This window comes from Channa argus, chromosome 24 (genome assembly GCF_033026475.1).
Source record: "Channa argus isolate prfri chromosome 24, Channa argus male v1.0, whole genome shotgun sequence".
Classification (NCBI taxonomy): Eukaryota; Metazoa; Chordata; class Actinopteri; order Anabantiformes; family Channidae; genus Channa; species Channa argus.
The window spans coordinates 7,158,619-7,230,707 of NC_090220.1; the positions used below are offsets into that span (position 1 = coordinate 7,158,619).

The window sequence follows — 72,089 nt, forward strand, 5'->3', positions numbered from 1 at the left end:
ATATAATAATAATATAGATTTGCAAGTTAACTTAAATAATCTAAAATAATTTATCTTCATTTTTTTTCCATTGAGAGGCGCTTGTTTACCTTATAATTATGCTGTTATTACTACTGTAACTTTAGCTAGTTGCTATAAAGGGTTTGGTATAACCTCTTGAGACCCAGGAATGCATTTTCATCCTCTGTAGGGGACAACAGTTTCAAAACTTTATTTTAAAAATTGCAACGATAAAACCCATTGTGCTGTGAAGAGGACACCGTTGGGTTTCCAGTGAAATCTGATTAGTTGGAGTTTATCCAGTAAAACAGGAGATCTGTGTTTCTAAAATGATACATATGTTTTTTGGGCATAAGAAAAGTGTGTTAACAGATTTATCCAGATGTTGTGCTTTTAAAGGTAAATATTGAATGTTTTTTAAAACATACGTATTTAATTTATATTTTGAGATGTTTTGGTGTCAAACATTGTTTCCCTGACAACTGACTAGGCCAACTTCAAAGGCAAACACTTCAAAGGCTGTTATGTGATGAAATTGATGACATCATCGGTACGCAAACATACTCTTTTAATTTACCTAATCTTTCAAGATTATTGAATACAGAAATAAACGAAACAAACCAAACTCAAAATGGCTCATACATCTACAGTATCCTGTTATACAAATTGAGGTGCTTGTTACAAATTTGCTAACGCCAACACCGTTTTTCTGCTATGTGTCAGACTGGATGGTTTGTGTCTCTATGAACAACTAAGGTGTGTGTCTTCTTTTTTCGTTTGTTGAGTGTGGTCTTCCACAGGGGGGCATTAACGAGAACCTAAGCAGTTGCAGAGACATTAGAATGTCACAAGACAACAAATACCATTTCACATGCCTTCATCTTATCATGCCGTAATCATTGCAACAGCCTTTTCTTACCTGCATATGGAGCCATAATCATGTCATTCCTGTTTTAGCCTCTTTGCACTGCTTCTTATGTTTTAGATAAAAGTTTACTGATTACTTAGGGTTTTCATTGCCACTCTTGAATGTACAGTTAGGGCACTGAGGCCCTAACAGGTTGTCTTCTTTTTTAATTTTTTGTTTTTTAATTTCTTCTGTTTAATCTGCTCTCACTTTGTGGCATTGGATTTTGATAAATCATCTCCAAATATAAATTGTTACTATATGTCTATATATTATATTTGCACATATATAGTTTTTCTGAATACATTCTAGTACGATTGCAGCATTTAACATCACTCTGCCAGAGTAAGCAAATATGAGACAATATTTTTAAGATTTTATGGCAGATCACTTCATAAATGCGCCAATTTGTCTGGCACAGAAAAAATCAGTGCTCTACTATAAATCTGCACATCCTCTAGGTGGCGTGATGCCCTTATAAATGCTCCCAGAATACAGTAAGACAATGACAATACAAAAGGTGTCCACATGTTGTCTAACTTAGTTAATATTCTCTTTATCTAAGAAGATTCCATTATTCAGCTCCATTATTAAATATTTAAAGATCATTAATCAGGAAGTTATGTATCATATGTTGTTGCAACTCCATATATGAGATTCTTTGTTTTAGTAGGACAGGACCACAATCACCTTAACAGGAATTTTATTTTCAGCTGGAAAATCTGCAAACATTAAAAAAGACAAATCGAGAACCAAACTGGATGTTGAAAATAGCACCAAATACAAAAAAAAATAAAAACAATTACAAATACAAGGAATTTGTAAATTGATTAGACTTGATAACACCTCATATAATTAGTGGTTTATGTGTTGGCACACACTGATGATATTTTCTCCTCCTACATTAAAGTGTGCATTTAGGAAATACCCCAAATTAAATGTGTAATTTAATTAACAATGTGTAAGAAAATCTTTTTTTTAATTGAAATGTAGGGTGTACACAATGTGTTGCCAAATACAACAAGGGCAAAGTGTTTAAATACTGTATCTCATGTATTTCTGGAATGCAGTTGTCATAAGATGTAAACGAATGCACATGTGCCAAAGCGATTTCTTTTTCCCTATTCTCCTACATACTGCAGTGCAAAATCGACACTCAAACACACAGTCAAACATTTAACTTAGAGACTCAGGTCAGCAAGTGGTTACAGTTCATCTCGCATCTTTTCACCTTTTGGCCTGACCATCCTACCAATAAACAAGATAGACTTTGTCTCCTGGTCCTTCACTAAGAAGACGAATGGGTGGTCGGCGTAGAACAGCCTGGGGGTCTTCAGCTTTTCTGTGCCAAAGATGCTGGTATCAATTTCGTTTCCGTCAGTGTCCCATTCCATAGCTGATGCATGGAATACATCAGACAGGTAGAGGTCCTTCTTCCCAGAGATGTTGGACAAGTCAGCTTTGGATTTGTTCACTGCCTCAGTCAGACCCAGCTCCCCAAGATTTTTCTAAAAAGAAGCCGCACATATAAGGTGTAAAGCTGAAGTGAAGACTGAGGCAAAGTAACTTGTTGTCCAGTAAAAAACTCTTGATCTCTTGTATCTTTTACCTGCAGGTTGTGACTGATTTCCATGCTGACTTTGGGGAGAGACACGGCTACTGCTGTCTGCTGCAGCTTGCCCATCCATGTATCCAGCTGCTTCTTGGTCAGCATTTTCTCCAGCCTCTCCAGAGTTTCCACTTGATAGGGCATGATGAAAACCACACTGGACTTCTTGTGAGCCAGGGGCATGCTCAGGATGTACAACATATTGCTTTTGTCATCATAGAAATCAAAGAGACCTGAAAAACAGGTTTTAAAAAGTTAAATATTCTTATTATAATTCACTTTATGAAATCTATTAAGATTTATTATAAGTACATTATTTTAATAACTATGAAAAAGGTAATATACTGGCAATATACATCCACTCTCATATCTGCCTGATAAACATGAGCTTAAAGGTAGCTGTCATTTATTTAATAAATGTATCATTTTTAATCATTTGTACTCCAGAGGGGTGTCTGAAACCTGTACACTTATTCTCGCATTTATTTGACTGTAAACATTAGGCCTAAATAGAGACACATACAGTATCATCGTTAGTACCTGTTATAATTTGTAAGTATGTAGTCGGTAATAACTCACCTTTTCGATGCTATACAGGAACCTTGTAACCACATCCTGAATTAGCTACTTCTATTTTGTTTTACATTTTTATTACCAAGTAAAATCACATAACACTCTTGAGCTAATAAGAAATATAAGAAAATGGCTGATAAAACCAGAGCAAAGGAATTAACCATTACTGTATATTCAGTCATTCATAAAACCAAATCCTTATAAATGAACACGTGGAGAGAAGCCCATAAAATACTGGCAAATGTCAATTGGATTTCAACCAGGGCATAGTCACAGGAATTAGAACATTAAAAAATAATAGATTAAATGTAAGTATTTGAGATGATTTTGAGAAGAGTGACACTGGCCAAGAAGTAAGGGTTCAGAGTCTTTGGTGTTGTACGATTATATGAACCAGATTGTATGTTTTTCAGGTTTTTTGATACCTTTTGAAAAGAGCCATACTATCTGTTTTCTCCAAACTACTGTCTGTGTGCTAAACAAAGCTGCTGACTTTACCCTCAATGAACAGATGAAGGTTGTGTTACTCTTCTAAGGAAAAGTAAAGTGTATTTCAAATATCCTGTGCCACACGTGTCGTTTAAGAATATACAGGATTGTATCCACCTACCTGTGCGATGCATCATCTGCAATGAAACTGTGTAGCTGTGGGATACCATGAATCCACGGTTGTCCACCATCTTGTGATGGAACTGCTCATCCCAGTGAGCTGTGGGGAAAAAATTCACATCATTCAAAGGAATAAAATAGTGGAAAAATACAGATTTTACAGAGACTCACGTTTGAAAAACATCGCATTGATGATCATCACCCCATCAGTCCTTTCTACATCCTTGGTGACCTCAAGCAGTTTGCCATCAGTAGACTTTGACGCCCATTCATTTATGGAGTTCACAGCGCTCTTCTTATCTCTGAAGTTGATCTTGGAATGGTCAAAGTTATAGTGCTTTTTGCTGCTCTTGACAAAGTCATCCATGAAGTTGACAGAGCTGGGGCCATACAGGCGGTTGCTAATCCTCCAGGTGACATTACGGGTCTTTGGGTCACTCACCTCAGTCAGGAGCTCAGCCAGACCTGTGTGCAGCTGCTCATCTTTAACTTTAGCTGCATTCAGAATGTTTTTTACCTGAGAGGCAGTGGAGGACTTTCCCCCAAGTGCCACCAGACCCAGAGATGAGGCCACTACAACAGGGGAAAAGAGGATGTTCTCTACATTTTTATCCTTTGCTATGTTTTTGTAAAGACTGAGAGCCAAGCTGGCACTATTATCAGCCAGGATGGAGGCATGGGTACTGAGAGCCTTGTCTGCTGATGATGAGGTGGCAGCTGAGGAAGAAGTGGCCAGCAGGACCAGGGCTGCCAGGCTTGTCACCCACATGATGTAATGTTAATCACAGCAAACCTATGAGAAGACATGAAAAGAAACATCATCCATATTTTTTTTTTCTGACAGAGACATATTCAAAGCATCTGGGGGCGGCTCAGTTGTTAAGGCAATCGCCCACGGACCACAGGGTCAGTGGTTCGATCCCCGGTCCCAGCTATATGTCAAAGTGTCTCTGGGGAAGACACTGTACCTCTAGCAGCCCATTCCCATCCCCAGCTGTTCAGTGCCGGTCCAAGACCGGTAGAAATTGGGGAGGGTTGCGGCAGGAAGGGCATCCGGCGTAAAAACTGTGCCAAATCAACATGTGGACATTGATCTGCTGTGGTGACCCTGAACTCACAGGATAAGCCGAAAGGACAAAACAAAAAAGATCTTCAAAACATCTGCATTGGTGTTTGATCCATTTCAAATATGAAATATCTCACTCTACACCCACTCAAAAAGCCCACATTGTCGAATATCCAGGACTTCCTCTGCAGTTTTCAAAGGCTACAGTAGTAGAAACGGGGGGTGGGGTTCATTTTCAATGTCAGTTCTAAGATCAGCCTTATGTAACAGCACACGTAGGCACCCGCAGGATGTATCTAAGCCAAAACATTAGCCAGCCCGTTCGAAGCGGTTCATTTCTTGGCAACAGAAAAGATTAAAGATTTAAAAACTTAGATAGTGGAAAAAGTCTAGTGTGCTTCAAGATGATGAGGTTATGTGGATCTGGCCATTACTGGTAGTAGTAATAGTAGTTTATTCAGTCATCATCACACACCATAGAAACACACACTGATGTTTACAATAATAATAAATATATACATTCAGGATAAGACAAAAAAAAAGAGAGAAAAGAAATCGCAGACTGGCTGATTAACAGTGAAAATGCATTCAGGAAACCGTAGTCTGCATGACATCGAAAATCAAAAATCGATGTATCAAAAATATCTGTTCAGCAGCGTCCCAGATACGTTTTTACAGGCTCACTAACCACTAGGTCAACGTAGAGAGAAGAAGCGATAGCTGATTTCAAATATTTGTATGAATAATTCTATTCAATAAAACTTGATCTAAGTAGCATTTGAAAAATACCACTCCACCTTACACAGTTTCTTACCCTGTGATTTGTATTGACTTGTATAAACTTGTTTTACTAGTAATTTCAAACATGTTATTTCATAGATTCTTTATTGGATGGATCATCCACTCAAATGATGCCCTTTATAAACCGTTACTTCTGCAACTGTCACCAACAAATCTTGTGGGACATGAGCCTTAGTGCGAATGAATGATAAGAAATCCCTTTGTACAGTACAAAGTACAAAAATGTACAATGCATGTTAATGAATTTGGCAATTTGTGTATAACTGGCAGTGTGAAATATAGACTCACATGGAATCAGATTAGAAGTTGCAACCAGCTCCCTAAACATTTGAACTCATACGTTTTATAGCTTGTGTGACATGCAAATACCTTGTCTTAAACCTTTTACCTACTTTTCAAACTTCTCCAACAACACTGTTTAAATCACAGACATGGCTTTGTGGCCTCTTTTCACATGCCAGGGCATTTCCCACCCGCTGAACTCCCCTCTCCCTCCCCCATACCCCCAGTAGTTTTATCTTACCTTATTAGGTTCTACAAGTATTTCAGTAGGTTGTCCTTTAACTGCTTACTAGTTTCTCCCTCAGCGCAGACCTGCTGCATATGAGGGTAATGCATCTGGTAGCTGAAAACAGCAGTGCATGAGACAATTGCAGGAATTGACAGGTTTTCAGAGCTAGAATCTTATTTCCAGACCAGTCCCGCCCAGTATTGAGGGGAAGTGGGAAAAGAATATCCTGCCCCTCCAGGTCCTAAAGCCTGAACCTCTAGCACTTGTTGAAACAGCCAGATACTCAACAGTCAATGACCTGGAATATACAGTATCTTTTTGCTGAAAGACAGATTCATTACTATTTTCATAGCTACTCTGATGAAGCAAGGCAGAGAATCTCAAGAGAAGAAGAAACAGTGATCCAAACACAAGTCAAGGTGCTACTACTGTGTGTTGTCCTGTTTTTATATGCACTGTTTGCATTTAAATTAAATATTGCATATAGTATCGTCTTGATGGGCAAACCAGAACAAGAATTCCTGTTTATTATTGAAGCGTCACTCCTGCACTGATAAAACGCGCAAAACAAATTAGAGAAATATGCGAAATTCATTTTTACTTTAAAGCTACAGAGATATTTTGGGTGTGGGGTAAATACACTATTAAGTGCTTACAATAATGTTACATAGAAAACAAGGCACAAACATGTTTTCCGTCTTTTTGGAAAGTTCAACCCTTCACTTCACATGGTTAAGCTTTTAGCAGGACAATAATCCAAGGGGTATAAGACAATGCTGCAGTGGCTTTGGGATAAGTCTCAGACTATTCTTGAGCAGCTTCACCAAAGTCCGGACTTAAACCCCACAGAACATATATTGAGAGACCTGAAGATGACAGTTCACAGTGATAACCTGATTTACAAGAACACTCTTCTAGGGGAGCAGATCATCTGATTGTGTGCTTCAATGGATAAAGCTGAAGGAAACTTGGGTTACATGGTCACAGGTTTTCTCATGTCCATTTACACAAAGACACATTTGGCTTTTGGTGCTGCTGAGTTGTAACAATCAGCAACAGAGAAGTAAATATTTATGAAAATGAAATTATAGTGATTGGCGTGAATTGTTCTGAAATTATATTAAAATCAAACAAATTAACTTTGCCACAATATACAACTGAGGCATGTGCAAGCAGGTTGGAACGGGTGGAGAAACGTGTCAGGCGTGTTGTGTGATAAAAGAGTATTAGCCAGAATGAAAGGAAAGGTGTTCAAGACGGTGGTGAGACCAGAGATGTTGTTCGGCTTAGAGACAGTGGCACTGAAGAAAAGACAGGAGGCAGAGCTGGAGGTAGCAGAGCTTAAGATGTTGAGGTTCTCTTTGGGAGTGACGAGGATGGACAGGATCAGGAATGAGGACATCAGAGGGACAGCTCATATTAGATGTTTTGGAGATAAAGTCAGAGAGGCCAGATTGAGGTGGTTTGGACATGTTCAGAGGAGAAACTGTGAACAAATCGGTAGAAGGATGCTGAGGTTGGAGCTGCCAGGCAGGAGGTCTAGAGGAAGACCAAAAAGGAGATTTATGGATGTAGTGAGGGAGGACATGAAGTTAGTTGGTGTGAGAGAAGAGGATGCAGAGGACAAGGTTAGATGGAGGCACATGATTCGCTGTGGCGACTCCTGAAAGGGAACAGCCCAAAGGAAAAGAGGAAGATTCACTGCTCTTGTCTTTTAAACTTCTAAGTTTATAACAGTTTTTTTATGTTAAATAATTGAAGTTGAAATTTTCTCAGATTGTAAAAAAAACAACTAGACTGGTGACCTGCCCATCTGAGCCAGAACCAGGATCAGTGGTTTAAGGTAACGGACGGATAGATGTGTTGTGATTTAGGGAACTGCATGCACTGGTTGCCGGCTTTTTTGCTTCTTCCTGGTGTCATGCGTGAGTCCCAACTCGACCCTGGAGCCATTCTATGTTTGGATGTGGAGCAGTCATCAGGAAGTTAGAGAAGAGCGGATGCATGTCCGGTATGACTCTAGTTGTCTGTAGAGCTTGTTATTGACTAAGCAGCTGTTGTTAAAAGCTGAACTGCCAGGCAGTAAGATATTTGCAGACCAGGTATTTAAATTTTCATCTGTGTGTAATTAACTGCAAATAAGAAAAGTTCTGTTTTCTTTAGCTTAGAATGAGCCATTACATATAATCTGGGGTCTCAAAGAGTTTTTTTACACCAGATGACACACCCATCCATTTTGTCTGGGCTTGGGACCTGCACTATGGTGGCCCTCAATGGCTGGGTGGGGCCACACCTGGTGGGGTGGGATTTGATCCTGCAGCCTTTTACACCCCAACCCAGTGCTCTACCCATTGAGCCACCAGGCCCCCTACTAAACTGTGTCAGATCTTCAAACTAAATCTAACATAAAAGAAAGGCAAATGGAGAAAACACAAAATACAATTTGGAAATGAGAAATGCGATGCAATACCAAAAAGAACCTATGATTCTTTGACTATATGATTCTATGATTAAAAAGTAGAATGCATGAAAGACAGGAATCCCGTTATTTTTGTTTAAACCAAACACACAATTCCACTAAAAGAACAACGTACGCTAATCACACGTGATTATGGCACTGTGTTGGTGTGGAGATGCTCCGCTGCTTCAGGACCAGGGGGGCTTACCACGACTGAAACAAAACATGAATTATGCTGTCAACCAGAGAATCCTGAAGGGGAGCATCAGATCATCAATCTGTAAGTTCACTGATCCAAGGTATAAGAGTAAGTCGACTTCCGATTGACTGATGTGAATAACAGGAAAGTTTTGGCGTGTCCAAGTCAAAGACTAGACATGAACAAACTATTAAGTTCAGGGGGCAATTACTGTTTATAACATGGTGACTTAGTGGCTAGATTGTATTAAACAGATTTAATTCTTTTCATACTGTATCAAATCTGTGCTTTTGGTACAGCTTTACTTTAGTCTGTGTATCCAGACATAAATCTCACATGATCTCATTTTGAATAGGTTGAGAGGAGCAGCAGTCCCACTCTGCATTACATTGTGTACAGCTGCCCTCTGGTGGCAGAAGAAGTAGCTTTCATTTGAGCAGTGGAATTAATCATATGACCAGTGGAGGTCGACATACACTGGTACTACTGTTACTAGCTCTACTGCTAGGTGAGTGTGCAGTGAAATAAAATGATAACATTGTGACTGAGATACAAGTACACAGTAGTATGAGATAAAGATAAAGTAGTTTTGGAATATGAACACTAGGTTTTCCTAATGTCTCTACTGGGTTTGTTTCACATTTTAACACTCACAGGTCCAGCAAATGCACCCATCCTGTAGGAGACCTTCTAGTTGCAGAACCCTCAATGCCACTGTTGTTTGGGATTAAAGCAATGTGACGTTGTTGTCCCAGGCCAAGGGTTAATCTCTGACTGCTTGGCCTAGAATAGCTCTCGTACAAGACTCATCTGCTCTTCCTCTTTGCCAAGTGTTGACAATGCATGACCTTCTGGATCTTGTACAGGGATGTTACCTTACCTACAGTGGTCTAGTTCGACTGTGGGAAAGTTTCAACATTTGATCTTTTGCTATATGCCGAAAGAATATTCTGACCACACGTAGCACCCGTAGCTTTTGGAGACTAATGTGGACACAATTAGAACAGCTGAAACCTTGTGGGCTAAGAGGCCTTTGAGCTCCATTTACAAACAGTTGCAGCTGCGAGTTAGTAAAGATCCATGAAAATAAAATAGTAACAACATCATTTCCTGTCCTTTATGTCTGTTGTTTCAGCCCTTAAGCTCAAGTTTCTTGGAAACTCTCTTTCTCAGTTTGGTACTCCATCGAGCCTTGTTAAACCTCCTCACCCCCTCCCCTGTACGTCTTCTTGGTACATTCCAAGAAACACTAACATTTCCTAAAGATACCAACCCACCCTTCCTGGGGACTTCAGCCCTCCCACTGGGAAGTTTAATTAAATGATTTCTCTGTATCACCCTTTGATCCCCTTCAGCATCTCCAGATATCACACCATGACCATGTAAAGTGTTTCTTTAAAATAGCTTATTCAAACAGAACTGTTATGTATTTTTGGATTTTAATGCCCGAAAACCAAAAAATTCATAAAATTTTACCTGCAGAGGATTAAACAGTGTTTTCGATTTTATGTTAATAGCATATTCCCAAACGGTAATAATAATGTAATAATAATAATAATAATAATAATAATAATAATAATAATAATAATAATAATAATAATAATAATAATAATAATATTTAATTTAATTTAGTGATGGTTTTTACAAAACAAATGTATTTGCTGTCTAAGCAAAAAGAACTTTAAAAAACAGATGATGATGATGGTGCAACCTGGGATGATTTTAGTTAACTTCTCCACGGTGTTGGCTCTCCTGTCTCCCCCCTCTCTCTACCATTTCCTCTTTTTCAGCTTTCTTACTAAAAAGATGTCATATTAATATCGCTTATACCAGATTCATAGTATATTATTTATGTCAGCTGAGGAGTGATGTTTCCTTACACCAAAGACATTAAACACACATTTTATCTGATAGTGTTACTTTTCGAGTCCCATTTGTTGGTCTCTGAATGATGAAGTTGGGTTTAAAGAAGTCTTATTTTAAAAAATTAGTGATTCGACTTGCATTATTCACTTTATTATTTTAAAGTCAAGTTTTCTTTTCAGTCTAATTATTTAGAAATAATTTATCTTTATCTCAGTAACAGTTTTTTATTTCTAAATTAAAAAAAATGATGCCACTGTTATAAAACAGCTGTAAAGTTTTAAGGATATTACTAAAACTATAAATAATCTATCTGAAATCATCTGAATCAGCTTAAAACTGTTCACCCGCATCTCTCCTTGCTGTCAAAGTCCATTTAACTGTCACAGTCTCCGTTCACGCTGTAAAAACTCTATGTTCAGCCCATCTTGGCCTTTACTGTGGGAAGTCCTACAACTCGAACAGACTGGATATTTTGCGCAGTGTGGCTCACAGCTCCACCCACACCCTGTCGGACGGGTTTAGTTTTCGACTTCACCGTGCGAGCGCTGAAGGTGGGATTTCTTCAAGCAGAATATAGTTTTTCATTGAGTGAAACATTCATTATTTGCTGCGTCTGCGCTGCGTTAGAAGTGCGTTAAAGTGCTGTTCGCTGTTAGGATAGAAAGTCGACCCATGCGTGCCATCGGTTTGTGCCATGAAAGTAACTTTAAAGACTTTTTCTAGGAATCCGTAAAGTCCGAGAGAGAGAGGCATCATGTCTACATACATGGAAATATCTGATTAACCGGGAGCTTCCGACGTTTTCAGAATAAAACAGACGTCGTGGAGGTAAAGTAAGTGTCTGTGCGCATTTTATCGGATTAGCGTCACATAATCTGCGTATCTGTCTCTTGCCACAATGGAAATAACTGATCTTTACGCATCGGATGTGTTGTGTTCGGGTTTCTGTGGATGATCCCTAGTTTCTTTTTTTTTATTTTCTAACAGCAGCAGCAACATCAAAATGACTACTTACTTAATAGGGGTACATAGATTACATACATTACATTATAGTATTTATATCAGATAACGTGATAGTATGGAGTAATAAAACTAGACAAATGAAAATAATAGATATGTTTTTGAGCTTAGTGGTAGTTGTGACACAAACTAAGTGAAACTGCTTCTGTTAACTGAACAACTTCTACAGCCACCTGCTGGCTCACTTATTGGGATCTAACTCCATTTCCATTTGAAAATGTTTTTCTCACATGAGACATTGAACGGATGTTGCAGGTGAAGGCTGTTTGGTTAATTTAACTATTTACTATTACTTCAGCGAATGTAATGAAAGTTAAGGCTGACCTGTTGCATTTTGACCCCCCAAAAATCCGAAAACATATTTGACACCCGAGCGGTGACGTCATCATCCTTTCAAAGCAAATCGGTCAAGCTTTAATCACATTGGTTTATCTGTTTGTTCTCTGAAATTTGATTAGTCTACGACATATGTGACCAGTTTTCATCTCTATCTGTACCTGAGCCTTCCTGCAGCGCCGTCATCTTTAATGAATCACACTGCTTCACAACTAGCAGGTGCTGCTCTGCTGATGTTGTGCAGGACAGAAAAACAGGGTCTCGCTTTAATGAACAGAAGCCCATGTCTTCTGACCACCTGATGAACAAAAGCTCAAAACAGCAGCTTAGTTGCCAACCTGTGGCTCATAGATCGTCCCTGTGTCTGAATAATAGGCAAGTGGCACAAATGGAAACTCTATTTCTGGCTCAATCCACTGAATGATTAAGGATATTATTAATGCATGCATATATAAATTTCATGAAGGGATGAATGATGGGAGCCTGGAGAGAGGCGACACTGACCGAGATAAAAAGGCTAATAATAGACAGATATGGCAGAGGCTTTGTGACAGTTGGGTGAGACTTAGTGGATTATTGTATTATTATTCAATGAGCACATAATTCTGACTCTGATCCAGTGGGATGCCAGCAGCCTTAAGGGCATGCTGACAGTAACCACATTGATTCTGGAGGCTGGTGGAGAAATGAGGAGAGCAGTAAAATCTTGTCAGGTAACTGGCAGGTTCATAAGAGGATACTCACCTGCAGCCAGCTTAATGAGAGGCCAACAGAACACAGAACACCCTCAGCTGAGGGTTATACAGTATGTGTGAACTAGGCTGAACTAAAGCAATAATTGGCGAGCTGTCTTCTACTTTTTCTTCTAGTTTACAGGTTTTCAATTTGCAGCCCTGAAACAGTGGAGCTGCTATAGAGTGCACTATATGTAAAAGAAGCTTTGAGATAACCGAAGCAATAGAATTTGCCTTAAAATTAATAGAAACATTAAGGCCCCAAGGTCATATAACAGTACAGTAACAAATCAATGAACCCTGCTGACTCATAACAGAGGAAAGAAAGAAAATGATCTGTTATAATACAGCTAAATGCAGGGTCATAGATCATAGAATTGTGTTTATGTGGTTTGTGTTGAGAACATTTCTATAAAACCACAAACTGGACAATAATGTTGCATATGTATTAAAATACATGTGTGAATGGAGGTTTGGCATCAAGGAATACTTGGCCTTTTTTGCAGTTTCCCTTTCACCATATTTGAGCATTGTCTTTGGCTTTTCAATATAAAGCAGACATGGTTTATATTGAGTTGCTTTTAGATCAAGAAGCTTTAAATCACCCACCAAGAGAGGCTCCCTGATAATACAGACAGACTGTAAGTTAACCTGGCTGGAAAAAGGCCTGTTTGATTTCTGTTGGCAATTGTGTTAGGATGGGGTCAAGATGTGAATGAACCTGCCAGGAGAGTTCAGAAGAAGGCTTCCTCAGGCCTGGGATACAGTAAGAACTTGCCAACAGTAAAATTATGTCAGTTTCCTCCTTTTCAAGGCTGTGGTATAGATTCATTTTAATCCTATTCAAACACGTACAAACAAACCCTCAACCAGTTGGAGATACAGTAAGTGTATTGCGTAGGTCACATGTCCTCATCACAGGCTACTTCACAGTGGGTGGTAAACATTGTGAGGTTGGGGGATCAGTTGATAGAGTGGTTACCCACTGACTGCGGGCTTGGTAGTTCGTGGCCCGACTCCCTTTATGTGGAAGTGTCCTTGGGCAACGCTCAACCCCTCAAACTGCCCAACCCCAAACTGGGAAGGGTTGCATCAGTAAGGGAATTTGGTCAAAGCGGCATACGTAGCACATGATTTGCTGTGGTAAACCAAAGCGGATTGGACAAGCTAAAAGAGAAAAAAAAAGGTATATATTGAGGGGCAGTACTGTAACACATGAGTTTCAAAGTATGAGCTGGATTTGGTAGAGTGATTTCAGTGATCCTTTAACTCACCCTCTAACACCACCAGCAGGTGCAATGTTTCACTTATTCCCTGTGTCTGTGTACTTAATATTAAGGTTTGTTTTAGTATTTACATTGTTTTAGTTTTAAAACTGACATGAACATATTGTTAGCTGTACACAGAAACGGTTAGGATAAAGGATAAAGGAGCAGTGTGGTTAGTTAAGGAGTGTTGACCAGGAAATTCACCCTTATCTGACCAGGAAATTGCTTTTCACTGCTGCGTGCTTTTCAGAAACAGACAGCACAATGGTAGACAATTTAGCTGAGATTTCAGCTGCTATTTAAATTTATTTTTGAGGGTGAACCAAACCACTGCTTTGCATTGCCACCCATGCTTTACGTGTTTTTCTAATGCAGTGCTATTGCTGCTCTGACTTCAGCATCAATAGTGTATGGTTCATTCATTTTCGCTTGTCATGTGGGTAAAACACTACCTGTGGGGAGTCAAGCCATTGTACCACTGACACTAGCAGCTGCATCTCAGCAAAACCTGTGGTCAATTCTTTGACTGCATTGCACATACACTAACACACCATCAATCAGCATTGATGAAAGCATGAAATTCTTATCACAGGAAGGACGTATCGCAAGATAGAGCCTTAGTTGTTTGTAACTCAATAACATATTAATAAAGTGATTCACTCTGTGAATGTCATAAAGTGCCGCCATGAAAATATCAATTTCATGGTGGCATTAATAAAGCAGAGGATTCCCAAAGTCAGGTTAGCCTGCATCCTCTGGGTGCCATAATCTGCTCGAACATTTGTCAAGATATTTCATGGGGGTGCTAGAGGAGATGTTAGAGGATCATCAGAGTGAGTTGGAATTATCCTCTGAAATTGTCAAGATTTCATAGCAATCCATCTAATAACTGTCATAGTTTCAGAAACAAGAAGATCCTGAATGTTCACAGGGTCACATTAGGATGTTGTTCCCTGTAACTTTATTTTAAATGAAATAACATGTGTTTAAATAACACTGCGTATCAGCTACTCTGGACAAATCTAAAAAAAAAAAAAAAAAAAGAAAAAAGTAGAAAAAAATCTCTGTCTCGAAGAGAGCCATGAAAAACAACACCTTCTGTGCCAAGACATTTTTATCTGCCACCAAGGCAACAAGCTTTCTTTGAAGGAGAAGTGAGTTTGAGGGCAACAAGCTTTCTCCATTTGATTCTTTTATTTTTTTTTTTTATGATTACCGGTGTTCTTCTTGTTTAAGGATCAACACACAACTATAGATAGATCTACCTGCCAGTGCCTATTTGCCACTTTTCCACAGTCATAAATCTTTAGATGGCTAAAGGCTTAGTGACTGTAAAGCATAAACCATATTATTATGTTGGTGCCAGACATGACTCACTATTGGATAGTCTGTTGACTTCCACACACAGATGTTGTTAGTGCAAACATGGCCCAGGGCCATCAACATTTTCGTGTTGTTTAGTGAAATTATATCTCAGTAACATGATGGGAAATGGCTTGTTGATGATATGTAATTGTAGGTACAAAGACTGAGCTAATTCTTTGTTGATTTGTCCTGTGTAGTAACACATTGGTCTTCTCCAGGGTTCCCAGTCCTCTGTGGGATGTTAATGGACTGGTGGTGCGTTGAGGCTGAAGGAGCATGGTGAAACACCAGCCTTTGCAGGTCTATGAGAAGCAGATCTTTGTGTCCTTTGTCACTGGCATCTATGGTTGCCGCTGGAAACGCTACCAGCGTTCCCAAGACAACAGCTCCAGGGTAAGATGATACCTCTGCTCATGTATTATCAATGTCGTAATATCAAGCAGCAGTAAATACAGCTAAAATCAAGTAAAAACTGAAGCCCTAACTTACTTTTGTTTGTATAGCCTTGTATTACTGTAGTATTGCTATCTATGGTGTACTGCATTTTTGTAAGCTGCTGCTTTTTTGTTAAAGCAGGTTTAGAATTTTAAAGTTCTCCAAAACGTTTTTTTTTTTTATGTCATAACTCTTTTTTTTACTTTGAACTTTGGGTAAAAAAACCTCAGGATTATGAATTATTAAACCAAAGCTTCAGTTTTAACAGGCAGCAACACAACAGCAGTAATAAATTACATCAGCATAAAAGCTAAGAGTTTAAACACATCTGTTACACCACACATTGAGGTCATTTTAAGGTTTCAGTATTTATTTTTAATTTATTATTTTTTATTTTTTTTTTATGTGCCTGGTTTTGTGGACACAGTCAGTATTACAGAAAGGTGTCAACATTTGATATAAAGGCCTTTATTATCATTGTCCTTGAAATACCTGTTTGTCAGTTATTCTGATTTCAGACACACTTAATTTGTTTTCCGCCGATATGCTCAAACAAGCCTGATACGGAATTACTGAAAGTGTAAGAGCAGCACCTTCTAATTGCTTATCACACTTAAGCAGTGGTAGGTAGTGTTTAGTAGGGAGGACAAGTAAATATGATCATTACCTTTACCAAAGATGCTTTACCTGCTGTAATTACAGTGCATCTGTAAAATGGAGCAGCGCTGGCTGAGACGATAGAGCGGCTTGTCCATTAATCACAGGGTCAGCAGTTTGATTTCCAGCTCCTGTGGTTGAAGTGTCCTTGGGCAAAACACTGAAACTCAAATTGCCAGGGCCTTGTCTATGTGCATCTCATTTATTAGTTGCTTTGAATAAAAGAATCTGCCGAAAGATTAAATTTAAATGATAATGCTGTAATTGTTGTCATAGTAACCTGGCCTACAGTTCAATCACTCACTCACCATTTAGATCGTTGAATGAATTAAATGCAAGTTGCATTCTTTCCTAAATACAGGCTTTAATAGTATGAACAACCAAACTGTACAAACACAAAAGCCGCCTGATCTCTATTAATATACTCAGATCCTGTTGATAATTTATGTAAAGATAGTGGACTGGGCAGAGGGTCTGGGGCAGAACAGATGCTGTAAAGGGACTACATGGTCCTGTTCAGGCTGCGCTGAAACCTGATCAACCCTCAGTAATAAATGAACTGTTTTTCATTTTGTTGTTGTTAAAGCCAAATAAAAGCAGAAAGCTACAGCAACAACCACCACAAGTACAATGTATATACATTGATTTTGACCTCCTTTTGTTCCCTACAATGACATTTAGTTTTTGTCTTTGGGGACAATTAATGTAAGGAAAAAATGAGTTGAATAGTATGTGTTTTAACCCTACAGCCAGTGCAGTACATATTGTAGATGCTTTGTATTGTACATTCTGTTGTACTAAAAAAAAATTTAAAAGCTCTTAATTTTGTGTGTCTAAGACTCTCCCTATTGAGTTTGCAGCCTTGTTCAAGCTTCACTTTAATAATTCAGATTATTCCTAAAACAAATCATCCGATGCTGATTTCATCTTCAGTGTCTTATCCTACATTCCAAAGGAACCTTCTGTCCAGGCCTTAGTAACTGGGGAGAACGATCCCTGCAGCAAAGCAAGTGACAGAATCAATGCAGTGCTTGGAAGTGTAAAGTAGGGCCGGACACCCAGCTGTGTTGGATCCCCACTGGGCAGTGAAAGCTACTGCTGCTGGATGTCTTATCACAAAGAGCCAGTAGCTCAGCCATAAATGAGCCCATTTGCAGAATGTGTGAGCTGGGGCACTGATGATGTGCTGACCAAGAAACAAAAACTACAAGCAGACAGACACCTCTCTCCTGGCTCTATGTTCATTTACAAAGCTCCATGTAGTCAGTAACACACACACACACACACACACACATACACACACACACACGCACAAACAGACAACGGAACAGAAGATTTCTAAAGTAGCAGCTGTGCTCTTTGTTTACTCTTGCCATGTTGAATCATAGTTTCTTAGCTCCATTCATGAGGCCTTTTTACAGACATCACACACGTGTTTCAAACATATTCTGAGTTGTCTGAACTGACTGATCAGCTTTTCTGGGAATGTGAGAATCTCACTTCAGGATCAGTCACAATTGATGTTTAACCTTAGAGGTCATTAAAGATGCTTTCTGATATACCTCAAAGTTTGTGGTTTAGTTAATTAAGGGATAACTGTGTTAGCTATATAATACTTTATGTATAACACAATAAATATCAGAAGACACTTTAGGGTCGCTCTAATGCCTGGGGCTTCAACTAAACACATTTGTATCCCACTTGGAATAGTACTGTACCACTACATAGTCCAGAGTTTAGCAGGCTGCTCTCACTGTGCAGATAAAATTTATTTTGAAGGAGGCTCTTTAATATCTGACATTTTTCTCCTCAAATCTACAAGGTCACTTTATCTCTGCAGTTAGAGTTGCTGACAGCATCTTCTGGCTGTGATAAATCCCAATCAATGTGCTGACTTCACCACATGACAAACCTGTCCATCCTTCTTTCTTCAGCCAATAAATATTCTACATAATGGTGTGTAACACACAAGGTCAGCGTCAGCTGAAAGGGGACAGTGATAAAGCAAGCTCAATTATGTTTATTATGTGTTGCAAGTTATTACCTTTAAAACATCGATTACTGCAGCATTAAATAGTGATGTGTACATAGGATGATCCACTAATAATTTAAAGGTTTCAAGGTTTGAAGTGAATCTGAAATTTTACATACTTAGAAGTTGTGCTCAACTTTTACTGACAAAATTTCAGATTTTCTGCAGCATTCACTCAAAACTTTGAAGATTTGCAGTTGCAATAATTTACAACCAGCTTCTTTAAAACTGGACACAATAACACGCTGTGTAACATGCACAGCCTGTTTAAATGTGAGGATAGGTCACTGCCTTTACCCTGAATGACTGATCTTAAAAGCAATAACAAGAAATACAGTTCTATTATCTTTACTGCAACGTTTTGATCTTCTGCACCATGAATTTGCAGGTACTGTAACATTTTCAGAGTAGCCATTTGCTAGTTACCTGCACTCAAATCTAATTTAATTATCTCTGAGCTTCTTAAATAAGCCATGCTGGAAATGGTGGCGTGCTCCAAAGCTGATCACTGCTCAACAGGCTCTTTCGCCTGGCCTATCATGCTCTACACCTCCCCTCACATGACAGTAGCTGCTAATCCTGTTAACTACTGAAGGGAAGAGTCCTTGAGTGCAGCACAAGCACTCGTCTATGCCAATAAGAGGTTGTTCTGTTGCAGTACTTCTTCAACTGCTGACATCAACAGAGGTGAACTGCAAAGCCAGGTCATAATTAATAAGGAATAACTTAAACTATTGTAGATTGTATTGTATTAGAACAATGTGATGTTGCGCAGAGCTTGTTCTTTGATCCCAAGTACTGAATACTGCAACAAACTTTTCATATTACAAAGTTTATTTAAACCAGATTCAATAGTTGAAACTGAGAATTTTGAAAAATATTTGCGCATTTTAAAATGGTTTCATGTTTACCAATGCGGTGCATCACCTCTCTTTTTAACATCACTCTGTATTTGGGACCGGAGATCAACTGCTTCAATTTTTAAAACATTTTTCCTATTTTTGCTTAATATAGGATTTTAGCCTCGGTTTGGAACCTCCTTCGCTGTATTATTCACCGGGTGACAGTCTGGACTAGGCAGGCCACTTTAGCACGTGGACTTTTTTACTACTAAGCCAAATCGTTGTAACATGAAGAATGTGGTTTAACAACTCTGTTGCTTAGCTAATTACATCCTTCCCTGAAAATGGTCTTTCCTCTGGATGGCAGCTTTTTCTTTGCTCCAAAACCTCTGCTGTTTAAATATCATTCAGCTTTTACTCATGCCATGTGCTTGAATTCTCTCACATCCGAGATGCTGGCTTCTGTGCAGACCCAGATTCTCTAAATGTTATATTATATTAATATTGTGTACCATATATGATGAAACTGCAATTCTAAGTTGAGAAAGGTATTGAACATGTTTTCCTTCACAGAGAGATGAATCCCATCTCACCTTTACTTTTGAAAGACTTTTTATACACACAATCATGATACTGAGCTGTTGCTAATTAATGTTTTTGTTGTTCATGACCCAACCTTTTTAAAATCATGTTTCTGGCATCAAATGAGCAAATATTTTCTTTATAATCAAATAATGTCTGAAATTATTTGCAAATCATTGCATTTTCTTTTTATTCACATTTTACATAACATACCAACTTTTTCAAATTTGAATGTACTTATTTCAGTGTCATGCACCTTCAGGTACTCGGGTCACATGGGATTACGAGTCACCAAACTCAGCACACTAATCTGGCCACATGGGAAATGAGGAAATAAGATTTCTACTCTGAAACTGTCAAATCTGACTTAAGCTGTGGTTTGTGTTCTCTCTTACAGTGGGAATGTATATGGTTCTTTATCTTGTGTAGTTCCTTCCTGCTGCTTCTCTTCTGGTCCTACTTCTGGTTGGTGGCTCAAAATGATTTCAATGAGTTCAACTGGTGAGTCATGTTGCTGTTACTGTGACACTGTGAAAGCTGTCTATGAAACTGGGCAAACAAAAGCACACGTTTTGGTTTTGTTTTTTGTTTTTTTACCAGGTCAGTGTACAATCGATCTGGAGAATGGAGAGATGAGACGATCCCCATCCTCGCATCCACCACCGTGGGATTCAGCTACATTACATTCTTACTGGTGACAGTTGTGTTCAAACCCCTAAATGTCAACAGACTTGTTTTTTGATGAGTCAAAGTATAACTCACAAAATCTTTTTTCAGATTTTAGCACTTTTCCATATATCTTTGGGCCAGCAATTGAACCTCTACTGGGTGCATAAGGTGCTGTGATTTAGCTCCTAAACTGCTTAAATGAATTTGCTCCCCAAATAATTTAAAGGAAAACCCGAGTTCATTGTTGTGCACCTCATCTCCACAGATCGGCGTGTTGGCTACACTGCTCACCACTATCTCCGGTGTGGTCTCTGTTGATGACATATGGGGAGATGAGTGGGACATCCTGCTGGTGTCACTGCAGGTTGGTAGAGAATCAAAATTACGTGACGGTGCATCATTTTTCTGCTTGGCGATTTTTCTCCCTACTATTACTAAACTATTACATACAGTGTGTCATGGTGACACTCGCTGTAAAGATGAGAGTTTATCAATTCCATAAATGGTGATTACATTTTGCTTCTAAATGTGGGTTTTAAAGTGGGAGGATGGGGCCCATTGGTTTCAAAACTGCAAAGTTTCAGGCATTTCTGAAAAGTAAAAATGTCAGCACCTGTGTTTGGTATTAAAAACTATTTCCTGTTTCACTTGTCCTTGTTAATATGCTATAATAGACGAAGGTAATGAACGTGTTTAGGAGCTAAGTAAATCTGCCCTTTAAATATAAAGGAACATCCAACTCTGTAAAAAACATAAAGTCACTGTTTCTAACAAAGAAATTAGACGCTACCACTCTGCTTTTAGTCAGTTTTGTCTGTTCAAATGTTTCATTGAGCCGAATCCTCTGGCAGAAATAGACCTGATTATGGGGACTATTTGATTATGTGTGATTTTAGCATAATTTTGGTTGTAAGTTCATTTTAAAATGGGCAATCACCTTGTTAAATTACCCATAATAGTATTCTACCCTTACCTGACATCTCCTATCCTGTCCATGTGTCTCTGTCCATGTGGTGTAGACTGGACAAATAGTATTATTATTATTAATTTTCATCTTACTCTTTGTAAGAAAGCAAATTCTGTAGGTTTATTTCATAAAATGTTCAACTACACCTTTATGGACTTTCTAATACTTGGTTCCAAGCTGACAACTCTACATGTTAATCAAATTTAATTTCTTAGATGTTGAGAAACTATTGTTAAGATTCCCTTTCTAAATGTGGCTTCTAAATGACTTTAAGTCAACTAAAAACACACATCAACCCCAGTAGGTCCACATAAGTAAGTAACCACCAATTAACACCACCGTTCTATATTTGTGTTTTTTTACCAGTCCACAGCACCTTTCCTGCACATTGGAGCCTTGGCAACAGTCACGGCTATCAGCTGGTTAGTAGCTGGATATGTGGTTCGCAGAAACAGAAACAGTAAGTGTCGACATGTGCATATTGTATTTCAAGCATAGATCCCCTATTATGTGTGATTCCATTAACTGAACTTGATGAAGCTCATTCATACAATTGCACATTAATCTCGATAGTGTCCACTTTGTCATTTCTCCTTTGGTCTGACATTGTTTTTTAAAACTTTTTAAAATCAAAGTTTTCAGAAACAAATCTTAAATTGAGCAGTTGCCAAGTCTGACTTGGCACGAGGAGCATGTTTAACACTCAGGTTAGGCAAATTAACAAAATTGGCTCGTGAATTTACAATGAGGCTAAGTCCCCATCTGCCAACAATGACGCAACGTCCTATTGCTGTGAGATGCTAATACATAACATTACACAACTGCCTTCAGAAGCAGGCTTTACAGGTAATTTAAAGGAAATCATTTTGGGTTTTTAGATTACGGTTTGTGTTTGCTGTGCTTTAAGTGTTGTGTCTACTTAGCGGTTTTGCTGCTGGGTGACTTTCGAGATGATTCTTGCACAAAGGGGAGAGATTATGCAGTGCAGCCATTCAGTGCAAAAGCTTGAAAAAGCAATGACATCATTATATTGTCTATGTAATTTTTCTCATCAACACAAATAATATATACAGTAGATATAGAGAATTCATTTTAAACCCATTTTTCGTCATTTCTTGTCTTGTATATAGACACAAACAAAAGGCAACTGTATGGAAAATATTCTGATACTAATGCCTGACCATCAGTTCTATTGTCCATCACATGATGATTTACAGTCATTATTACAGTTAAAACCGTCTGACCTTTCCTTCCTAGATTTCCAGGTGATGGTGTTGCTGATCTACATCATCATCCTCCTGTCCCTGTATTTAGCTCCGCTCACATTTACCTGCCCCTGCATCATGGATCGCCACAGCCTCAAACCTCGGCCGGACATCATTGGTCGACGAGGAGCTCCTATGGTGAGTTGGATCTTCGCCAGCCCTCACTGTCTGTTCCAGTGAGTTGCTCAAATGGATGTTGAGTAGCTCTGTGGGGAGACTGCAGAGACCTGTCAGGTGTAAAAACAGCCTGTCTTGAATATCTTGTTTGGTAATTTTATGTTCTTGTGAAGAATTCACATGTCAGCAGACAGTGCTGATAGATCAGCTCATAGAGTTAACGTCTGTCTGTCTCTGCGCTGCATTGGATTCTTCGGTGGAGAATGGTACGGTTCATGAGCCCACTGTTGTCAGGCTCTGTCAACAACACACTGAACTGTCGTTTCACAGCTGGGCAAGCAAATCGTGTTCCAGATGACCAGCTATGTACAAATGTACCCAGATATTTAGAACTGTGAGGAACACCCACTCACAGGCACGCAGTCCAGCCTCTCTATGGCATCTCTACCTCTATCTCTTTCTTTCTGTGCGGACACTCGATGACCGCATGCAAAGCCCTTACAGTTTGAAGACTTCATGAGCAGTAAACTGGAAACTTACATATGATGATTTTTTTTTCCCCCACAAAGCATAACTGCGATACCAAACCAAACAAAACGGAGCATCTAACAATCCATTTTCCTTAAGGCTTATTGTTCATTGTAAGCGAGTGAACTTACATTTGATTTATGTTATTATAGTTGACAGCACAGTAATGAATGTCTGTCTGTCTGCTATTGTACCTACAGTACGGTGTATATTTATATTGAGTGCAATAATGCTGAATTCATTCACAATTTAATACATAAGCACTGCTTATGTATTAAATAAGCAGTCTCCTCTTAAGTCTTCATAATGAACAAAATGTGAGAGATACTGTACGAGTCACTGCTACTCTGCTAATTGTGTACATGATATAGAGCTTGGTACTTATTGGTACTGGTTTCATTTAAAATAAGTGAATTGAAAAAAATCATTGGTCTATTTGGTTTTAATACACAGTGACTGTCTATCCTCCTGTCTGTCTCTTCTCCGCTCCAGCTGGCTCCGGAAAACACCGTGGTTTCATTTAACAGGGCCCTGCAGCATGGAGCCAGCTCCCTGGAGGCTGATGTCACTATCAGGTTATTAACCACATATTCATAATGTTGTACTCCCAGGTTATTTGTATTTAATTAAATGTAATCGTGTACACTGTAAAGCTCCACATATAGATCCAGCAGTTTTATAAAAAGAAAGAAGTAGAAACGTGTTTTGTTGAACCTGGTGTGGAGACCACAGCTCTGCTTTTTGACAGAGCTGCTGTTGTGATGTAACATAATTATTATATCTTGGTATAAGCATAAAAAGTTTAAAGTATAAAATCACTTTCTGACTGTTTCTCTCAGTGTGGATGGGGTTCCATTCCTCATGCGAGACCGCACACTAAGGCGAACCACAGATGTCAGTAAGGTTTTTCCAGCTAGACAGTTTGAGGATGCGTCTTTCTTCAACTGGACAGAGATTCGCTCTTTAAACGCAGGCCAGTGGTTTTTAGAGGTACTGAAATTCTTTTTAACGAAATATACACTGTACATATATATATATATACACACTTTGTTCACAAATCACAACTATGAAATACATTTTCCTCTAAACAGCCCCACATCTTCACCCATACTCTGTTACATATTGCAGTGAAATTCTATTTAAAATTTGATATGAAGAATATTCAGTGTGATTAAGAAATGTCAGTTTAAATTTATTTTGATGTTTGGAAATACAGTTTGACCATTATGAAATTTCCAGCACAAGAACATATGCATTGTGCAGAACAACAATGCATGTGTTTAGTTTCTTCAGTTTTTGACTGTCGCTTGCTGTGCTTTGTTGTCAGAGCGACCCCTACTGGACTCTTGAAACCCTGACAGCGAGGGACCGTGGCAGAATAAGCAACCAGACGGTTTGCAGTCTGGTGGAGATGCTGCGTCTGGCTGCCAGGGCAAATAGCTCTGCACTGCTCAACATCCACAGACCTCCAGCAGAGCACCCGCGCTCCCGGAGCTGGTTCATGGACACGCTGTGGGCTGTGCAGAAAGCAGGGATTTCCCAGAAGAGGGTGAGGACTGTAGGTGCCTCCATACTAATCCTTTGATTATTTATATGTGCTGCTTGTAGAGCTCTAACTATGAGTCCATACATACACTAACTGCAATTGACAACTCTGACAGCTCGTCTCTTTCTTTTTCTGTAATAATCCATTCAGTCCTACAGGAAGCACCCTTCTTTCCTTCAAATTAGCAGCCCATACAGTAGTGCCATCTGTCTCATCAGGGTGTTTTGTTTTGTTATACGTGTTTTTGCCAGGTGACATGGACCCCTGACACGGACAGGGGACGAGTGCGCGGGCTTCAGCAGACTACAAATGAGAAGCTGTCAGTGGAAGAGATAAGAAAGAGGGGAATCACAAGCCTGACACTCCACTACAGCAAGGCCAGCAACAAAGACATTAAGTAAGAACAACCATCTGCTGCTGATGAAGGAGGACAGGCGAGAGCTTTGTTTGTCCATTCAAGGAAAAGGATCCCGAAAAAAATGCACATTTCTGCTGCAAATGTGTCTTCTTAGTCTTGTAAATGACCTCTGACCTGGTCTTTAGCTGGCTGTGTGGATGTGGGATAAAAAGAGGGGTCAAGGCAGATGCCTTCCAAAGTACAAGAGACTACATTTAAAAAAAGATGTCCACGGAATTTACCCATTGCATATCTGCTAACAGAGTGTTGATTCAAATAATGGGAGCTCTGGTTCAGAAATATGTCAAATGAAAGAATAATTGGGAAAATGTGACCTTTAAAATTAACATGAGCATCCACTACAGCCAAGATCACTCTGCTGTACTTTCTTAAGCTGTAAAAACACTTAACAGCAGAAGAGTAAAATGAGCTGAGGGGTGAAAAGGAGAGGACCTTTATTTTCACTGCTGACATTTATTTTTTCTTCCCCCAGGGAGTATCTGGCCAATAATGTGACTGTGACTGTCTACCCAGTGAATGAGCCCTGGCTCTACTCCATTCTGTGGTGCAGCGGGGTGCCTTCTGTGTCCTCTGATGCCCCCCAAGTCCTCCGAAAGGTGCCTTACCCTATCTGGCTCATGGTAAACAGCTCTCCGCTCTCTCTTCTCATCTGTCATCACACACACACACACACACACACACACACAGTCACAGGCAAGGTCACAAAGTGAGACGAGGGGACAGCAGGAGAGAGGATAGAGACTGACGAGGGCCCAGCAAGACTCGAGGGCAAGGACGCAGAGAAATATGAGGGAGCTCAGTGCGGCGTTAGAGAACAACAAGACCCAGGGAAAGAGTCTGAGACAAGGACATGCATCTGGACTCAAAAGCAGCTGTCCAGCAGACTTTTTGCCTCAGTCAGTGTCTTGCAGTGGCTTTAGGATACATGAATGTTGACGGTGACCTCCAGTGGCACTGACGAGAAACTGCTTTTCTCTTTTTCTTTCCTTGTAGAGCCAGAATGCTTACAACTTCATTTGGATCACTTCAGATCTGGTGTCACTCGCCATAGTCACTGGGATTTTCTGCTTTCAAAAGTAAGTACGGCTTGGACTGTGATCATTGTAAAATTCTCAGATACACACTGACAAGTACAGAACTGTCAAAAACTGACTGACCCCTGTTAAATTGCATCATTGTTTTTTTTTTTACTTCAAAGCAAGAGGATCTTTGTTAAAGCCAACTTCCGTTTAGTATGTTTGAGTGAGCACAGTTGGGTTTATTGGCCTGTAGAATCACGGAAAATGGTCTATGTTGGGTCTTGGGACAGAGCCTTTAAAACTACTGTATTACTGTATTTGCTGTTTGAAAAAGACACTACAGCGCCACAAAGAGATGTAAAAAATGTAATCGCAATGATGAACAAAGCCTGAGACTATCAGAACAAGTTGCAAAATAAACCAAGAGAAACAAAAACTGAAAAAAGTAAAGCGTGGAGGCCTATCCTGTCTGTGTCCCTCACGATCTGTCCATGGCTCAATCCCATACGGTATTATCTAATTATTGGCAGATGCTGTGCTTAAACTGCTCAGACTGAATACATTGTATTAGAATTCAAATGTGAAAATGAATCCTGCAGGAAGCCCTTTGATGGCTGAATAGTTTTCACTTTGTACTGTACCTGAGCTGAGCTTTAACTGTTCATTCTGCTCTTCTTTTTCCTTTCTCTTTTGTTTTTATCCCCTTTACTGTAATTGTCTCCTGAACGTTTTCATGTTTCTCCTTCATGCTATAACCTCTTGCTGTCTGTTCTGTTCCCTCTTTCTGCTCTGACATTCTTATATTGTCCTGTGCTCTATTCGATCTGCATGCAACCTCCCTCCGCTGCCCCCTGGCATCTGTCAGCTATCATATGATCAGGTAACTGCTGCAACTGACTTGACCTTTGTTTCTGCTTTCTGGTCTGTCCCCTTTGTGCTTTTACCTGCCCCTATGCCCCATGGCCGATTACCTCCTTTCCTTCACTGCACTGTCTTACCTCGTTAATGTCATCGTGCATTCATTAAATGTATATTACTCAATGTGTATCAGTACAGATAAAAGGCATAATACCAGTATGTGCGTGTGCTGTAACAGGTGGAGGATAAGCGGGATGCAGAACTGTAACCCAGAACAGATCATGCTGAGTGCTGTGGCACGACGGTCCAGTCAGGATGTCAACATCATGAAGGAGAAGCTCATATTCTCAGGTGCAACTCCATTCCCACCTGGTAATACACAACTGTGGGTGTGACTAAGGAGAGGATACATGCATGAGATCAATGTGTAATTAAACCACGAGAATTTGAGATTCTAAGCTTTGTTATTGCACATATCAATTATTACATTTGTAATGGGAAACACACAATTAGATAATGCTAATTAAACAGGTGGCAGTTTTAGATACTACCACTAGGTGGCGTTTAAATCAAACTTACTTAACATTGTATTGCTTTGAGGAGAAGATGTGTGTGTTCAATGAAGGACTGAAGTGGCATAAGCCAAAAGTTGCACATCAGGGACAATGCAATCTGTAAGCTATACGGCGTTTGTATTCCTGTTTAAACTTTTAACATTTAGGAAATAAAACATTTTTGGGGATATTTACAGATGCTTTATAAAGTTATAAAGCTTTCAAAGCTGGCTTCCTGCTTCACTATTTTCTCTTCATTACAGCAGCTCTAGTAAATGTTTACTAGAGCTAGAACTAGATGTTTTATTTCTGTTTGTTTACAGCAAGCATTTATTCCTTCAATTAGAATCATTATGTAATTTTAGCATTAACATTTAGAACGTTTTGGCAAAAATCTTTCTTGACACATTTTTTTTATAACTCATTTAATCACATCCTCACACAAACCTGCTCTTAGTGGGGAAAAAAAATGATTTGAAGTGTCCTGTGGGCATTGAATGGCAGATTTAATACTAAAGTACTGTCTGCACTGTAAATACCAGGTGTAACCCAACAAGTATTTCATAAAAATGTGAATTCTGTTCTGTTCTTTTCTGTTTTTGTATCCTCAATTTGCTCTGTCTGTCATCTTTTCCAGAACTTAACAACGGGCTCAGTAGCACAGAGGAACTTTCTCTGTGTCCTGAGAATGGTTGTGAGAGATACTCTCATGGAGGCCTCAGACACTGAATGAAATACATGGCTCACATTAGGTTTATTTCAAAAGATTTGATTCCAGTGGAAAATAATTTTCCTGTCAGATGCTACAAGAGAACATCAGGGGAACTGACCTTTTAGTCAGCGTATGCCAAAAGTGAGGGCATAGAGGGCAAACTGGAATTTAGATTTTTGTTTAAATACGTTTGTTTGAATCATAATTTTCTATTTTACATTTTAATGTAGAACTTGATAACAGAAGTCAAGTGAAACTGTGTTTGTTACGATAACATCCATGAAGTGAACATGAGTGAATTTCTATTCATTTGACTGAACTTCTCAAAGGTCTGATTTGAGCTATTAAAGCAGTGCTGTTACTGTACTTCACTGTTGTTTTACAACAGAGGAAACTGTGTAGTGTTCTGTATTATACACTGATGTAAATATGAGTCATTTTAAATGTTTTCATTTTTTCCATCCTCATTGGTTTGAATGTATGAACTGTATTTTCTGTGCTTGCATGTATTATCTTCATGTTAGAAGGCAGAAGCATGTTTTGTTGCTTCATGGAAGGAGAAGGGGTATTCAAGGGGGGCTCGGAGTACTGCGTGTTGCATTCGATGTTTTAATAATTTTTGTGTAAGCTTTTTGTGTGTGTGTGTGTGTGTGTGTGTGTGTGTGTGTGTGTATGCCTCTCTTGTGTCATGATTTATTTACTTTAATTGTATTAGATATTACAACTTTCACATGGCTGCCTTTTTGTAAAAACAATGGAACTTGTAAAACATTGTAGAATATTCAGCTGTTCAATTAAAGGGATCTTTAAAAATCTCTTCTACAGATGAGTCTCTCTGAATGTTCCTGGAGTGCCACCATTAGGTCCATACACTAATCTAATACTCCTTCTTACTGATACTAATACGGTTTTATGACCAACCTCAAATGAACTGAAGCTTTTTGTGTTTTGTGCTAAGTAGCAAATCTTTGCATGGTTACATACTAAATTCAGATGATGAATATGCTAAATATACCTGCATTACAGCATTTTTAATATGAATTATGAGCAAATTAGGATTAATATCATATAAGATCATATATACTTATCGTTCAGGCCCACAAAAGGAAGTTAGAAGGCCATTTACTATTATACCTAATCGTCCAGAAAACTGCGGTCATTATAGTATCATACTAAATAATTGAAACAATTGCTTTTTCTGTTGAATATTTGGGTTTTAGAGCATTTTTTAAATAGTTTTCTCACATTTAGTTGACCAAACATAAAATAGTTTTATCAGCTTGAATACCTCATGGTTGTTGTCTCTGCTAACGGGTGAAGTTAGCTGATAAATGGAGTGACGAGTTTAAAGGAACTGCATGAATAATGAAGATGTATAATTATCCCTATATTGACATGTATATTCATTAGAAAAATAACATTCAGAAACATCTTGCCTTCTTTCTGAAACCAATTTTACAGGGGACTTGACCTTTGAAATTTGGGATATCAAATGTCATATTGTATTATATACATTTGTATATAATAACCAACGATCCTCACGTCATGGTCTGCCTCCTGAGACGACAGAAAATTAGATTTTTTATGTCTTGGCCTTTAAACTACACATTCAAATCAGTTTATTTGTGAGTCCTAGACGCTATTTGTGTGAACGAATTAGGTCACAGAGATTGTGACCTTTGACCTTTTATCACCAAACTCTAATTCCCTCCTTGATTGGGTGGAGTATCCTAGATATTATATCTGCTTCTGTAGTATTACATTTTGAATTATGAATAGCACGTTAGCACAAACAGTTTCCTTCAGGATAAATAAAGTTGAAAAAAATTAAAATTAAAAGTTAAAATAATAGTTTTTTGTATTAGTTAAATCTTTACTATATTAAACCAGTAGAATGTATGAAACCAACAAAAGTATGGTTTAGTTTTAATGAATCGTGACTTACTGTCAATGGAATTAAGCTTCTGTGTTTCTGCATAAAGAAAGTGATTGTTTTTACATTTATTGTAGCAATTCTTATAAATATAACATCAAAAATGTTTAATTTCAGGAGTCAAATGAACATATTATATAACAATTACAATTGTCTTACAATTTCCAAACACTAGTAAAGGCTCAACATCAGTATTTTATTGTCTTTAATTAGAAATGATGTTGCAAGAAACAAAAAAATGCTTTTGTTTCATATTGAGTCATTTCTTCAGCCGAATGAGGAATAAAAGTGGCATAATAAAGATTCATATCATGAAGCTGTCATCTCAGCTGGTAGAGGGTGTTCAGAGGGGAAGGGCTGGTGTCTGTGATCTGTGTGGTTGTCGGGGCTGTCAGATGGCATGTGGCAGCTGGAGTCTCTTGGGTAGGTGTTCATATCAGCCTTCATGTTCTCACTGGGGACCTCAGCCTCCTGATTGACCTCATTCTCCAACTGACTATCAGCTGTAAAGCAGAGATGAAGGGTTTGGTTCAATGCAGCATATGAGATTTGGAACAAGAGCACTGAATAATCCTCTACTGATATTGTTCGTGTGCGTTAAGGCTGAACAGGCCTATCTGTCTGCAGCTGTCCTTGCCTGTGCTGCTCTATTCTCAGAAACACTCGTTGGGGTTATCCTGTTATCCTTAACCTTTCGAGCTAACCTCTTTATTCCCCAATACCCTCCCAGTCTTATCTGCTTCAGGTGTAACGCCACCTTTTTCTTTCCTGAATCCCAGCATCTTAGCAAGGCTCTTTCCAGTTTTACCATGTCACAAAATGTGCATGATGACACTGTCCTTGAATGACCTTTCCTGAATTCCATTACTCACAGCGAAGTTGCCGCAGGGATTCGACAGCAGCGAGCAGACGACGCTTGTGCTCTGCATCGGTCACATTCAGCTCCATCAGGTGATGCTCTTTCAGACTCATCAAGTCATCCACTGTTTGGTAACCATGCAGTTGCAGACTGGGGTAATACTCCTGACAAAAAGTATGAACGTGGGAAAAACATCATTCTGTAGCTGTAGCTGTAGGAACACCATATTGTATGGAAGGTAATTATTGCATTAAATCCGTCCAGTACACATAAAAGCAAAACCTCCAAGCTGAGGCGCCTTAACACTTCCTGGACCGTCGATTTGTGTCTCACTCTCTGACAGCATTTCTCAGGACTCTCCTCCGTTAGCACATCCACATAAATGAACTTGAAATTTCCGGTTCTGCCATTCAGCACGCCTGTCCATATTCCCATGGTTGGCTTGGAGATGATGTCAATCACATCTCCCACCTAAGTGAGAATTTAGTTTAGCTTAATGACATTTATTTAGTACATAGATGTTTGTACAAGGACTATTGTAGCTCAGTTTACAATCCATGAGTAAATCACCACACTACTACTAATAACAACAACAGTAATGTAGGACAAACACAAATTCACCATACAGAATTTATTATAGCTCTATATTTCATTAGCAGACAGAAACAAACAAAATCTTGTAACATAAGCTGATGCAAACCAGCCCCAGCTCTTTGTACTCATATATTAGCATGTATCACCATTGATCTTATTTCATTTTATGTTTTTCTGTCATGTCATACTTATATATTTTTATATTCTATATACCTGGTCTTAATAATATTATGAAAAGATGTTAAAGTCGTATTTATTGTACAAGTCATTGCTCACTTAAAAAGAATTATAAATACGTTATTAAATACACTACTCACAAAATGTTAGGGATATTTGACTTTCAGAATGCACCTAAAATGCACTATAACCTTTACAGGTGAACTTAATTTGACGTTCTACAAACTTTTGATTGCAGATGTCCAACTGTTCAGTGTTTCAGTACTTATTGCATAACACGCTGTTCTCTAACAAGGTGATTAACTGCAAAAACATAAAGTGATTCATAGTTGATTATTCTGTGCTGGAAATAAATGTACTGACTGCAGCTAAGCGACTGTGCTAATGCAACTAGCCTATATAAGAAAAGAGAGAAAAGGGAGCAGGATGAAACTCTGAAAGGAAAATAACTTATATTCTATATATTTTGTGATGAACATTCTCAATTTGCTAGATCTTATTTAGTGCTCACATGCAAAGTGTAGATATGTAGATGAGAAATGTAGATCAGTGTTGGACATGGTTAGGACCTGGGCTTATAGTCTCGCTAAGCTTTGGGACATCACTGTTTGCAAACTTTCATTGACTATTGTTCCAACATTTAATTCCAATAAACTGACACTGGCCTAGAAGAGCACTACTAGCATGGCTATAAAACCATAAAGATGGAGTGAATCAAATCTGTCGTAGCCCCACTATAATACAGTTCAATTATTTACGTCTACTTTCCAGACCGGTTTACCTTGAGTGTGAGGGATTCTGTGTCATATGGACTTGGCACATGGTCTGTGTGGACTCTAGCTCTGCCACAAAACTGTCTAGTGTACAATAGGTCGTCCTCCAACCTCAGACTGCCTCTGTTACTGTAGCAGTACGACCCACTGGTGACTCCACCTGGGGAAAAAGCAGACAAACAATAGTGTTGAGTTACAGTAGAGTTTGATTCTACCACATTCTGATTGTTCACATGTCAATAACGAGACAGCAAGAGTCTGAGTCAAGGCCTGGGCTTGTTAGAGGTTGGTGTGGATCCACTAATTAGTGTTTCGGAGGGGGAGTAACATGAACTCACTAACGAGGGTTGCATAATTCAACAGGTTATGGTGTGATGACTACTCTTGGAGCTGTGCCTAAAGGTACTTACTTGAGGAGCTTTGTCCACTCTTGAGGCTGTAGAGGCTTTCCAGAGAGTCAGTGCACTGCCTTTGTCCTTTTGTAAACGGTGGCTCACTACCAGTCTCCAGTCTGGAGACAGCTTCATGTAAATGTGTGTTTCCATTCTGTAAAAAGTAAAAACACTAAGGTCACACTTCGATTCTGCATCATGCTCTTTTGGTCTCAGTCTTATCCTCCAGTACAGGCAAACAAAAGAGAAAGCTAACCAACCAGAAAGCTGAGTCAGGGCCCTAAGCTGCTGCGTTTGATTCCTCATGTGATCGAGCAGTGCAGTATCCCACTTTATGCTGGAGCATGCAGCTTCTCTACCAAGTAAAACACTTAATCCTCACTTGCTTTAAATAGACTTGAGAGATGTGTGGTAAGCATAATCCCCCACTGTAGAGCTCACCTTTTACCTCCATGTCTGAAGTATTCAAGTGTTCACTACCCCTAAACTTGTAAATGTGTGTGGCATCTGTACTGTATCAGTGTGTACTGGTGATCAGTTTCATTTTGTTCAGTACAGTTTACATTCAAAGAAAGAATTAAATCAGAGAGAGACGGTAAAGGGCTTATAAAAGCTCCTCATTCGGCCACCAGGCCCTTTTAGCTTGCTTTGAAAATGGGAGAGACTTACTTGATATTTATTTGTCAAATTAACATATAATATATTGTTAACTTATAATTCAGCACTTAAGTACAATATTGAAGTACTTATACTATGGCATATTTAAATGCATTATTCTTTAACTACTTAAACAAAATCTAATAAACTTACTTTTTAGTCATTATTAAAAATATCTGTGAAAAAATCTGGACTACAGTGTTGTCTTAAAAGAATATTTGTACTTTTGTAGAGAACACTTAGTTCTTTAAGTTGAATTATTAATTTGAAATGGTACTTGTACTTCCACTACTTGTAATGGAGTGTATTACCTTTTTGGGAAGGACTGTATTGAGTTTGTGTACTTGCTCTGACTGGATAAAACAGCTTGGTGATGTGTCTTCATTTATTTAAAAATAAAGCCAAAATACATTTAGAAATATGTTGAATTATCACACTGTAATTATTAGGGATGAAAATGCAATTGGAACTTGTTGGGTCAACATGATATTTAGAGCTGTACTGATTATTAAGCCTGGCTGAGCAGATACTATAGGCTGGACCTGTCAGTCCCTGCTGTACTGTTTGTGCTAATTTGAATTTGTGTATAAAGTCCTGAAAAAAAAGCTGAAAAAAAGGTAAATGATGGTTTGATTGATAGTTCACATTCGGGCAGAGCAGGTGGGGGGCTGACAGCTGCATCTGGTTGCTGACAGATGTTGCAGTATTTCATTATGTTTAAACCACAGTGAATCTAGGGTGCTGTGAACTTAAAACTGCTTTAATTAACATCAGACTTTATTGGGGGCATGACATACAGTGATGGCTGTCAGAGTTCTCTCTAGTGAGGTCTTGACACTCCTACTGTCACTTTGCGGTGAAGGTTCCAGTTGTTCTGCCTGCAGTCCCACTTTGGTCAGATCACCATCCTGCTCCTGGTTCTGCTTTAAAAACAACAGGCACAGACTGCTGAATAGAAGTGGGGTAAACATTACAAGTATGGGATTTGACATGGTGTGGAGAAGATTTAATTTCTCGATGGATCTGCCAGATGTTTGTTCTCTTACCCAACAACTTCCATTATCCTGTGGTTTCATTAAAGGCGAGTGCTGTCTGAAGGCCTCAAATCTCCCAAATCTGGTCAACTGTTTGGGTAAAAGACTGATTAAAATGTGTGTGTTTTTGGGAACACATGGACACACACTTGTGTGTGTGTGTGTGTGTTCTCCTACTGACCCCAACAACAAAAAAGTTTGTGTTTATTACCTGTTTATGAGTTGTGAACTAAAATTAGGTTAAACCCTGACAGTATGTCAGCTCTTTTGATTCAAAACTTTGTGGCTCATTCATGAATAATCATGGTACAGTGATCTAGTTTTATTTGTTTTATCTACTGAAAATATTCCTTTAGTATCCAGTTGGAAGCTATTCATTGGTATTTTTCTTTGTCTGCACGTTTTTCTACACAGGTGTTATTAAATGTAAGGGCTGAGAGCCGTTCTTCATTGGTTGGCCATCACCACAAAAAAAGGTGCTAATTGGAACCAAAATGTTGCCATAAAAGAACAATTTTTCATTCCACAAAGACCCTTTTACAGATGGTTCTTTGAAGACCCCTTTTTGGTTATTGGTTCTTTGAAGAACCATAAAGCCTTCTAAAGAACCATTTAACAACCTTTTTTTCTCAGAGGAGCCTCAGTTTAGTGCTCTCAGAACATCTGCTACATGTTGAATCATTTCCCAACAACAACCATCCCATGTAGCTCCCATGTGGTAAACCAAACTATCTGAAAACTGTATGGGCTTTCAATTTTCACATTTTTCAAAATAAATGCATGCAGTTTCAGCAGGACAGTCAATACACTTCCAACACAGTCTTACATGTTGTAATTGCACCTGTTTTGTTATCATATATTATTCAATGGAAGTTTATGAGGCATTAGCAGTGCTAACTGGCTCTGAATAAACAAAGCAATTAAACTAAGCTATAAGCGCTACAGTTAACATTACCACAAAAGCTATCGGCTACAAATTTAAATTAAAGTCCAGTTTGTCTAAATGTTCCCTAAAAAGCTCTGAGGTGCAATTCGAAAGTCAAGCCTGGTGAAGCACAGTTTAATGACGATGTGGAGATCTGGGAGTAAACAGAAAGTTAGACATGAGAGAATGTGTTGCTTTCCATTTGTATACCACAAAGTCAAATCTATTTCACAAACCCTAAATTTCCCCTTTTACCACCACAAAGTTTAATATAGAGCGGCAAGATAGGCTCAGGTAATCATTTAGAGCCTCACAGATGGTAACATGTAGAAGGTATATCTTACTGTGTTTTGTGAGAGGTGCAGATCTGTGATGGAGCGTATAAGTTGAGGGGGAGATAGATTACATTGTTTGTTGTCCAGCTCCTGAACCAGACTCTCAAAGCGGTCCCATTCTGTCGTGCGAGGCAGCGACAAGGTGCCGCCACAGACCCACAGCTCGCGTCGGGCTTGGTGGCAGGTGTGGTAGAATAGGGTGCAGGGCTGTGGACATTCAAGTGGGATCCAGAGCCGAGTTGCAACTCCGGACCTCCAAGCACCTTCTTCCACTGACTCGTCATGGATATTTGCCTGTAACTGCTGTGGTGATGATATAGTTTTACAGGGCTTTACTGTTCTCTTCCCAAGGTCAATGCAGGTTAATGGTGGATTGTTCTTACTCAACACATCTGGTAAAAGGTCTGAAGATGAGCAGAAATTATTTTAGTATTCATGCAATAAAATAGCTTCATTACCAAACTGAAGAACATCATCCACAGCTACATCTTATTACTCTCAGATGGTGTCTTCTCTTTTGCAGCTCTACTTCGATGCCCCTTCTTTGCCTGCATCAAAAGGTGTAACTTCTTCAGTCTGCCTCTTGTTTGTATTGATTGTGCAGTGTCAGCTGCAGTTTCTCTGTGCTATAATACAGAAACAATAGGTGCATTCAAATCAATCACATCAAACATTGCACTGCTGCACAAAACAAAGGAATATATTATACAAGGAATGGACTTTTTATACACAGTAGAGTTGCATTGATGCATCCGTAATGTCATATATAATAATATATAGACTAAGTGACCTGGCCCCTTTTCCTGCTTAGTGGGTATTTTTATTGTTTATACTCAAGTTGATAATATATCTACATTTCAGTGAGATGTTGAGCACAAAGGGCCCCCCAACCCTTTGTTTTTCATCACGTAAAGTCCACTTGTGGGAATTTTACAAATCTTTTTGTTATTTTGTGTGCTTTTGGTCACTTGATGTCTTGCCATGTAGGTATTTGTGGTCCACTTTGAGGCATTTTGTTTCTGCTTTGGCTCTTTTGCTTTTTTGGCTTTGTGTGAGTATTTTTGGGCTTTTTGTTTAATAATCCATCCATGTTTTCACTTTAAAAGTAGTCATTTCAAGAAATGTAACCCTAAAGTACTTAGGACACGTTTCCTTCCGTGTACAGTCAGATGACAAAGATGGCTGATTGCTGTCCTGTTTTGATGTCCTATCAGCCGTTGGCATAAAAACCAGCAGAGAGTACAAAATCCAGGTGTTGTAAAGAACACAGGGCAGATTTAAAATGCCCTTATAGAGGAGACTGGAGATTATGAAGCAGATTAAAGTGACCAGTGAATCTGATTTGGCTGACATACATCTGACCTCCCTAACATTTACTCCAAACTCACTTTTTATCCTTTTCAATCTCCAGGATTCAAACTATACTGAGTTAAGCAGGAACATTGTGTTTCCAAGGTAAAATGTCCTTTTATATTCTTGAAAAGGGCTTAACGTAATTTTATCAGCACCTTAAGGACATTTGTTAGTTTTAAATTCGTTTGAGACACTTGCGTGTGAGTTAATGCACTTTAAATAATTTGGCTTGACTTTTTTTCGCTTACATAAGCCAACCATGGAAAACAAGATAAGCAACCACTGTCATTTCCCTCACGTGCACTAACATGTGCACAGAAATCCAGGTATGGCAGGTACTGTATCTACGCTGTCATGTGGGCACAGGATTACAAAAGCCTAAACTCTACCATCTGTGCAGCTCGTCAAAGAATTACCTTTGTGCTTCTGAAGTGATTGTGTGAGTCACAGGCTCTGCTCTTATGAAGTGTGACAATCTGTATTACTGGCTCCAAAACAAGATGGCTACCTTTTTTTTTAAGCTGCTGCTGTAAAGTGAGAGTAATAGGGTTTTACCTGATCTGGTGGCTCTGTCTCTGTCCTGTCAGAGTTCAGCTCCGTCTCTGTGTCATCTCTCGTCATTTTTCTGTGCTCACACATCTCTGTAAATGAAATCCACACACATCAGATACATACACCTCAGTGCATGTATGTGTTGTCGATCTCATTAGTAACTTTACATATCAATTAACATCTACTTCCTTCTTTGTTTTATATTTCTTTCATTATTTTTTATTATACACTGAGTAGTTACATCAGCTGTTTTAAGTTTAATAATTATAATGTAACTTGTTACTTGTTTGCTTCTGTTTGGATCATGAACCCACAGTTCTTTACCTCTTTTCTGGACTTTCTGTGTGTTAGATAAGTTCTTCTTGTCACCCAGTGACCAGCAAGCCTGTTTAAGGTCTTTTTCTAAAATACATACAGTGATGTGCAGGGGAGAAAAAAGAAGAAGAAGACGTCACATTGCAGCTGTATACAGAAAGGTTCATTATGTAATATAACAGCAACATCAGCAGCGTGAGCCTAAAATACTGTCAATATCTGTAAAACAAAACAAAAATTAACTGTGATCATTGTATACCAACCTGGTGTTTCATTTTCCGGGACTGAGGTCTCTACACATGACCTAAAATGGCAGAAAGCAAATATAGTTTCATTTCCTAGTGCGTAATCATAATTACTATTATAGTATATTATAGTATTATTTTTGTATATATTAAATATTTTCCAAAAATCATATCAGAAACTCAACTGAAATTAAATGCAGGGGGGGGGGCTTGATAAAAAAGAGCTGAGCCAACAAAACTCACATACCATTTACTGTTCCTTTTTAATTTTAATTCATTCTGAGGTCGCTCCTTAAGAGAAAAAAAGAAATAAATTAAAAAAAAAGAAATAACATTTAGATGAAGTGTCATGAAATCCAGTACAGATATCTAACCCAAGTCATTTCAGTGATCCTGGGACCAGCACCATTCAACAGGCCAACAGGTTTTCACAGAATGTGGTACATTAGACATTCATTGTATCCAGAAGATGAACCCTGATGACTTTAGTAATTCCCTGACCAAGGTCAAGATTTCATTGTGTTCAATACATGAAGACATCGTGAATTTATTACTTAATGGACTTACTGGGCCCCGAGAACACAAAGACCCCCTGGGCCAGAACCCTTCAGGTTACTGTACTTGTACTATGGCCACAAACAGATGCACAACAGCACAAACAAAAGCTAAATGACTCAAAATGATGAACAATGGCCTAAAATGATTCAACACAAAACAGACACAAAATGTCCAGGCCCCGAATAACAAAAAACTGATAAAATGAAACATCCTAATCTAGAAAAATTGAATAGAAATACACAAGTTGCTACAAGCAGACTCAAAATGATTAAAAAGAAAGGGTGACTGTGCTCAATGGCCTGATTTTCTCATAACCAGCCATGGATGAAATAACAAGGCTAACAAACACCACCCCCTCCTTTTTTTTTTTTCATAGGGTAGACCCCTGTTTAGGCAGTGTTGGTTTCCATCCTGCATCACACTGACACTCTCTGTATGGAAAGGCACTGATCTGATCTGTCACCAGTCACTCAGCCTGTTAAAACTGGCTCCCTACACTTGCCATCAAGGTAAACTTACAGAACTGATGAATGGGTCAGAGCCACCCCACTCAGTCTTACGCCTCAGAAGAGCAGGGCTGCACTGGTACTTGGGTATGACATCTTTAAGTGTTTGGCTGCAGGCTGGTTCATATATGCTTTCTGTGGAGCCCTCCTAGGAGAAAAAAGTTAGAACAATCAACAGTTTGCATGGTGACAGGCCCACGTGTCTGTTACAGTACATGGATTTGTTCTGTTTGAAATTTTCTTTAGTGGATGAATTGTCTTGAACAAATCATCAGTCCCACTACACAATAAAAATCCAAGGAAAGCAAACCGGTCTTCCAGTCATATAATTTAGTCTCTACAATGGTGTAATTATTCTGCATGTACTGTAGAGTCTGTCCCTTAAACAAGTCAGTATAATCCATATGCATCACGCTTTGCTCCACATTTCCCTGCCTCATTTTCTCAGTCTGAGAATAATGCCAGTCAGAAGCCATGCATGAATTCACTCGTGTAGATAAAAAAGACAAAGGAAAATGCTGTATTATGTCATGTTTTCTGCCACAAATACACATCAACACACTCTGTTAGCTGCACTCACTTTCTAATTAGGTCATGCTACTCCCTGCCTCATGCATCTGCATCTCACCATGCTTATTTAAGCAGCCCTCATGTGTCACTCCCCTTGCTGGAGTGTTTTTTGTCATATCACTAACATGTGCAGCCCCCGTGCGTGTTACTCACCTCCTCTTGGTGAAACTGCAATAGGACTCTACAATCCAGTCTGAGTGTGTGTATTCACAACCTAATGTTAGAAATGTTCACTCCCCTGTAACTCGGTCTCTCATGCCACGTTCAGCGGAATCAAACTCATCGTGACAGATATTGTTCATAGGCTGAACACTGTGGGATTGATTTGTAAAAAGAAATCTTAGAATGCAGTTATTAGAATGCAGTTAGTGTGAGCTGATTACACGTCACATGCTGCATGTGTGTGTGTGTGTGTGTGTGTGTAAGTTGGCAGCCAACTTTTGATGCTGTAAATACTTTAGGTTGCATGTTTTGGAATAACAATTACCTCCTTTTGGCAAATGTATGTGATTACCTATTCCTGTTTGTTAAACTGCAATTATTTGGGCTACTTTTCAATGGGGCCTGAAGAATTAGATGTGCAGATTGTGATTGTTTCGGGGAGCATACTTGACATTTTTGTGTCAATATTTTACATGAGAGTTCACTATCAATTGTCACTAATCTTCACTTCAACACACTGCAGCTACTAATTTGGTACAAGTGATGACATTTCCATTCATTATCACATTAAACAGTTTTGTCACATTCAGACAAGGCGGGTGCACAGTTTTTCATAAACACAGTTCACTAACCAGTAAAACCTTGAAGAACCAGTAATTATACATTACATTTGACTATGACTACAATATAGGAACAAAGTTAAGTTTGGAGAATGTATCACTATAACAGGACCATTAGTCTAATTTTTACATTCACTGTAACCAATGCAGCACATCCAACAATCAGCAAAAAAGACAGCGTTAGTGAACCTAGTGAATCTCAGAAAGAGGGAAAAGTTTTTTGCAGTTAGTTCCCCAGAGCCCATCCAGATCCTTGTCAACCACAATAACATCACCATAGTCTCCCACATGCGTAGTTTCCTCTGCTTCTGAGGCTGCAGGCAACTAAACAACGTGCTGCTGACAGATAAACCTAAAACTTACAAGAGTTGAGGAGATGATGGATCTTACCAACGTGAAGCAGAAAAGGTTCATGTTTAAAAGTCCGTGTCAACAACAGCAGAGCCGAGTGGAGACAAGCCACACGTCGTGACCTCTGGGGCACACAAACACACTTTCACGCACCAAAACCACTACCCCCCAACTCAAAAACACACATGCATCCTAACACACCCTTCTGATGTAAAGGCTCATGCAGCCCCCATGCTGTCCACAGCCCAGTGGCTTAATCCTAGTTTTAAATCCCTCACATAATCCAATAAACGCAGTGAGCCATATCTGTCTGACACTGGCCACAGAGAATGATATAGCCCACCCTCAACAACAAGACAACAAACAGCACAGTCCTACTTATTTTAGCTCATATCTGACATATGTGACAACGCTCTAATACAGATTAAACAATCACAAAGTAAGGGCCAACATTTAGAGACTGTCTCCAGTGACAAAAACACATTTTCCTTAATCCTATTTATGCAGAATGCACTAATTCTACAAGAAATTGTCACTTTATAAAATGTGTTTTATCTGTCCTTTAAAGCCAAGTTCTGTATCTTGATTTCAGATAAAGAGATTACAATGCAACAAATCTAGACAAAGCATTATTTTCTCCAGTAAAATTGTAAATAAGCCATTTTCAAACAGTGTGTTTCCACAGGGAAGCTGCAGGGACATTGAGGAATTTTTATTTTTTATTTGAGGAAATACCCATGTTCAACTCAGACAAATCCCACACATTTCTCAATGAAGCTCTTATTACAGTCCTTCTTTCCACCTGCTCATAGGATAAACACCACCATTAAAGGTTTCAGCTCTTATGGTTGGTTTTGGACTGTGGTCTTGTTAGTTTTCAGATCAAATTTTCCCTTTCTGCTGTCTTCTCATGTGTCCCTGATATACTGTAGATGTGTTGTTCTACTTCTCCCACAGTATTATGTTTGGCCTCTCTAGTTTCCCCTGTCTTGCTTATATCTAGCTTCTCTAGTTTTGTGGCCTTGCTCATGTTTAGCTACTTTATGAGTTATTCAGTGAGGGAGGACAGAGCTGTTAATGTCAGGTCTGTCCTCCCTCCTGGAGTGAACTTTAATTAATCTATGTAAGACAACTTTTGGTTGTTGTGGGTTTTTCAATAAACCTTTTCTTTACCACACTCCTCTCATTGTTTGTGGTTGAGTCCACAAACTATGATAGACATTGTCTTTATAATCTAATTTCTGAATCTGCAGTAGGTTTAGTAAACTATTTTTTTTGTTTTTGTAAAACAGCAAATAGGTAATGTGCAGTAACGTGAAGCATTAAAGCTGTTACATTTTTATTTTCTGTAAAAGTTGAATGTCTCCCTTGGAGAACCACAACATTCTGTTCTGGTATGTCAAGGTAATTTCTTTGGCTTATTTTTGCCTCATAAATGCAATCATATTTGCAATGGCTGACATGCTACATAGATGAAAGATATCTAATCAAAGTACATAAAAAAGACATTTGGTTCGAGAATGAAAACACTTTGTTGCAGTTCAGTACAAGGACTATGATTGTTTCAACAGAGACACAAAGTTCAGGTTTGTTCATTTAACAACTAAATAAAAAAAAAATGCACAGCTTTGTTGTTTTCATTTGCAATATAACTGAAATTTCAGCAGTAATTTAAAAAACATATTTCCTGAAGTAGCCTAGTTATTATGGTATGGTACATCATATTTACATGTTATATAATATGGTCTGATAAACCTTCATTAGTATGCAAGCAAATGGTGGGCATGGTGACTGCATGTGTGTTTCTGTGCGTGTGTGTGTGTGTGTGTGTGTGTGTGTGTGTGTGTGTGTGTGTGTGTGTGTGTGTGTGTGTGTGTGTGTCGAGGGTTGATGGCTGGCTCTGCGGTTACATGTATTGGTGAAAGTTACATAGATTTTTTTTCTGTATGAGGACATAAGCATAAACTATAGCAACCATATCTCCTCAATCATTCATAATTGTACACAGGTTGTGCTCTTTTCATTTGTATAACTTAATGTGCTGTGTATAGGTGTAGGTTGAAGAACATACTCTAAAAATGAAAATTACATTTACAACATAAAGAGAGTGAAGGATTTAATGAGAAGTGATTAAAGCTAAATTTAGTGTCCTGGTCACTCCGCTCATCAGGATGCTGCATGAAATATTTCTTTCATGGCAATGCAGTGATTATAAAAAATATTAAGGCCCAGGACATTTTGTGTATAAATGAAGCTGATTTAACTTCAGGTGTTGTCAATGTCAAATATCAGGAACATTTAAAAGCTGTGACAAACTGCAACCGTTCTGTTAACACTTTTTTTTAGGCTGGAACTTGAGAATATCACAAATGCAACCGTATCAGATGCATATAGACATATAGAAAGACCATGCATCATATAAATAAATCAGCCCATTCTAATTACTTGACACTTTATGACTACATGGTGTTACCAGCACATGATTATGGTTATTTCAGCACTGAAATGAGACTATGGCTTATTTAACAGTGGCAATGGATAAAATGTTGCTGCTTATCAATGTGTTTTTAAATAAAGAAGAAAACACTGGGTGAATTTAAAATCAATACTGACCAAAATGTTCATACTGACCATGCAAAACACTATACTTTTGCAGCACATTTTTCAAATGCTAACATGCTTTGTTCAAAACAGTTAAAAATGCTATTAAAACAGCATTTCTGCTCCAGCCATATTGAAGTCTATGACAAATCATATCAAAAATATTGCTGGAGACAGCCTACAGCTGAAAACCTATGTCTTCAACTCAAGCCTGCAGCTGGAGAGGCTGCCTGTGGGATGGAAAACATCATGCCTGGCACCAGTACCAGAAGTGACCCGCCCCAGTGTCCCCAGTGACTACAGACCTGTAGCTCTAATCTCCTGTTGGAGAGACTGGTCCTGTACTTCCTCCGACTCCTGGTGAAACCATCTCTGGATTCTGTCCAGTTTGCTTATCAGCCTCAGCTGGGGGTGGAGGACACTCTCATCCACCTGCTACACTGCATCTACACCCACCTGGACAAGTCTGGGGGGGTCTGTAATAATTATGTTCTTTGAGTTCTTCAGTGCTTTAAACACAATCCAGCCTGTCCTGCTGGGGGAGAAATTAAAGAGGATGCTCGTTAACAGCCCCATGATTGCCTGGATTTTGGACTACCTCATTGACGGACCCCAGTATGTCCATCTGCAGAACGGTTCTCCCCAAGGGACAGTTCTATCTCCATTTCTCTTCACCCTGTACACCTCAGACTTCATGTACAATTCAAAGTCCTGCCACCTTCAGAAGTTTTCTGATGACTCTGCAGTTGTTGGATGTATCCAGGGTGCAGATATCACTGAGTATCGATCAGTGGGGAACAGTTTTGTTAAGTGGTGTGAGGACAATCATCTCCAGCTCACCATAAGTAAAACAAAGGAACTGGTGCTGGACTTCAGGAAGTCTGGGTCAGTCCTCTCTACTTACAGGAAAAGGGGGTTGAAGTAGTTTTGGAGTACAATACCTGGGTGTCCACCTGGACAATAAACTGGACTGGTCAAATAATGCAGCATCAATACACAGGAAAACACAGAGCAGGCTGTATTTTCTAAAGGGACTAAGGTCCTTCAACATCTGCAGCACCATGCTGTGGATGTGTTATAAGTCCATGGTAGCCAGCTCTATCTTCTTGCTGTGGTTTGCTGGGGCAGCAATATGAAGGTGGCGGACAGTAACAGACTGGACTGTTGTAGCTGAGAGGAGAATGTTGTCCAAACTCCTCTCCATCCTGGACAGTCCCTCCCACCCACTCCACTGTGTGCTGGCTGCACAGAGGAGCACTTTCAGCCAGAGACTGATCACTGTCAAGTGCCCCACAGAAAATCACAGGAGATCTTTCTCCCAGTGGCCATTAAACTCTTCAACTCACCTCAAATGGACAATTAGTATTGTTTTTATTTCATTTATTATTTTTTATTACATTTATTTTAAATCCTCTAGCTTCTTACTTTATGATCAATAGTTTGTACTTTGGTGGAAGTTTTTTCCTTTCTTTTCTACTTTTCATGTGGAGATCAGCTGTAAGAAGGGAACACAGTTTCACCATGTGATCAATAAAGTTGTTGGAATCTTGAGTCTTGAATCTTGAGTCTTGAAGGTGACCTATGTTTGACTCATTAGCAAGCAGATAAGGGGAACGTGTGAAAGAACTTTGTTATCAAAATGTCCAGGTAAGATGTCTGTTGAATAAACAGAACACATACATAGCTATGGATAATATGCTTTACTGTGGATTTAATTTATTTTAGATAGTAATGAAAATGGAGGCCACACCAACTCTATATATTAATTTTGTGGATGAAGCCAAATTCAACCTGGCAAAAACACAGAATGTAAGAAATGTTAAATGGGTAGTAGGCAGCAGCGAATGTCCCAAGCCAGACATTGTCCCAGGCAAACATTAGAATGTGTCCAGCCCTCTCCAATGATGGTTTGCTTTTTTACAAACCTCTCTTTAGTCCCTACAATAATGAGAGGCTAATTATTTTCTTGAATGACCTCTATAATCAACTTGTGCCAATAGGGGAGAGAGGTCAAGACAATGTCAGGTCAATGTCATTTCGAGATCAAAGATTCAACATTTTTATTGATCCGATACGGAAATTGCATTGCCTTGTTACAGCTGCACTCCACGTCTAAAGTAGAAAAGAAAGGAAAGGAAAGAAAGGATCTTCTGTGGTGCACTCGACTGTGATCAGTTTCTGGCTGAAAGTGTTCTTCTGTGCAGCCACCACACAGTAGAATAGGTGGGAGGGATTGTCCAGGATTGAGAGGAGTTTGGACAACATTGTCCTCTCAGCCACAACATGCAGAGGGTCCAGCTCCTTTCCCAGAACAGAACCAGGCGTCCTAAGGGGCTGCCTTTGAACCAGGGGCTTGTACAGAGGTAGGAGGTTGATCTGTTCGCGGTCAGACCTGTCCAGGGGGCAGGAGGGCAGAAGAGCTGTAGGCCTCTTTACATTTGAGTACATCAGGTCAAGTGTCTTCTGGACCTGACAATCCACAGTGTACAACAATCCACATACTGTGTGAAGGTGAGGAGGGTCTTGGAGAGAGTTGCATGATTAAAGTCACTGGAGATCATAAAAGGGGGGATGTCGAGTCTGGAGTCTTGTTTCGACCAAGTGTATGACTTTATGCACTGTGCTGAAACCTGCAGCCATGTCTCCGTGAAACACATTAGACTACACTCTCTGAAGACATTTTCTTTTCTCCAAAAGAGAGTGAGTTATACATAAAGTACTGTAAATCCAAGAAATTGAATCCATAAATGGAACTGAAGAAAATTGCTGCATTATTGATTCATTCTTCTTACAATATACAAAATAATACACAATAATATAGCACACGCAATAAAGTGCAAAGATCTTATTTTATGATGTCACAACCTGACTCAACAGTTTGTGACAAAGAAGGGAGGCCACACAAGGTTCTCAATAAACTCAACATATTTTAATGTAGTATATAAAGATTCAAATTAGGTTTGTGAGCAAATCAGTGTTATATGCAATGTTGGATGGAAAGTGTAAAAGACAAAACAAAAGAGAACTTAGCGAACAGGCCCAGGGGGAAGAGAGTGAGCCGATCTTTAAGGCCTCCTTTATAGGAACCTCAGCTCAATTGACACAGGTCTACGGTGTGTCTAAATCTCAGCTCCACCCACTGTTTTCCTGGAAAACAAGGAAAAACACAGCCAGACACACGGAGGAAGACAGAACAAAGATATGGCTTCATCCACATCACAATAATAACACACTGAAAAAGCATTTAAACTTAGATAATATAACATGATAACAAAGATACTTGTTGAGAGTTATTGCCAGTGTTGTGGATGAATGAGACCATTTCCAAACGTGTATGATGTGTTTTGGTAGTGAGAGAGATTTGCAAGTGAGATGAACTGCTGGCTGAGATCCATGTCTGTACTGCAGCCTGTGTAAAGAGTTTTGACCAAGTGGTTTCAGTATTGACAAATGCTTGTTAGCAATTGAAAAAAAATGTAAATAAAGATGTGAAGGATGCGTGCCCTCAAACAAGTAACACTCAAACACTAAGAGTTGCAGACTCTGCGGTTTAAAAGAAGAAGAAAATAAAATAAGGTAGTAATGTTAAAGTTCTTTTTCTCCCTGCTGGTGGTTGTGTGTGTGTGTGGGTTGCTGCTACTCTGATCTCTCAGATGTTCCACATTATTTACGGCCATCAGACCATTAAGTGTGTCAGCAGCGTGGAGCTTCGCCATGACAAACAGGTTGTGGAGGAGCGATCAACAGTGTTTCTGTATGTTTACATTGTGTTATCTGTGAAGACTTATAAACTTTATATTTAGACATTAGAGCTGAAGATCAACATATGTTCAAATTTGCTTTTAAATGTAATTTGAATTCTTATGGCTCCCTGACAATGTTTTTAACAAACCATCCTCTAACATAAACATCAGGTCATATTTTGTACCTGTATAGAGGAAATAATATCTGATATTTTATAAGAAATGTATCTATGCCATTCAAACATCTTGACATTTCTCCCAGCACCACCCATCAGGTGAAATGGTATTTAGATCTACAAGTACTTATGACTGCTGAGGCTCTTTGGATGAAATGAAAATACAGTATCTACCAGGACGCTGTCAGGGCTTTGAACTATAGTCGAACCTCTCATGCCTCACTACATTAGACAAGAGTCGGTCTGACTAGTAATCTGTGTGTTTAACAACCCATCTCTTTTTCTGTGTGGGTGACAGCTGTCTGACAGATGTCCTAAGGTTACAGGATTCAGAGTTCAGCTACTGCAGCTCATAGTGGTTCTCAGTGAGAAATAATCAATACTCAAACAGTTTCATGTCAAAGTAAAAAAAAAAAAAAAAAACTCCACAAAGTCATGTAACTACATAAAAATGTGAAACTGAAAAAAGTAGTCGTAGAAATATTTTCTGACATTAAATAAACTCAACTAAATTGCTTTTAAAGGTCCCATAGTTAGGTAAATAGAGATCCCCTGAGTTCATAGAATGTGATTGATAAGTATTTAAAAGCATAAATACACGTGTAACTGAAAAGTTCAGTTACTGGTGAATCAGACTGGTCAAATTCTACACCAGGAAGAAAAAAAACAGCACTCCAAGCAACTCTGCAGAAAGGTAATTGAAAAGAAGAAGTCAGTGGATGGATACCAGAATATTTATAAGTCACTGAATATCTCCTGAATTATGGTTAAAGCCTTCATTAATAAATGGAAGGTATAAGTTTGCCTAGAGCAGGTTTCTCTGTCTCAAAAATCAATTGACTGTATAACAAAGAGACTAGTGAGGGAGAAACCTGTGACTCGACTACCTGTAATTGATTATCTGTATAGTCTTGACTTTATTATGTAAAGTGCCTTGAGATGAGTTTGTTGTGAATTGGAGCTATATCAATAAAGTTGAACTGAAATTAAATGTAACTGAATTAAAGGAGTTACACAATTATACAGACAACAGCTGCGAAGCTGGTACTTTACAATAAAAAGAAATGATCGATCATATTGAATTTAAAATATTGGACAAAATGGATGCACTTGACTCTGTAAATGCGCAGTCATCTAGACATATTCAGCAAGCTAGAGTATAGCATTTTACTGGGGAGAATGTACAAATGGAAATCGGACAAAACCAGACCTGATGCGGCTAATAATTAATATTGTTATCTTTTATTACAGATGCAATTCTTAAGTTTGTCAAGATACTGGATGACAAAGCCAAGCAGACCCACTCATTCACATCCAGCCTCAAACAGTGGTAACACAGGCAGCTGTATTGGCCTTTGTTGCAGTCGTGTTTGTCTACTGCTGGTGTTAGGTGCTAGTGTAATGTCCTCTCCTGGGACTGGTCAGCGAGACACATTTAGAAATCCACAGACTCATTTGGCCTTACTGTAATCCTGATTGTTCCAGCCTAATAATTGGTGATGGTTGTTTCTTTTGGGCAACACAGGGGTGGAGTGGTTAGTGCTGCTGACTCACAACTAGAAGGTCCCTGGTTTGAATCTGTGGCTTTTCTGTGTGGAGTTCTCCTGCTCTTGCGTGGGTTTTCTCCTGGCACCCCCGTTTCCTCCCACTGTCCAAAGACATGCATGTTAGTTTAATTGGTGACTCAAAATTGCCCATACATAGTTGTCTGTGTGTGTATGTCTCTCTGTGTTGGTCCTGAGATGGACTGGACCCCACCTCTCGCCCAATGATAGTTTGGATAGGCTCCAGCTTCCCTGTCACCATGACCAGGATAAGCAATTACAGATAATGGATAGATGGATGGGTTGTCTCTCGTGCAGTTTAGACTCGAACACGTACTGTATATGGGATAAGCCTCACAAGAGATTTCACGAGCTACGGTCGGTGTTTTCAACTCTTCACTCAGAGCCTGAGCTCTGCAACCTTGGCTCATTATCCCTGAGCACCTGTCAGAACAGCAGTTAGTATTTTAATAGTGTTTAATCAGGCTACACTGTAATCAGTTTACTGCATACACAGTCATTTTTAATTCAGCCTCTTTATTATGTGAGAAAACATTCAACTCATTCATTGTACCCTTTCCAGGAACCTCAGCAACACTGACATGACTCTGGCTGTTTTACATTGCTCCTGTAGATGGCAGTGTCACACCTACTGATTGTAGGGTCTTTACCCTCGTTCCATCTGCCTTTACAGCTCATGCTGTTAATATTACTTTGAATTAAAAATGTCATAAGAGGGTCTCTGAGAAATTTATGTAAACTGACATTTTAAAGCTTTATCTTCTGTAATATTAACTGCTCTACATGCGTTTATTTAAATTCTTAAATATCCCTTAGTCTCGCAATAAAGTACAATATGCAACACACCATTATATTATATTACTTGCATATTTTTCACCCAGGGCAGCAACAGTTATCCTTGAAAAGTTTAATTAAATGCTGCAATTCTTCTTTTGACAGTCTGAATGTAATATAATCCACTGGTGCTTCCCATTATACGCCTTCCACTGTGTGGAATTATATTATTAAATCACACCTGGAGCCTAAATCTGTTGCTGCTGTAGGTAAAGTGTGACCTCCAGTCTCAGGTAAAAGTACAATTCCCACTCACTCACACTCAATTCAACCAAATGCGGGACAGAGTTTACACCTTTGACCCACTCGCAACCTCCCGTTTACCCAGCATTCCTGTGCTGACCTATGACCCCAGAATGCACAGAATCTCAGCCCTGAGGCTATGACCTGGTGCCCTTTATTGTGACCTTTTGAACTTCTGACACCCCCCAGTCAAAAAGTGAAACGGTTTGTCCCCTTGGAATAAATGACCTATCGTCCCCTTTTTGGGCATAGGTATGTGAGTATGTTAACCCCTTAACCTTTCATTAGTGCTTCCTTTTATTACACTGCTTCCTCCCTGTTGCCTCGTCAGCACATCACAGCGCAGGCAGAGGCAGGGAAGCGAGCAAAATGAGAAAGTGGAGGAAAGCAAAAGAAAGCCAAACAAGAAAGAGAGATGTAGCGGCAGGAGAGAGGCAGAGAGAGAGAGAGAGATGGGGATGTAAAATGAGGGCAGCAGCTAGAACCAAGGAAAGATAGATTGGCAGCATCTGCTGCGTTGACTGAAATGTCACCTTTAAATGGCTTCCCTGTCCTTGATGCCAGACCTCCCTATCTGATCTCTATTCTCCTTGGGAGTTGTAGTTCTGATGACTTATGTAGGACACAAAACAGATCTCTCATAAAATACAGCGTCAGTTCAAGATAAGCTCTCAGCAAAAGGAAAAACAATTTCTCATGTCTCCTGTGGCTCTGTGAATTCTACTGAAATTGACCATTTGAGTGTTAAGTCAAAGGTCATTGTACCATGTATGAATAAGATAATTGGATTTTGTGGCTTGCTGATGCTGAGAGCTTACAGGGTGATGCAGCTACTCAAGCTAACAACTGTAATTCTTTTTTTTTCCCCTTTTACTCCTATGATATGAAGTTCATTTTTTAACACTGCTATAACTTAATACTTGAGTTACATGATTTTAAATGTAGGACTGAGGATTTGACTCTAATGTCCCTTAAATTCATATATAGAATATCACCAGAAGGTCCAAAAATAGAAGAACATGTATTGTGCGTTTCAAATAAATCTCATGTATTTAAATCTGCCTTAAGGCGAGAACGGCACATTCACATCTGGAAGGTGACAGATTTTGTTAACTGTCACTTGACATGAGATACAGTGGACAGTGTGTGTTTGTGTGTGTTTGTGCATGCATGCCCACAGTGTCAGTGGAGTGGGGGATCCGCAGCATTTTTGGGTGAAGTCAGATCATGCTGACATTGCCTCCATGTGGCGGCTCACCACAGGGCACAGCAGTGCCACACTTCATGTCACTCCTATCTTAAATGTCACTCTCAGTAATCGCATCACATCTATTGGCTCATGTCCCCAGGGCCACATTCACCCTTCAACCTTATAGTAAAGCAGCAAAGAGGAGAGGGCAGCCAGCCCTCGTCTTCAGCTTTCTACAGCCACTGTTTATTCCCCTTTTACATAATCTATTGTGTCACTGTAGGTCGTTAAACTCTGAGATACATTCAAAAACATAATGAGGTTCAGTGGGCCAGTGAGAGATCCACTGTGGGTGTTGATGTGCACAGCTGACGTGTGCTCACCGGTCTTACAGCTGGCCTCAAAGTGACCTTTGATCTCGTGTTACCCAGAGGTCATGAGGTGTCCTTTCAGTCCCACTGGTGTGGTGACAGCCAGGCTAATTACCCACACTGTCTCTCTCTGTGAGGCCCATAAAACCAGTTATGGCTGCAGGATGACAAAGTATTGTAAAGCATTAGTCCTTTTGTCTTCTACATTCATTAATATATAATGTATGGGCAGCAGTCAAAGTTTACTAACTTATCATAATGGAAAAAGCCTACTGTTATTATCTTCTTATTAATATAGCACACAGCATAAAAGTAAACATTAAAGGAATTTATACACATGTACAGTATGACTGATCATTGTTTCACTTCTGTCAATGAATAGATGACAATAACAGTAAATGTGGAATTGAATCACTTAAGTGATGATGTAAATGTAGATGAGGCAGTGTCAAGATGAAGAGTAGAATGCAGCACTAAACAAGGCAAAACTACATTTAAAAAGGGAATTAAGGTGGGGGGGCGGGGCCATCCTTTTGTCCATCTTACTGTAAAGGCAAGTAATTGGTTCCACATTTACTTTTCTATTTTACCTTGATTTAATGTCCTATCACTTCCAAAGGCACAAATGTGCATATAAATCAGATTTCATGTGTGCAAATACGTCTTATGTGAATATTTGTATACGTCGGAATGATTTATGTGTATAGTTACATTCATTTCACATTTTATTTTCTAAGAAATGTACATGCAGTAATATATGTATGAATTGTTTCATAATTTCACTGATTCAGTGAGTAAATGATCTACTTGCTGAGGTCCAAGTAACGCATTGAGTCTGATAGCTTTTTGCAAGACTCTCATTAAATATGATTCGCATTTGTTTTCTAAGTCCAGCAAGTGCTCATACACGTTTAACCATACAATAAGTATGCAGTATTGTACACATGCAGTATTGTCACTACCATTTTGCAACTGACCAAATAAGATTAATCTTGTGTATCTTTCAACTGCTAGCCATAAAAAGGAATTCCAGATGTAGCCCACTGGGCAACCGGTTGGTGGTTTTCTGTGACCCAAACTCATTGAACAGCACCTACAGCTCTGCAAAGATATTATTAATCTAAAGTTTTTTAAGGGAACCTTGTCCTTCGAATCATTCTGAACAGTTGCGTATATTGGAGGACTAAGTGCTCCACAGTGTTAGAGGATGTTAAATATTGCCAGCAGGTGCAGTGTGTAAGACTGTGAAAGATTTATTAGCAGAAAAAGAACAGTATTCATGTTCAAATTCATATTCCACCATTTTTTTACAGTAACCAAGAGGACAAACCAAACACATATAACTTGAAAGATAAGATAAGATAAGATCAAGCTTTATGATCCCACAGTGGGGAATTCACTTCTTAGTCAGCTCACAGGGACGGTGTACAGTGCAAAAGGCAGTTTTTCAAATATTAAAAAAAAATTGAATTGTTGATCCTTCATTATAAAGATATATGTAATTTAATAAACAACAATGTTGTGGTTCTGAGTATTTATTTGTCACATGTATGTCATGATCTACAATCAAAAGAAATGCATCCATTCAACCTTGTTACATATATATATATTTTTTTTTAATAATCGGAAACAAATTTTTAAGCTCATGAGGGTTTCACCTATTCTCCTTTTAATAGTTCAAATGATTATATTCCATGATATTTTTGAGAAAATACTTGAAAATATATATCAAAATTTGTAAAGGAAAGTGTGTGACAAGTGTGAAAAAATGAATTTGAATGTGACTTTCTTTCTTTAATGGTAAAGATTTTATTACACAATATTTAAAAAAATATATTCAGCTGAACTGTTGATACTGTTATACAGCCTTATAGAACTGGGAATGAAAGATCTGCAGTAACGATCCTTCCTACACTGAGGGTGTCTGGCGCTAAAGGAAAACATGAATTAAAAAGTAATTTAAGCAGTTAACCAAAAGAAAGTAACTCAAAGCTGAGGCTAAACCGAGACAAGAGGAACACTGACAATATTCAGACAGAGAGAGGAAGTGAGGGGTGTATATATACTGAGGCCTAATTGCTGAGCAGCTGCAGCTGAGCCTGGGTGTGGCTCTCTGCGAAAGGAGGGAAAGTGAACAAAGGGAGTGAGGGGAAGGCCAGTGTGTGTGTGTGTGTGTGTGTGTGTGTGTGTGTGTGTGTGTGTGTGTGTGTGTGTGTGCGTGCGTGCGTGCGTGCGTGCGTGCGTGCGTGCGTGCGTGCGTGCGTGCGTGCGTGTGTGTGTGCAGAAATGTAATTTGGTGTATTCAGATTTTCTATATGTAAACAAATAGACTATCAAGCAGGGCTCAATTTGCAGGGCGCATTGTGACTCTGTATCCATGGTAACATGATACTTCTGGTTCCCAACTTCAAAAACCAAGACTTGAAACACCATGTTGTAAAAACCAATGGTAAATTCATATTGAAGCTCACCTACATAGAATGAGGAATTAAAGCAGGTAAACCTAACCATAATACCACTGTTATCTCAAATTGCGACAAATTAATAACTTTTAAAGACCCTGTTCTCCAGATTTTGAGAAATTAATAAACATTAAATGTTGAAAGTGTTCACTCATATGACCATAAAAAGAAAGTGTAGCGTTGCCATGGATGCAGATTTGAACTATTTAAGTGTTTAAGATGTTCCAAATTAACTATTAATGGTTATTTTTGTACCATTAAATTTTAGAGACTAGATACCTGTGGAAAGAGTGTTTAGGGGGGAACTGTCCTGTCTTCAGGTGTGTCCCAATTAGTAGTTGGATCAGCAGTGTCTGTCAGTGTCTCTCATCAGCTTAACTGTGCAGTGGATTGATGAGATCTTTACTGTCCGGCAAGTGACACTAGAAGCACATCAGTTTAGTACTAGTGTCAGTAGTTGGTAAAGGCAAGTACTTAAACGCATGTACTTGTACTCCGTCTGGGAATAAGTGGCAAAGGGACACTTCTAATTGTGGTTTTTAAAAATTATGCTTAATTATTCCCACATATAAGGAAGCCACAGCTAAGCACTACTTTTAACTTCCTGTTTATGTTTTTCACATTAAAAGCATTTAATTTTCAAATCACCAGGTGGCTCTTATTGTGAAACAGCCACATGGAAAATGTCATTGGCTTTGCTGTCATAGGCAACATTACCTTGCCGGACACTAAACACTTGTAGAGGACAAGGGGGTTTAAGAGAGTTGCTCAGGGAGCTGCAATCTCACAGTGAGATGTCAGTAAATCTTGTACATTTCACTTTTAATGCTAAACCAGGAACCCAACAACCTGATCTATGATATTAGCATTAGCTGCTGGAAGATGTTGTTCAGGTAGCTGAAAGCATGATGTGAGGTGAATGAGCAGACATAGACAGGAATCAAGTTAGCTTGACCCTGAATATTGTAGCTAAAATCTCTGGAATGGTGCTGGGATGTGAAGCTATCCTGGAGTATAGTTGCCATACCATGCTACTACACTTACACTGGCCCAAAAAACATTTTTCCCATAGAGAACCATTGGAAAAGCAGCATGGAACACGTGTGAAGTCAATAAGAAAATGTTTTATTTTATCCTGTACATGTTTATTGTAGTCAGCAGGACTGCTGCTGTTTGGAAGTAGTACCCATGTTCTATGGGCCCAAAAACATTAAATGGTAAGTGGTCTGCACTTATATAGCACTTTTCTACCTTTTGGTACTATTCACCCATTCACACACACACACTGATGGGGGAGCTGCTATGCAGCTGGCCAATGCTCTCCAGGAGCAACTAAAGTGGGGATCAGTGTCTTGGCTCAAGGACACTTTCACATCTGACCGGATTGAACCAACAACTGTGGGATTGCTGGATGACTGCTCTACCTCCTGCGCCACAGCTGCCCAGCTTGCAGAGCCCCTTGTCATGGGTGTAATCTGGACACATCAGCTGGCTCAGCTCAGTGATAAGAGTTCACGTCTTCATTTTGTACAATTCTAGCTTTTAGAATTCAGCCATATTGAGCTATGATTGGTTTATGTGTATGTATATCAGTTAAATAATTCAATACATTTTTTTCATCTTTTATACTTTTTATTTTATTTGTATATATTTTTTGCATTGTTATTTTAATTGTTAAGCACTTTTTTAAAAATATTTTATTGTATTTTATTCCTTTAATTCTTAATAAGCACTTTGGTCAGTCTTCGCTGTGCTTTCTAAATAAAGTTGACTTGGCTGGGCTACATATTTATAATAAACCACATACCTTTTTGAATACATTTTTTTTTTTTACTTGATGTTTGGTATTAAAACTTTTTTAAACTACCCAACCCTACTATGGAAACAATTTATCATATTCATTTTGGATGATGTAACTTAGTGTTATGCTGCACAGTTTATTTGGTCCTTGTGCATAAATTATAATGTAACTATTGTGTCCACATCAAATAAAATAAAAACATTTAATAAATAAGCTATCCATAATTAAAAACTATATTATTTGTCCCTTAGCTTTTTAACCTGCTGGTATGATACTTTGATGATATGTCCTCACACCTTATTGGTCAGAGCAGACAAATCAACACAACACCGAGTCAGTGATTTGTGTGTAATCGCATGAACTGGATCACTATGGTAAAGCTAGTTGTAGTGCGGTGCTCTTTATTACACGGTGTTACTAGATGTTTCCTACTCATAACAAAGATATACACTCTGTAGTTCTGTTTTCACCAGACAATACCTTTCCCTAAGCAGGCTGTCATAATTCCAGGGAGTTTACTTTTTGCTGTAAAACTCAGTTGCGGATCAGAAGTTTCTGTGTTTTTATTTTATGCCTTTTTTTTTTATGGCGCTGCAGCTGCACAGCTCAGCCACCACTTTATCAAAGATCCAATAATGAAACGCTTCCTTTACAACATCTAAAAATAGAATGCAATGGAAGTGGTATCAAAAAACAAACAGAAAATACATAATCCATTTGTGACCCATTTCTGTCCCTGTGTGTGCACCATTGTTTGGAATAATAATAATAAAAAAATCTTTCCCCAGGCATGTAAATATCTACAAAGCCGTCACTGCTGACAAACGTTTTTTACTGTGGGATCATAAAGAAATTAGGCCTCCTGAGCGAGAGGCTTGTACAACCAACACCCTGCTCAAAAAAAAAAAAAAAAGAAAGAAGAAGAGAAAGAAGAACTGTCTCTTGTTATACCACCGGTGTGATCACACTTCTAATTTTGAGATTCCCACCCCAACGCGTGCATTCAAGTGTATGAAGCCGAGAGCATTAGTGCTGCCTCTCTGATCACATGGCAGCAGGGGGAGGACATTGTCGCCACATATGTTTTTAACACCATAGCAAACTAAACCTGTTTTCAGGTCAGCAATTAGCCATTCTTCTACCTCAGTATAAATTTGGAAAAGTTGCAGAAAAGAAGATTTTAAGCCTTCAAGAACGAGGCGAGGACATCGACATGGTTCATTTTGTAACTACCGTGATTCACACTTTAGCACTGCTGATTCTCCTGACCCCTGAGCGAACTGTACCGCAGTTGCTGAGGCTCCCCACACACATGTCAACCTTTCTCATATTATGTCTTCATTCCATGTGATGTGTTATCAAATGTGTTTGCTGGCTTTGGGCTTTCTGAAGTACTTAGTGATGAAGGAAATCACACAGCTTTACCTCATGGTAAACCACAGAGAATAGGGGGAACAAACCGGTTGTGAACCGTAGTGCTGACTGATGGCGAGCTTTATGACACAGCTTTATGACTGTATTAAGTGGTGTGGGTAATCACTTTATCATTTGGTTTTCTGGCTTTCCAGGAAGAACTTTCTAACACTTCTACTTTCACGTGAAGATGCAGTGGCCGTCAGAGGTTGAAAAAAGCCATCGTGGACGCTAGCCTCCATCAGCATTTGGATTATTGGGAAAAAAGTTTTGTGACAAACTAATATTTACTCAGCAAGTTAGTCTTCACAGATGGACATCATGTGTATGATTTTTGAAACTTAGTAAAGACAGAAAAGAACTACTCGACTCACATGACTTCAGCACCACCAGCACCAAGTATAACAAATGTAATGGAATTTGTCATTTGAATTAGTATGCTTACATCTTGTACAGAAGATTTCATTCTTCTTGTGACCCAATAAAGTTGATTAATTGATTAAAGTGATTGTTACAAACTCAATGAGGCTGTAGAGGCATATTAGTGATTAGATGAGATTCCATGTCATGGCACGATGACATTTAATGTGTCTGACTACCCCCTTTACCCCAAATCCCATAAACTTTCTTATGAGTTAACCAGAAGTGCAAAACTGCAAACTGAGTTCTTAAGTTTCAGACTTATTTCTTCTGCACTCTATAGGCTTTGTTCAAAAGCTGGTGGATACCGTATGGACACAGTGGATATGAGGTGTTGCTTGTGTCACTTGTACAATGTTTAAATGGAGGTTGTTGTCGAATAAAGTGAAGGTGTAGTGTATAGACAGGCCTCAGGGGCAGGTGATGTGCTGCAGCGATGCTGCCTGACATCTTCCTCAGAGGTGTTTTGGGCAACAAATAGCAGGTCTGTATGCTGTCAGCCTGCAGGCCACCCGGGGGGTCAGGCCTGACACGCTGTGCCGTGACAGCACAAGCTCTTCACACCACCTGCCCTCCCTCCCACTCTATTCCTTCCATTGCAGGGCCAGGCTAGAACCCCAGAATGCATCGGGAGCCATCACAGCCGATGAGGTTGACGCCGGAGAAAAATCCCTCTTTCCTTAAGGTGCAATGAAAGGTCAGGAGCACGGTATCACTGGGAGAATTACTCACCGTGTTGCCTACCTTGACATCAACAGAGAGCAGACCTGCCGGGAGCGAGCGAGAATGAGACGAGGAAAGAGAACAGGTGGAGGGCTGGAGAGCAGCGGCAGATAGGCAGTGAGGGAGTAATGATTCGGACGGGGGAGGACAGGATGACAGGGTCAGGTGGAGCTGGAGAGGCAGGTTGAGGTAATGGGCAATAGGGAGCATGTATTTGAGTCCTGGTGTTTGAAGTCCCGGTGTGTGTGTGTGTGTGTGTGTGTGTGTGTGTGGTTTGAGGGGAGGGGGGCTACGGGGGGGTCGTTGAAGATGTCTTGCCCTTGCAGCATTTCATCACATTCAGTTTTTTATCCACGCTTCCTGAACTTCCACTGCCTTTTCCGCCCCAGTTGGCTCTCAGCGGACAATGCGATCAGAGTGTCCCTGCATGTGCATTGTGCAAGCATGTTCAGGCTTTAGTTAGGATGTCAATGATGCGTGCACCTCCCCAAGGTCAACACCATAATGGGAAATCTCCAGGGACAAAAGTAATTATCAAATAACTAACCACAAAGCCAATAATTATTCTCAGGGCTGCTGCTGATAAAAGATTTGATTGTGTCTTTTACTTCAGATTCAAAGAGATTTTTTGCCCCAAGTTCTAACTCACTAAGACGGAGACGATGGTGGATACTTGTAGCCTGTCAGTCGTAGTCAGGGACTGCCACATTTGAATTCTGGGACCATCTGCTACTTCATACATCTGCTCTAATAGCTTTCCTTTTCCATCACGGCTGTCTCACTATCTGACATAATATAGTTATGCACAAGACATTCACTCAATATTCAACAAAGCGCACACTATCTAACTTCACGGCTGTGTGGCATTCTCTCAACCTGCCCGCACATAACAAGAATTTAAGCACATGAGCACTTGGTATTTGACTGCTCTGGAGTCTGAATAGCGTGGAGGAGAGCTGAGTGGAGGATTGAGATTGATCAGCGGTGAGACAGTGGCTGTGCCGCTCGCTGAGTGTTTCTGATTTTTTAAGGTCACCCTCACTAGAGCCAAAAGGGCACATCAATTTTAGAACCCTCATGAGGAGGCATCGCGTCTCCTCCTCGATCACTCAGCCCACTGTGGAGAAACGGCATCTGAAGGTGCACTTGATTTGTGTGAAACTCTGTACTGTGCATGATCAGAATAAAAAGCAAACAGACACAACCTGGGTAAACAGATGGATAGCACCCCAACATGTGACGCTAGACGGCTTCCGAGTACATGTAACAAATGGAGAGCAACTGATTAGTAACTTGGCAGTTGTCAAAAGTTGTCAAAAACAATATGGTGGTGCTTCGTAAGTCATACTTAGTGTGCATCTCCATAATGTAGTGTTTGTACAGTACCAGATAACTTGCCAGTCGGCTGCATGTTGAAAAAGAGCAAGAGATGTAGTTTAACGAATGTGTCTTTGTTTTACAGAGAACAAGGAAGAAAAAACAGTTAATGAACTGGAATCTGTCTGACAGTGATAAACCTGACTAATCAAACGGATTTTGGACTTTTCCAAATGTCTCATTACATAAAATGGAACTGGCCTAGACATGACCTGCCCTCCTTTAGACATAAAAAGGTCAAACAGAGTGTGAAGCTGCTCAACATCCACGCACTTTTGGAAAGCAGTGCAAGGACAAAAACAATGAGGCGTTCATCCCCCAGACAGCTTTAGGGAACAGCAGTGAGTGGGAGGAGAGTGAAAAGATAACATCACAAAAAAATAAGAAACACACACATGAGGGAGAATGAGGGAAAGAGCAGGAGGAGGAGGAAGAGGAGGAGAGGCATCAGATCAGGGTGACCCTGCACCACTCAGGAACATGCTCTGCCTAAGCTAAAGGAGAAACCACTAGTTTGCCACTGACTAATCTCTCTGCTGTCACTGTGGCAGTGAAGCGACCTCGACAGTGAACTTATTCCAGCAAAACAGGCCGCCCCGCTCTCAACCCACCGCTCAACATTGCTGAAGTGTGTTTTGACGACATGTCTCTCTGAGCTGACAGCGGAGAATTAACGGACACCTGCTCTGTACAAACACAATAAGAGATTATTAGCGGCATTTCACACCGCAGAATTCTCAATACCTGTGGGTGGGGGGATATTCCACTGAGGTGCTGAAGCAGAGAGCATGCTCAAAAAAAAAAAGCAGTTGCTTCCTTCCTTTTTTAGATTTAATGGAGCATACCTAGCATCAAAGCAAAAACAACTCTTTACTTAAACTGAGCCGGACAATGACATTTCAACCAGTGGAGACGTGTGTCTGGCTGATGCGCTTTTAATTGTTCGATCAATAATGAAGGTTAATGGCACAGATGAGTAAGCTTATTCAGGCTGCAGACGGACAGGCATTACATGGGATTACTGGGAACACATTGTTGAATTTAGCGTCTGTAGGGACAGTGTTGAAAATACAGTTTAGAAAAAAATCTAAAAATGTTAATAGCAGCAGTTCTTGTCCTCTTAATTGAACATATACACCCAGAGTACTGTAGCATTATAACTAATAACAAATGCTCAGTGGGAACAAGCACTTTATGATAATGAGTGAGGGTGTTTTCATACCTACCTTGCGTGGTCAAGAACAACAGCTTGGTTTGACTACAAATAGCGGCTGCTTTTGACCACAGTCCAGACCAAAGTACCAGAATGTTGTCCAACTAAAGAAATGGTTTCAGTCTGCAAACTGAATTGTGGTTTGCCTAGTGTGTAAATACTTTTTGAATGGTTTGGACATCGGGACCAATTACAGGAAGTTGAGGCAGGCTATCATCACCCTTTAGACAACAGAAATAGAACTGAAACAAACTGAACTGAAATAAAAATTAGCACCTGGGCAGAGGAGATGAGGTGTATCATTTTTAGTAGATTCAGGGGAGAAATAAGGATTTACAGAAAAATGCTGAAATTTATAATGATTTTCCTGAAGGATTGAGAAAGAGAGAGGGAATATTAGACCTCTAAAAAGTATACACTTATGACGGCAGTGCATTTAATGCTGGGCTACCATAACAAAAAAGCCCACATAGGGGATGAGGACCCAAAGCCCTGGTTTACACCTTGCTTTGGTGTGAAAACCCCCTTAAAAAAATTCACGAGCAAGATTGCAACTTCCAACAAAGATCAAGGAAACCATTTCTTGCCCCTTTGGTCTAGACTGAAATATCTCAGTAATTATTGCCAAGAAGCTTTTTATCTCTGGTTCCCAGAGGATGGAACCTATTGACTGTGCTGAGCCTATGACTTTCCCTCTAGCACCACTGTTGCATTGACATTTGTTATTTTGAATGAAAAGTCTCAACTACTGGGTGATAGGTGCATGAAATGTGTTTCGGACGTTCATGGTTTATTCCGCATCATTTGTGAATTGTACTTTTTCATGTGTTACCATCATGTAGTCAGAATCATAATTTGTCTCATAATTTTTTTTTAAATATCAGATGTTAGATCTAATAACATTCCTATCAACTTCTTTTAAGTGCTAATTAGCAAACTCTCTGTCCTGTTGTTATTTTCAACTAATTCCATGTATCATGCAAATAAGTGCAGCATTTGCCTGATGGCTGTGCAGTGTTAAAAAAAAACAAAAACAACAATAAAGCAAAGCAGTGTAGGGCCAGTAGTTGTTACCTGCTGTGGATACGTGTCTGTAGAGAAGGTCTTTCTTGTAGGGGAGAATGGGTTCTTTTTAAGTGGTTCACATGGCATTAGCCACAGATTATTAAGTCCTTAAAAATGTATTTACACATATTAATTTTACATTTTTCACCAGAATGACTATTTTGATGGTAATTAGTGAAATAATGCATTTTTGATATGATGTTTTTTTATATTTGTGTGCTGGCTACAGTCGTGGCCCCAGGCCAGAGAAAGGCCTTAGAAATCTGCTTACTCAGGTAATCGGGGAACAGCATTTACATGCCCTTAAAAAACCTGGTTACTGGAAATATACATGCAGCAGAAATGTAACCTGATTTCTCCACCTCTGACTTATTCTGGAAGCCTGGTGCACAGGTTTTATCTATATAGTGGCAATAAATACTGCTTTCTGACTTGTCTTTGTGTGTGTCTGTGTGTGTGTGTGAGTGTGTCTGTGTGTGCATGTGAATGTGTTCGTGTCACAGCAGAGTGACAGCACTGTGGAAGAGAAAAGATAAAAAGGGGAAACACACAGCTCAGCTGTCTAAATTTAAAGGATAATAATAATGACTTATTTAGACGAGAGGCACTTTGTGTTTTAAAATTTCTGTCAGACTTTAGTCAAACTTTGATTTAAAAATGAGATGTGTTGCTTCTGCAGCCTCTCGTTACGCACATGTGCAGTGTGCGCTGATTAGACAACAAAATCTCTGTTCTCTGACAAAATTCCCTAATTCCCTACTCTACTCTCCCTACCAGCTTTTCTGTTTATATGAAAGTTAAGAAATCAGCTTTCCTTAGAAAGGTTTTCAGGTTTTCTGGTTGTCCATTAATCTATTAAATGCGACATTGCCGTAAGAAAATTGGTAAAAAGTTTTAAAAAATTGGTACAAATTCCTTGAATCCAAATTGGTACAAATTTGAAACTGACTGGAATATAAATCTGGACAGACGTGCATGTCAGCTGCAAATTGCCTGGTTGGCAGAAGCATAGAAATGTGACGCAGTAATAGGATTTATATATTTTTTCCAAAGGTTAAATTGTTATTTAAGCATTTAAAAGAACTTAAATCTTTGACCCCATAGTGTGTTACAAATGATCTCACATCCAGAGTCAAACATCCTCGTTCTTTTTAACTTCGACATACTAAAGTATCACTGATGTGGGGACCTTTGGAAAATTAAAGCTCAGGACAACTGTGGCACAGGGGGTAGAGCGGTCCACCAATCCCACAGTTGTTGGTTCGATCCCCGGCTTCTCCAGTCACATATCAGAGTGTACTTGAGCACGACACTGATTCCCAACTTAGTTGCCCCTGGTGAGTGGTGGCCAGCTGGATACCAGCTCCTCCATCGGTGTGTGAGTGTGTGAATGGGTGAATGAGAAGCAGTGTGCAGTACTTTGAGTACCAATAGGATAAAAAAGCAGAGTTACATTTGTCCCTCCACTCCCCTAATTTAACAGCCTCCTCAACTCACTCACTGTACAGCTGCTGGACACCCAAACAGGAGGACTATCCATCTATCAGCAGCATGTTGTACTCTGGTAATTCTTTATGGCAACAACTGTCTAAGTGGGATAATACTAAAATGCTTGTGTTCACGAGTGTGGATTATCAGTGAGTCTTTGAAAGCTATTGGTAAAAATGATGCTTTGGTTTCACTTGTTAGGAACATTAATTTGTCACTGAGTTATTTGCTTTCATGAGATCTAGTGATAGAACATCACTAGACTTCTCCTTTCAAGGCCCAATAAGTAACATCTTTACATTAAAATGACAGCTTTAAAATGATTTTAATGGTACACTGACTGGTAGTAAGGCAAGTGGCTTCTCTGCTAACACAACAGTGGGCATGAATTGGCAGCTACTCCACTATAACTTTGGAGCACAGTACTTTACAGGACAGCTCAGTCTTCTCCTAATGCAGTCAAGGGTTTTCTTAGACCAAAAATTGTTTGTGCTCAGCCCTCACATTAACGCATACAAGATTGTTACAGAACCTGGCGTTACTCGACAATGTTGCTCTCACAATGCACATGTTTGTCTGTTTGTTACAGCAGTTGTGGGAAAGTGAAGCACACTCAGTAATAACAGGGGGTAATGAATTACACCAAATGGCCACATACTGCTTTGTGGGGCTTTAAATGAATATATTGGAAACAGAATCCTGGGATGATGTTTAACTCTGTAAAGTGACCCTCTAACCAGGATTCTTACCTCCTCTTCTCTGGTTGTTTTAACATGCAATTTGAATTCAGTATTTGCATTTGCATTTGATTGTTTTAAATGCCCTTTTCATCCCACTTCTTAGACGGACTATTGCATATTTATTTATTCTTATCCTCAAAGCCATATTTTACCATTTCTGATAAGTGTATTAAAAGCTGCCTCTCTTCCAAAACATAACCTCATATACTTCATAGTTCACCACTGCAGCACCCTCTACTCTCCTCCTATGCAAATTAATCAAGCTACTAAAGCTGAACGAGGGCAGCTCAAAATGGATAACCCCACCAGAAATGACTGGCCCATTTGACCCCATACATAAACAACATGGGTGCCGAGACCTGGGGACATGCTGAAATCTGTCTAGTTAGGATTTAATGTGGAGTCCGTCCCTCCTTAGTCTGACCCTTCTGAAACCCTGCTGACCTCTCCCTCAGGTCGTTTGTTAGTACAGCAGCTCTTTAGTGTATGCCGTCATTTGCATTTTAGAATTGTTAAACAAATACCCACCCATGGCTCCTTCTCCCTGCCACCCACTGTGACCCTCCACCCACTCTCCTCTCAAGCCAGTCAAAGGTAACAGCAGTCATTCGGCGCTGAAAGAAGAGGGAGGGATAACTCCAAATGTTAGCCAGAGAGAGCAAGGTCAGAGGTCGCATAAGTTGCATGCGTGAGAGGAGCAAATACTCAATCAAAAGGATAAAAGTTTAACTAGCTCTGCAGCATCATCAAAATGCCAAAGACTTCTCAGTGTGATGGCGAATGGCTCAATTCAAATGGAGCCATTTTGTTTACTTTATTAAATGACTCAATGCACATTCTTTAGGCGTGGAGCTGTAAAACTATTGTTTTATCAAACAGTGGACATGTGGGCCCGACGTGACATCGTCCCCATGCACATTAGCCAATGATGTCAAAAGCTGGGAAGCATATTTTTGCCACTTGGCATTTTGGAAATGTGGTATAGCCAGTGCTGTCAGAGCCTGAGCATGTCTGACTGCAGATCAATAGCCAGCCATTGGGTAGACAGTGGCAGTGTGCTGCAGCGCAATCTGGGAGTTTCCTCTGGGGAGGAATAGGTCACAGGGGGTGCGGAGCGTTGGGCTGTTCGTGTTGTTTAAGATAGGAGCACAGGCTAGCACTGTGTGTTTGTGTTGCAGCTGCTGATGCGTGAAATGGAACTCAGGTAGCCGGGCGGGCCTCAGGCCCTCACTGTATCTTCCGCCAAGTGATTACTTTACTCCATTGATTTTTCTCCCTCTCCCGGCTGATCTGAGAGGATCACTGTGGAGAGAGAGAGAAAGAGGGAGAGAGGGGAGCGTAACCATTGATTGTCCTAGTACTGAGATTCAACAATTGACGGCAGAACCTTGAGTGGCAACGCTCCCGTTTCTACCCACTAATCCATGGCTGCAATCGCTAGAACATTCAGGGAGTGCTGTTTTTTAAATCCTTACAGATAGAGCACAGACCTTTTCCCTTTCAAACACGTCAAGACATTTGCCAAAAAAAAATTGGAGCTCCTACCATTAGAAACACTGGAACCACGTGTTATAACAGGCTTTTATATTCTACTCCCTGCACATTATGCTTGGCAGTGTCTGCAATATGTTAGTTTCATTCATGGTCTTATCAAGGTTTGTTGACCTGGCAGGGCTGAATAAATATATTCATGAGTTTTTGAATGGTTTATTTTAGTTTTGTACTGCAGTGTATCTTTCAGACAGCATGACATCTCCAAGAATCAAAACTACACTTCTTAACCTGCAAGGCAGAAAAAATAGCAAGCACACATACTAAGGGGCATGTCATTACTATAAGCTACAGTGGGTTTGTAGCTATGTGTAGCAGCTAAGTGTCTATTAAAGGATAAGTGCATTTTATATTTATTATTACATCTAGCTCAGACTGGGGGCAATCATCTGCCAAGGCTTCAGCCACAGCAGGCTCAGAGGTGGAGTTCAACTTTGTGCGATGAATCATAGAGCCTCCTGCTGGAGTATCTAATACCATCAGTTAATAGCACGCAAAGAACCTGATTTGTCTTAGAATGCATGAATATTGTAGAGCTGACACAGCAGCATTTCTAGTCCTGTATACAGCAAAGGCACAGTAGAGCGAGGGTGTCAGCAATCAGTTCCAAGGGCGTGCCTGACATTATCTAGCAGACTTTTTCATTTCTTTACATTTTTTAATCTGGTAATATTATACAACCCCAATTCTAAAAAAGTTGGGAAAATGTGAAAATGTAAATTTTACATTTTGTTCACAATAGAACATAAACAAAATTTCAGATGTTGAAACTGACATATTTTACTATTTCATGGAAAACATTAGCTTATTTTGAATTTGATGGCAGCAACAGGCTGGAAAAGTAATTGCCACAAATCAAAAACAAATGGAGGAGCATTTGACTAACTAATTAGGTTAATTGGCAACAGATCAGTAACATGACTGGGTATAAAAGGAGCATGTCAGGGAGGCAGAGGTTCAACAATCTGTGACAAACTGTACCAAAACATTGTGGAACAATTTGATAAAAGTTTTCCTCAATGTAAAATTGCGAATACTCTGAATATCCTGCCATCTACAGTATCTAATATCATCAAACGTTTCAGAGAATCGGGAAGAATCTCTGTGCGCAAGCGACAATGCCAAAGGTCAAAACTAGATAATGATCTTTGGGCCCTCAGGTGGCACTGCATTAAAAACAGGCATGATTCTCAACTGGACATCACTTCCAGAAATTATTGTCTGTGAACACAGCTGTGCAATTCAGAAATGTAAGTTAAAGCTGCATCATGAAGAAGCCATATGTGAACACGAACCAGAAACTCTGCCGTGTTCTCTGAGCCAAAGCTCATTTATAAGGGTCTGAGACAAAATGGAAAATTGTGGTCAAAACTGTGGTCAGACAATTCAAAAGCCTGCATCTCTGATGGTATATGGGTGCATTAGTGCCTATGGTGTGGGCAGCTTACACCTCTGGAAAGGCTCCATCAATGCTGACACATAGTACTTGGAGGATTTAGAGCAACATATACTCCAATCCAGACAACTTCTATGTCATAGAAGCCCTTGCATATTTCAGCAAGACAATATTAAACCACATACTGCATTCATCACAACAGCATGGCTTCACAGGAAGAAAATATTTGGTGCATCATAAAATAAAAAAATCAGGCATCTGCGATTCAATAGCATTTTTTGTACAAGGTCTGATAAAGCCTGAGAGAGTTAATCATACTGTATATACTGTTTATTTCTAGAGCACATTTCACCCTGTGCTCATTCACATGGCGTCATTCTGCTGTTTTATCATCCTTTGAAGTCTGATACTGACACCAAAGGCAAGGTAGTATGAGACACACAGGGTCTCCAATTGATTCCTACATTTACCTATTCAACCTACTTGGGGCAGTATTTGACACCCAGAGAAACTGCTCCCACCATGTCCAGCTGGGCCAATATTGGACACTTTGAGCTTTGACATTGTCATTGGGCAGAGGATGCCTAATGCAAATTGCCTGCACAAATAGGATGTTCATTGGAAGGAGCCTTGGTTTGGAAATAATTTTCCAACTGGTAAAATCCCAATTTTCTTTCACTAAAATTCCTCAACAGAGACAGAAAAACTCGAGTCTCTTTAAAAATGTAACTCTGCACGGGTATTTATGTGATGGCCATCAGTTTTAAACATGTCACCGTTGTTTCTGAGACACTGTCCATCAGTTTTGGTGACAAGATTGCTGTAATGGGAAGTTACTGCTGTTACCATGGTAACAAACACCAAGACTACTTTTTCAGATCTTTGATATGTAATTTACGTATCCCTGTGTCCTAAAGCAGGACAACACCTAAGATAAGAGATGGAAAACTACATTTGACTTTATCGACGTACAGAAGGGGGCAGAACCCCCAAGCATATGTTTATTCTGTAATTATCAGTTTAAGCTTTTCACCTTCATTTATGAGAAATTGTGGTTCAACATGAGCTGAAGAGCAGTGCTAGGAGCACACTGGGGTCAAATATTTCTGCGAGTAGCTTAACATAGGAGTCAATTGGTGAATCAGTAGTGTTGGTATCAGACCCCAAACAGCATGAAAAAGCAACAGAATAAGAAACCACAGGTATGAGAATGGTTATAATAATGCATAACAAAAAATTATAATAATGCCAATGAATGATGTTTATAATTCCTTTTACTTTTAGGCAGTAAATACACCATTGTTTGTATTAGTCTTTTTGTTCTTGGGACTTGATTTTAGTTTTTTTTTTTTTTTGTATTTGTATTGTATTGTATTTTTTTTTTTAAGTATGTCCTTACTTCCAAAAAGAAAAACATCTGAGAGACAACATGCACACTGTTTTTTGGCTCATAAAAAATTATATTAAAGCATAACTCTTATTTGATTATAGTGAAAGCACTAAAAAGAAAATATGGTCATTTTAATTTTCCTAAATTCTAACATACAAGTTTCATCATTGCAATAAAGCCCAAAAGGCCATCAAACAAGAGGTCAGATGATCAGGCAGGTCAGTTGTGACAGTTATTCACCACTAATGCACCTTGTGGTGTGAGAGATTAATAAAAGCACTGATGCTAAATGTCAGCGTTAATCTTCTATTTCACACAAAGCTATTATATCATGTGTAGTTATGGGTCAAATCTAAACCAGAAAGTCAGTCTGTAAACTTTGATCAATGTTTACACAGTTTGCGAAATAATTTAATTACTTGAAAATTTAAACGCTGTGTGAGCACAGTAGCATAGATTTTTGCATGGAAGCTAAGACTTATACTTTATAAGATAAGGCTGTGCTCTGCTTCAAAGAGAGCACGCAGATGCCCTCACTTCTTGCACACTGCAAAATACCTGTTTTATTTATATCCATCCATTATCTTTAACCACTTATCCTGTTTACGGTCATCGAGGGCTGGAGCCTATCCCAGCTGTCACTGAGGGAGTGGCGGGGTCCACCCTGCAAAGGTGTATCCCAGCGCCAACACAGTGAGACACACAAACATACAACCATTAACACTCACATTCCCACCTACCGGCAAGTCACCAGTTAACCTAACATGCATGTCTTTGGACTGTGGGAGGAAACCGCAGCTTGCAAACAGAAAGGCTGAAGCCAACCAGGATTCAAATGTAAGTATGTAAGTAACATTTTAATGTTGAAACAAGTGAAGATAGCGCTAACTGCAGCTACTGATGGAGTGTTAATAAATTTGTAGATGTTTTAGCAGATCATCATTTGTGTTAAGAATCTTGAATCTACATACTAGCTCATTATTAAAAGAGTAGGTGTATAGAACAGCATTTTAAGTCATGATATTAAAATCATCAAATTATACTTGTGCAAATGTACTAAATTGCTTTCCACCACTCATGCAGCAGAATGTCAGCCAAATATGTGCAGTAGCTGCAGCAATAGTCAAACATGGGACATAAGAAAAGTAACCGTTCTTTAACAAAGCAGTCAATTTGTTCACAAGGTTAAGACACCTCGCATGCTCATATGGATCTCCACTGACAGAGTGATCAGGCTCGAGAGTGTAAGTAGATGCGATACCCAGGAGACCCACAAAAAAAGATTACAAAAAAGATTCTGCAACATGCAAACAGTCAGATCTATGTATAAAAGTATTAAACAATAAAATTTGGTCCTGTGTAAGAGGAGCAGCACCTTTAGTCCACCCAGCTGATAGAGAAGGTCAAACGCAGCGGTGTTATTGGAACATCATTAGGCGAAGAACCATGTAAAGGCCACTGTCGTAATTAAGACCTGAGACCCGCGCTTAACATTGGCACGCTCTGGGTCTGGAGAGTGATAAGTGCTTGATCCTGATCAATAAGATGCACAGCCCCGTTGCCACTTGCAAAATCAATATTGTTTTATTTGCTGTTACAATAGGCTTGTCTGGTTGCAAATGAGGTCTGGGAGGCAGAGTTACTTTGGAAGTGGAGACCTTACCCTCGACTTCTGCCCTAGTCTGCGTTAATGAATAGGCCAATAAGTGTCTGCACCGGTGACCTGTCGAGCCATATGCCTCGGGGAACCCTGCAGGAGATATCCACAAAGGTGGGTATCATTATCTTTACATACTCTTCTGCATGAATCATCCTCAAATTTGCCACTTTCTCCAGTATTTCAGACTATTCCCACAGTTTTTAGTAATGTAGGGCACAGCTAGAGTAATATTTGCGATGGGTAGTTATCTTTTTATAATGTCAGGGTGGAAAAAAGTGTCACCTTCCAGATGTTAGGACTAAGTGCAGCGATAAAGCTTTCTCCAGTGTTAATTCCTTTTGACACAAGACAAAGTCTCAAATATAAGGGAGTGCATTGTATCCATTAATCCTCCTCATATGTTCTATAATGTAGATACAGGAGGGCTGAGTCAATCTGGATTTAGCAAACACGAATCCCAGCATTGAGCCTAATTGTCATGGTAGAACAAAGATGGGGATAGGAACAATGATTTATTAGATAAGAATCAGCCAGGTTATGGATGGCACTGAGCAGTTCAGATAATAGAGGAAAAGGTCTAGAATAGAAGGTCATTAAGACTCAACAAATCTATTCATTCAGAGAAAATGTACTGTGTCCTTCCACCAGCCAAATCATAGATCATGCTAATGCCCTGGCAGATTTCACCTCCCATTTTCACTTTGCACTCCACGGTTTAATTCGGGATGATGAGCATCATCGGCTCCGACCGACACACTCTTACATGTAGGACACCTAAGTGCTTGTTTCTGTTAGCATCACCTGAGAAACATTAGAGAAGTTGCGACACTGGAAATGTTGGACCGAAAATAGAACGATATTTGGGCAGCGGTGGTGGAATGGTTAGTGTTTGCAGGTCTGTACGTTCTCCCCGTGCTTGCACGGGTTATTTCCGGGTGCTCCGGTTTCCTCCCAAAGTCAAAAGACATGCATGTTAGGTTAATTGGTGGCTCCAAATTTCCCATAGTTGTGAATGTGAGAGTGAATAGTTGTCTGTCTGTGTGTCTCTCTGTGTTGGCCCTGAGATAGACTGGAGAGCTGTTCAGGGTGGACGCCGCCTCTCTCTATAACAGCTGGCATGGGCTCCAGCTCCCCCATGACCCTACACAAGATAAGCAGTTACAGATAATGGATGGTATGTCAAAGCTGTAATTACCAAATAGAAATTATATTTGCTGCCACGATAACACACAGT

General features: G+C 39.5%; 3 protein-coding genes across 14 annotated transcripts; 1 reads left to right on the top strand and 2 right to left on the bottom strand.

Moving 5' to 3' along the window:
- Positions 1 to 1,593: 1,593 nt before the first annotated feature.
- On the bottom strand, positions 1,594 to 6,253 carry serpinh1a (serpin peptidase inhibitor, clade H (heat shock protein 47), member 1a). The gene is made up of 5 exons (XM_067494748.1): positions 6,089 to 6,253; positions 3,870 to 4,491; positions 3,700 to 3,798; positions 2,517 to 2,749; positions 1,594 to 2,415 (listed from the first exon to the last, which is right to left on the bottom strand). Exons 2-5 carry the CDS (start codon positions 4,465 to 4,467, stop codon positions 2,113 to 2,115), a joined length of 1,233 nt encoding a protein of 410 aa, XP_067350849.1. The 5' UTR covers positions 4,468 to 4,491; positions 6,089 to 6,253; the 3' UTR covers positions 1,594 to 2,112.
- A 4,812-nt stretch (positions 6,254 to 11,065) lies between these two features.
- On the top strand, positions 11,066 to 29,345 carry gdpd5a (glycerophosphodiester phosphodiesterase domain containing 5a). Of its 12 annotated transcripts, none has more exons than XM_067494690.1 (18): positions 11,066 to 11,150; positions 11,323 to 11,427; positions 15,541 to 15,715; positions 20,268 to 20,371; positions 20,471 to 20,564; positions 20,648 to 20,707; positions 20,805 to 20,903; positions 21,873 to 21,966; positions 22,764 to 22,909; positions 23,909 to 23,991; positions 24,256 to 24,406; positions 24,744 to 24,974; positions 25,214 to 25,359; positions 25,853 to 26,000; positions 26,374 to 26,456; positions 27,265 to 27,279; positions 27,496 to 27,629; positions 28,449 to 29,345. In XM_067494690.1, exons 3-18 carry the CDS (start codon positions 15,599 to 15,601, stop codon positions 28,538 to 28,540), a joined length of 1,797 nt encoding a protein of 598 aa, XP_067350791.1. In that variant the 5' UTR covers positions 11,066 to 11,150; positions 11,323 to 11,427; positions 15,541 to 15,598; the 3' UTR covers positions 28,541 to 29,345. The 12 variants fall into 12 exon arrangements, with proteins under 12 accessions (XP_067350791.1, XP_067350789.1, XP_067350798.1 ...); XM_067494688.1 differs by having other exon boundaries at positions 11,067 to 11,150; positions 11,323 to 11,432; XM_067494692.1 differs by having other exon boundaries at positions 11,117 to 11,228.
- Positions 29,346 to 30,652: 1,307 nt separating this feature from the next.
- On the bottom strand, positions 30,653 to 36,486 carry samsn1b (SAM domain, SH3 domain and nuclear localisation signals 1b). Its single transcript, XM_067494912.1, has 7 exons — positions 36,304 to 36,486; positions 34,706 to 34,831; positions 33,270 to 33,405; positions 32,868 to 33,019; positions 31,598 to 31,786; positions 31,329 to 31,479; positions 30,653 to 30,959 (listed from the first exon to the last, which is right to left on the bottom strand). Exons 1-7 carry the CDS (start codon positions 36,484 to 36,486, stop codon positions 30,766 to 30,768), a joined length of 1,131 nt encoding a protein of 376 aa, XP_067351013.1. The 3' UTR covers positions 30,653 to 30,765.
- Positions 36,487 to 72,089: the final 35,603 nt, after the last annotated feature.

Bases quoted from the DNA above. Each gene is read 5' to 3' on its own strand.
- samsn1b (XM_067494912.1), bottom strand. From the start codon at position 36,486: ATGACGAGTCAGTGGAAGAAGGTGCTTGGAGGTCCGGAGTTGCAACTC. The intron at 33,406-34,705 runs GTATGTCATGCC...TACTTTTTACAG, and splicing joins GAACTCTGACAGCCATCACT to AATGGAAACACACATTTACA. The intron at 31,480-31,597 runs GTTTTGCTTTTA...ACTTTTTGTCAG, and splicing joins TAAGGCGCCTCAGCTTGGAG to GAGTATTACCCCAGTCTGCA.
- serpinh1a (XM_067494748.1), bottom strand. From the start codon at position 4,467: ATGTGGGTGACAAGCCTGGCAGCCCTGGTCCTGCTGGCCACTTCTTCC. The intron at 2,750-3,699 runs GTAGGTGGATAC...CCTGTTTTTCAG, and splicing joins GCAGATGATGCATCGCACAG to GTCTCTTTGATTTCTATGAT. The intron at 2,416-2,516 runs GTAAAAGATACA...GCTTCTTTTTAG, and splicing joins AAATCAGTCACAACCTGCAG to AAAAATCTTGGGGAGCTGGG.
- gdpd5a (XM_067494690.1), top strand. From the start codon at position 15,599: ATGGTGAAACACCAGCCTTTGCAGGTCTATGAGAAGCAGATCTTTGTG. The intron at 20,708-20,804 runs GTGCTGTGATTT...TCATCTCCACAG, and splicing joins ACCTCTACTGGGTGCATAAG to ATCGGCGTGTTGGCTACACT. The intron at 26,001-26,373 runs GTAAACAGCTCT...CTTTCCTTGTAG, and splicing joins CTTACCCTATCTGGCTCATG to AGCCAGAATGCTTACAACTT.